Raw genomic sequence first — 72,089 nt, 5'->3', positions numbered from 1 at the left:
TCAGATATCTTCTCTTCATCAATATTTTGTTTAAAAGATTTTTCGGTGATACACGTTATATATGGCCATGGACTAGTAATTGATTAATATATATAGAATTAACGTACCATATAATTAATGATTAATGAATGAGCCAATAAATAAATTAGACCAATGGCATTTATCCACTCTATTCTTTAATGAACAAATCAAGGCTATTGTCATTATAACTAAATTATTTGCATATCGGTTACGTTTTAAGTCCACGTTGTTATTCGTCTTTCTACATTTCGACATTTTTCTGAATTTAAAGAGGATACTTTAACAAAAAAAAAAGGTCAGAAATGTCCTTATATTATGTGAATTTGAATAATAATAATATCTTAGTTAACAGTTTTCTTAAATGTTGTTATCGTTGATAATTTGATTTGAAATACCCTTAGTGCAAATAGTTTGGTTTTAAAATATCACTATTATTAATTAATGGATCAAGCTATTAACAGCAATACCATTATTAGTACTGTTTATTTGCCAAGTCAATATTTATATTTGATAGTCTTTTAATTATTATACAACGACCCACTCCAATTTGCAATAATTGATTATCAATTTCTCAGTCTGAACATTTCGTGCATGTAATATTTCAACATACTAGAAAATTAAAAATAGTCTTTTTAGAAATTGTCAAAAGTGTGGCTCATTCTTATGAGAGTTGCTAAACCTAGAACCATTGTCGTGTTACTATAGTCAACATTATTTTTTACCTATAAATACAGCCTTCATTTTACTCTCATCATCACAAAAATCATAAACATAACAAACAAGTGTATATACAACTTCATAGAGTCTCTATATAGTAATTATACAAAAAATGGCTTCAAGTTATAGCTTTGTGTTTCTTCATGTGTTGGTCATATTTTGTGTAGCACGCATAGCTTTTTCGGATTTGTCAGATGATTTCTATGATGATATTTGTCCCCAAGCTTTACCAACCATTAAACGGGTTGTTGAGGATGCGATCAGCCAAGAGAGGCGAATGGGTGCCTCTTTGCTACGATTACATTTTCATGATTGTTTCGTTAATGTCAGTTTAATTTTTTTCTCTCCTAGCTAGTTAACAATGTTGGTAATTGCTTGAGATGTTGTTACTAATTATTGTAGTAATAAATGCAGGGTTGTGACGCTTCCATTCTTCTTGATCAAACGGCTACTATTGACAGTGAAAAGACTGCTCGTGCTAATAACAATTCAGCAAGAGGATTTGAGGTGATCGATAGAATTAAGTCAGAAGTTGATAAAGTTTGTGGACGTTCAGTTGTATCTTGTGCGGACATCTTGGCTGTTGCAGCTCGTGACTCCGTTGTTGCTGTGCGTATTACTCCTTTTTTTCCCTAATATATAGAAACTAAAGTTAGTTTAGTGTACTGATAAGTATTTTGTTACATTGACATAGTTACATGGACCAACATGGGAAGTGGAACTAGGAAGAAGGGATTCGACTACAGCAAGTAGAACCACTGCCAATAATGACATTCCAACACCGTTGATGGACTTACCTGCACTTATCGACAACTTTAAGAAGCAAGGTTTGGATGAGGAAGACCTGGTGGCTCTCTCCGGTGGCCACACACTAGGGTTTGCTCAGTGTTTCACCTTCAGGAATCGCATCTACAATGAGACTAACAACATCGACTCTACCTTTGCAAGTCAACGTCAAGCAAATTGTCCGCGAAGTGGTGGTGATTCCAATCTTGCTTCCCTAGATCCTACATCTGCTCTTTTTGACTCGAAATATTTTAGTAACTTGGTGTCCAAGAAAGGGCTTTTGCATTCTGATCAAGCACTGTTTAGCGGAGGAGAGACTGATGAGCTTGTTAAAACCTACAGTACTGACTTAAGGACTTTTTCGAAAGATTTTGCCAAGTCTATGCTTAAGATGGGTAACATCAAACTATTGACCGGAAATCAAGGCCAGATTCGTGTCGATTGCAGGAAAGTGAACTAAGCACGTGCTTCCGGTAAAATAAAGTATTTTCTAAAATTGATTGTATTTCAATTGTAGTTGTGATTTTCATTCATTTGTAACCTTTGTCAAGTTAATTGTGCTGCCATCAATTTTCCAAGAAATTGGATCTTGTTGTTTTCATTTGGCGAGTGAATAAAGATAATATTTTGAATGAATGGACTCCTCTTTCCGTTTAAACAAGTAGATTGATTATCTTCCGAGTTGTTTGGTTAAAAATTAATAACTAAGTTGCATAAGATATCTCTTCTCTTCTTCTCTGTGGTTAAAAAGGCATGTTAAAGAAATTTATTTTAATTTTTTAAATTTTAAATATGATAAATATCACTTATCTAAATATGCACTTTGAGAAAATAAATAAAAAGCCTTATAAGTCAGTTTTGATTGGAGAACATTGAGAGGTGCATGGTAATTTCAAATTTGTTTGTTTAAGAGTTTGAATCTAGTAAATATTTCATTAGAGGTTCACTATCTTCAAAATTGTTTGAAAAGTATATTATAAAACAAATTAATTACACAAGTTATCAAAAAATACCGATGCTATGGGTTGTTATTTTTTAAAAAAATAAGTAAATTTCTAACTTATGTTCTCATGTTTGGTCAGTGAGTAGAAAATACTTTTAGTGTTTGGTTGGTGAATGAAAATATTATTTAACAAATTATGTCTTTTATTTTTTACTACAGAGTAGAATTAAAATACTTTTTTGGGAAAGTCATATTTAACCCGAAAACCAACCATGATAATCAATTCAGGAACCAACCTCGACACTCAAACTAAGAGATGACCCTAATGATAGATTTGAATCTGACTCAGGATTTGGACTTGACTTTCGACCCGTGACTCGATATTCGAACTAGGACCCAACCTCGGCACGACTGATCTGAGATCCGATCTTGACATTGGACCTAGGACCTGACCCCCAACTCTTACTCTAACCCAACCCCGTGTCTAATTCAAGACTTGATTTGAACCCCAAACTTGAGACCTAACACCGATCTGAAATCTGACACCCAAACCAGGGCCCAAATTTCAAACCAAGATACGACTGCATGACTCGACCATACTCCCCACCCCAACTACTGACCTAGGATCTGACTTCTGACCGGAGATCCAAACCTGGACTTGGGATCCAACATTAAATTGGGTTTGACTCCAATCGGGACCATATATCGACCCAAGACGTAACCTCGATATTCAAACTTAGACGTGGTCGATCAATTCGAGATTCGACTCTTATAGTCGAATCGAAACTGGATTTTCAAATCAAGAACCGACCCTAACAATCAACAATTTGTGCAGGACCCAACTTCTAAATCGGGACTTGACTCGACTTTCGACTCAAGATTCGACTTTCAAATCAAAATTCGACTCTGACTTCTGAACTAGGACCCGACCATAGGATTTTAATATTTTAAAAATATAAGAAATATATTTTCTAAAAAAAATGCTGGGGAGGGGCTGTGTAGGAGGGTCAAGTTAACTCCTTTTTTTTTTTGTTTGGGGGGGGGGGGGGGTAGGACGTCAGGTGTGAATACAAAAATAAATTTTTAATTTTTTGGGGGGGTTTGGTTTTAGGGTAGGGGTATAAATTTTCAAAAAGAAAAAGTACTTTATAATTTTAAATATTTTTTGTGATGTAGTAGGATATGAAAAAAATTAAAATTTTAGGTTGGGAAGTATTTTGATAAATATTTTTCTTAATTTTTGGAGGAAGTCATTTTTCTTAAATTTGAAAAAAATAAATTAGTTTAGAGAGCAAATTAAGTCAATCAAACATGAAAAAATTAAAAAAAATATTTTTCAGTTTACTTCATACCAAACGCTTACTCCCCTATATATACAAACGAACGTTGTAACACAATTCTAACTCCTTTCAATTCTGATCGTTTGGTGCTTACACACCTTCCCATTGGACGTCGTCCGGCTTCATACCGGTGGAGAAAATAGAGCCACCAGCCATGTTATGAACAATGTAATTAACAACACTGCAAATTAATCAACTTGTATCGCAAAAATGATAGTTGCAGATGATGAATGATGGCAGACAACAAATGTGGCTTCAAAAATGGACATCAACATGGAAATTATTCGAGTGTTACTGCTATAAATTTTAGTGATATCTTTTTACAGTCACACCATGTGAAATTATTAACTTTTCGTCCCAATCGAAACTATATAGCCACATTATAGAACTCGTTCTAACATGAATAAAATTAACTACTCTCAAGTTAATATATTAATTTCATGCAAACCCTCAACTTTGACAATTTAATTATCATTGGAGAATCGACATATTAACATCAAATTTTCTTTCTTTTTTTAAAAATTACTTTTCAATAATAAGCACTATGCAAATTGATAATATTATAGGCCTGGTGGACTAATTTAACATGCAATATCATAGAAATAGCACCTGAATCATATCCCAACACCAACTCTAAGGAAGGTAGATTGTATTCTCTTACAAACTTAGATACTATTGATTTGATATTTGAAGAATAAAGAAAATAATGATTTTACTATATCATCGTTTAAATATAATAGATTCAGCACTTTGAAAAATAACTGTAGTTAACAAGAAGGGTGATTAGAAATTAGGTGATAAATTATTTATTGATTTTTTAAATCTACCAGTACAAATGAATTATACATTATTTCTCTTAAGATTAAAAAATTCCTTTTTTGCGGAGATAATTTTGCTACATTCTGACCAAGTTTAATTAATATAAATTTCATTCTACAAAATCAGTATAAACAAATTAAAAGAGACATATATAAAAACTTATTATTCAAACATAGTTGTTGATCTACTGATCAAATATCTTCTCTTCATCAATATTTTGTTTAATAGATTTTTCGGCGTGAGACTCGTTATGGTCATGGCCATTAATTGATTAATATTGAATTAACGTTCCATATAAATAATGATTAATGAATGAGCCAATAATTAATTAGACTCACTCTATTCTTTATGAACTAATAAAGACCATTATCAACAATGATAGGCATTGGTTACCCTCATTATAACTAAATTATTTGCATGATGTTTATTTTTAACGTTGACATGAGTTTTTTTGATAGATATAGTCCATGTTGAGTTGTTATTCGTCTTTAATTTTTATATTTTGACGGTTTCTTCGAATTGGAGTGGGTACTTATAATATTATTAACAAAAAAGGATCAAAAATGTTTTCATATTATGTGAAACTGAATAATAATATCTTAATTATTAGTTTTTCTATAAAAATATTGTTACCGTAATGTAAATAGTTTGGTCTAAATTATATCCCTATAATTACTTAATGGATCAAATATGTCTTTTTTTTCAGATAATTATACTAGCTTTTTTTAAAAAGAAAATATATTATTCCTAATAAAAATATTACTTTTAAAGAACCATATTCTTGTTTATGATTTTCCTTTATAGGTTCACTTAAACTAATAAATAAGAAGGAAATAATTTTCTGTCTTCTTTATCTCATTTTAACAATTACAATAGAATAACTTCATATAAAAGATTTGACATGTAACATAGGTCATATATATATAAGATCAAAGCAATCCCAACATCAATTTTCATTTTTAGGTAACGCCAATTTTTTAAAGAAAATATAAATTACTCTTTTTTCTTTTATCTTTACTAATTGAAGTAGGATAAGCATTTTTCTAATTAAAAAAAATATAATCATTAGGAAAAGAATGTATTTAAAAAGAAAAGAAATAATATATTAATTAAAATATAACATTTTTGACTCATTAAGAAAAAACAGAAATATTTTTGGACCAAACTATTAATAACAATACTATATTTAGACCAAACTATCAATTGAGTACATTTTTATTCAAACAATATCATATATTGTTTATAATAAATACTTCGTAATTAGTACGGTTAATTTGCCAAGTCAATGTTGATATTTGATAGTCTTTTAATTATAATACCGATGACCCACTCAAATTTGTAATAATTGATTATCAATTTCTATGTCCGAACTTTTCATGCATGTAATATTTCAACGTACTAGACAATTAAATATTTTGTTGTTAGAAATTGTCAAAAGTGCTGCTCATTCTTGTGAGAGTTGCTAAACCTACAACTACTATACTCAGCATTATTTTTTTACCTATAAATACAGCCTTCATTTTAGTCTCATCATCACAAAATCATAAACACAATAAACAAAGTCTACAAAAAAAAATGGCTTCAAGTTCTAGCTTTGTGTTTCTTCATGTGTTAATCATATTTTGTGTAGCACGCATAGCTTTTTCGGATTTGTCAGATGATTTCTATGATGATATTTGTCCCCAAGCTTTACCAACCATTAAACGGGTTGTTGAGGATGCAATCAGCCAAGAGAGGCGAATGGGTGCCTCTTTGCTACGATTACATTTTCATGATTGTTTCGTTAATGTCAGTTTAATTTCTTTCTCACCTAGCTAGTTAACAATGTTTGGTAATTGCTTGAGATGTTGTTACTAATTATTATAATGATAAATGCAGGGTTGTGACGCTTCCATTCTTCTTGATCAAACATCTACTATTGACAGTGAAAAGACCGCTCGTGCTAATAACAATTCAGCAAGAGGATTTGAGGTGATCGATAGAATTAAGTCAGAAGTTGATAAAGTTTGTGGACGTTCAGTTGTATCTTGTGCGGACATCTTGGCTGTTGCAGCTCGTGACTCCGTTGTTGCTGTGCGTATTACTCCTTTTTCCCCCTAATATATAGAAGCTAAAGTTAATTTAGTGTACTGATAAGTATTTTGTTACATTGACACAGTTACATGGACCAACATGGGAAGTGGAACTAGGAAGAAGGGATTCGACTACAGCAAGTAGAACCACTGCCAATAATGACATTCCAACACCGTTGATGGACTTACCTGCACTTATCGACAACTTTAAGAAGCAAGGTTTGGATGAGGAAGACCTGGTGGCTCTCTCCGGTGGCCACACACTAGGGTTTGCTCAGTGTTTCACCTTCAGGAATCGCATCTATAATGAGACTAACAACATCGACTCTACCTTTGCAAGTCAACGTCAAGCAAATTGTCCGCGAAGTGGTGGTGATTCCAATCTTGCTTCCCTAGATCCTACATCTGCTCTTTTTGACTCGAAATATTTTAGTAACTTGGTGTCCAAGAAAGGGCTTTTGCATTCTGATCAAGCACTGTTTAGCGGAGGAGAGACTGATGAGCTTGTTAAAACCTACAGTACTGACTTAAGGACTTTTTCGAAAGATTTTGCTAAGTCTATGATTAAGATGGGTAATATCAAGCCACTCACTGGAAATGAAGGCCAAATTCGTATCGATTGCAGGAGGGTGAACTAATGTTGCTAATGAAATCAAGCTGTGTGTTTCAATAATTTGATTATTTTCAATTTTAATTGTGATTTTTATTCATTTTGTAACCGTTGTTGTTTTTTTTACCTACAAAAATTAGTTTATTGTGAACAGAGAGTTGTATGGTGATTTGTTTTTTTCGAAGAAATTGGATTATGCAGTTGTAAGCTGTCCAGAAATTAAATTGATTTTCCTCAAAGTTGTTTGACTACATATTATGAAATTAATTGCATCAGTCGTCCCTATGTAACGTACACACCAGAAAAAGATTTTTAAAATCATTTAGGCTAAAAAATTATTTAAAATAAGTCAATTTAAACAAATTCTTGAAATTTCAATTTACACCACATACATGTCTATGACTTATTTTTAACTTTGTGCTCAATCTGACACCACAACATTAACAAGTATTTAGAAAAGATACTTAGCAATGAAAATGTATTTTTATTGGTTATATTTGGATTTAACATGATCCTTGAAAAAATTGCGATTCACATTACTATTTTACCATACTAAATTAATTAATTGATACTTAATATTAGATCTTCAAAAATAATTTAAGAAAAATAAGTAATTAATGTCGAATTAAAATAGAGAAAAATAATTGATATTTCTTACTATTGGGTTAAGTGATGAGCAAATTTGAGTTTGGTAGAAATTAATACACACTTATTGGTCCAAACCAAAACACATGAATTAGGCCAAACAAAATGACACATTTTTTAGCAGTAAAAAAACGTTATACACATCAAAAGTAGGTTTTTTGAATTACATCTCTCAATTATTATGCTACACAATTCCCAAAAATCCCAACTCCGATCCACTAAAGAAGAGAAGATAAGTGAAAATAAAAGTTTTTTTTCCATAGTGAATGGAAATGCATTAATTTACAAGGTTATGCTAAACCTTCCCGTCGATGTGAGCTCTTGGGGAAGATCAGCCTGTTATTCCTAGAGTAATTTTTATTCGTTGAGCGACGGCCCTTCAACTCGGCATCGTCGGATCACTAAGACCGACTTTCGTCCCTGTTCGACGGGTGGATCTTACAGTCAAACTTCCTTATGTAGAGCAATTTTTAATCTACCTAGTGAGATATACTAAATATTCTCTCTTCGTTCATTTTTACTTGTAAACGTTTTTTTTAAAAATTTTTACTTGTAAAGCATTTTATCTAATTGGACCGCACCATTTAGTTTGTTAATATATAGATGGCCAGAATAATGACTCATCCAGAGTACTAATTCATAAGATGGTCTATATAAAAATGGGCTAGCTAGCTAAACATGGGTTAGGTTATAACCATTCAATTATTTAACACAACTTTTAATAAATAGATATTTTGGAACATCAGTAGATATTCTTAACCATTCTTAAAATTAAAGTTGGAGGGGTAAATGATTTTAACACTTAATTAAATGGATAAGACAAATTTATTTAGTCAATCGTCATTTAAATTTGTCAAAATGCATACTTATATGAAGTTCTAACATACCAAACCGGATTACCATTTTCCTTTTTTTATTTCGTATCAAAATATAATAAAAAGTTATTCGACTCTTTTTTTTTCTTTTTCTCAATTAACCAAACAATGTCTGAAACCTTTCCTTATTTTTATTTCGTGCGATAGAATTGAATTAAGATTTAATACTTAGCATGTCTTGGTTACAAATAGTGGGAACAAAATCATTCTCCAAAGAAGCACCATCGATACAAACTATCACTCACTGCAACAAAAATAACTTTTAGGTTTTAGGGGCATTAAATATTCACACTCATAAAGAGTGCTAAAGTTTTATCGGCATTAAATATTGACACTAATAAAGAGTGCTAAAGTTTTTATCGGCATATATTAAGTGTCATTAGAACCAGTATCGCTAAAGGTTTTAAGGACATATACAAAGAGTGACAATTGCCGCTAAAAATACATATTTAACAGCAATTAAGAATTAAATGCCGCTAATGGTCATTTTTGTTGTAGTGACTAAAGCACATGATTGGATATAATACGTAAAAAAATAAATCGTGAATAAGACTTTGAATAAAGGATAAAATTAGTACATAAACATTTAAAGTTGGCTCAAAGTTTCATTTAGTCAAGATTAGATTGTAGAACAACCAACCATCAAAGTTTTATTATAACTCCACTATATTGGACCCAAAAAAAAAGAAGAACACATAACCATAATTAAACTCAATCCATAAGCATTTTATTCTTTGCCACCATGATAGGACGTCTAACACCAATTTTATCACTGGACCCTGCATTGGCACATTAAATTAAATCAACATAGCCAACAAACTTACTAGTAATATTTTAAACTAGTCATTTTTACCCTTAATAAAATTAAAATGAACGTAACTTACTTAGTGCAGTCAGTAGATAGGCTAATCTTGAAGGGACTTTTGACACCACAAATAGCAGGGAGACCAGCAGCTTTGCTCATATCAATGCCTTTAATAATAGAAGCAGCTGATTTAAGGCAAGAGCATGCAGTCCTACGATCCTGTGTTGTCTTAGCAGAGGTAATGAGACCTTTAACAACATCACAACACTGTCCCACGGGGCCGCGATTCTGCAAATAAGGGAGACACTTAACCACACCGGCCTGAACTTGACCGCAGCTAAACGCCCCCCATGCATATGGTACAGCCATCAACATGCACAAAACCACAAAGCATGCAATTTTTCCACCCATTTTTTTTAAAAAAAAAAAAATCTTAAAAGAGATGTATATATTTAGAGAAAAAGAAAATGTATGTTGCCCAAGTGTTGAGTACCTTTTGGGCTTTTATAGAGTGGAAGAATTAGTTGGCAGTTGGGTTATTAGATTTTTTTTTCATTTCGGTGACCGATACACATATTGGAGCCCAATTAAATTCAAATTCGCGCTCGAAAGTTTCATATTGAGGGTAAAGCGCTTCCTAACTAAGGCAACTCCATATCCAATGAGACTCGAATTGGAAGACACTTGATTGAGAATGTTTTTTTTTTGCGGTACATAATTATTAAAATATACTCCCTTCGATTCATTTTACTTAACACCTAGGTTAAAAATAAATATTTTATTTTTTTCTTATTTATTTGTAAGAAGGCTTTTGAATTGATTTAAAAGTTGATCAAATTAACTTTTCAAAGAGATAAAAAGTTATATGTTGCCCATGTGTTGGGTACCCTTTGGGCTTTAATAAAGTAGGAGAATTAGAGCCTGTTTGGCTCAGCTTAAAAGCTAGTCAAACTGACTTAAAAACTGGTTTTTGACTTATTTAGCTGTTTGGCAATACTCAAAACAGTTTATTTTAAGTTAAAAAAAACTTATTTTAAGCCAAAAGTTAAAAGCTGGGGTAGGGGTGCTTTTTTATTTTTAGCTTATAAGCTGTTTTAAGTTGACCACATTTTTATCTTTTTGTGCTTAATATTTTTATACAATCTCCAAATTATTCATATAACCCTAACATTTCTTTCTTCCATTTATCCATTTTCACGTTTGACATAACAACTTCAGCACTTTTATCCAAACGCATAACTGCTTATTTTTAAAATAAGTTTCAGCACTTTTAAAAGTATTTTTTTAAAACTGCTTTTATTAAGCCCATCCAAACAGGCCCTTAGTTGGCAGTTTGGTTATTAAATTCAATCCTTTTCTTTTTGTACATAATTACATAAATATACTCCATCCTTTTTATTTTACTTAACACCTAGGTTAAAAATAAAGATTTTATTTTTTATCAACAGGGTTTTATTATTATTTTTTTTAAAAAATGCTAACCTTAAATATTAAATAACTCCATAAAGTTATAATAGTCAAATTTAAATATTATTGAATATGTGTGCATAGGGGCCTAGGCAGATATTGGTGAAGATGAGATGTGTTGAAAGACATGAATGTTAAGAAATTTGATGACGTAAGTTTCACAGAATTAGTGAGCTAGCTTTTGAGGTTGAGTGAAGCGCATATATCATACCCCAACATGGTAATCTAATATTGAATCTCATCGTCATCTATATCAAAAAAAAAATTCAAGTGTTTGACCATAAAAAAAGAATCAGACCCTCATATGAGGAAGTGTATCGATAATATAATTAAATAATAAAAATATATGTTGTGTAGCAACTTAAACTTTTATATCCTTGAAATCAGGGACAAATTCAGAATTTCTATTAAGGGGTTTAAGATATTAAGGGGTTTAAGAAAAAGAGTAGTGCCTAAGATAAGATCTTGGAACCCAAGATTAGTTTTGAATCTTCCTTATTCACTAAACAAACCTTTAATTTACATTTAGGAAGTTTAAAATTACTAAATAAATATAAAAATTCTTAAATATACCATATAATTTTTTAGTGAGGATGTTGGGGTGAATTCCCTCGGCAACCTCTAGGTGCGCCCCTGCCTAGGACCTCCCCTTCTATAGCAATTGTTTTACTATTTTAGATTGAAGTTGTTCTCATGGTGTCTTCCATATGAAAGAAAATATTTTTAAGAAAAATAAGTGAATTTCTCACTTATTCGAAAAATTATTCTTTCTAAAAAAAATTTCTTATATATAATCTTTGCATATACTATAAAAGTTGTGTAGCCTGGGGACTAAAGAGGTATCGATGAAGAAGAGATATGTTGAGGATATGGGAGGACAAAACTAATGTTAGAATTTAATGTTGAAACTTGTTTTTCGTACTTTTATTAGGAATATCATTGTCCTCATCTTTTTACTGAACTTGTTTTCAAAAAAATATTTTAAGACTTTTGACTAATAAATAAATAAGAAAACTCGAAAACATTAATTGATCTATGCTTAATCTAATGATCAAACTTATTATGGCCCTGGCCTAAATTTGAGTTTGTTAATATTAGTTCGGTAGAAATTAATATAAGTATTGACCCAAACCAAAACACATGAATTAGGCCAAGATGACACATTTTAGCAGGAAAAAAACGTTTACACATCAAAAGTGGGTTATTTGAATTACATCTCCCAATTATTAATTACTCTATTTGTTCACTTTTATTTGTTTAGTATTTTTAAAATAAATTAATTTTATTCGTTACTTTTGACATATCAAAGAAAGATATAAGATTTTCTTGTTAAGCTTTAATTAAATTGTTTTTTTTTTACATTTACATCGTTAGATGAGGATAAAAATCTGGTCAAGTATAATTAGGTCAATTAATATTCAATGACCTTATAGATTCATGCTATGTGTATTATATTATAATTTATAGTTCAGATTCATTTAAATTATATACTCATCTTAATAATAAAAACAACAAAACTGTCAACTATTTTTATTTCGTGAGACTATCAAATAAATCAATATTAACACTATTCTTTTAGTTTCTTTCTCTCCGATATCGACTATCACTATTATTTTTTCTCTGATTATTGCATTATTTCATTTTTTTTTTACTACTCTTTCTCCTATTTGTTGTGTACTACTTTGCATTTCGACTATCAAATGAATACATATTTTCAATTGATTGGCATGGTCTTCTCAAAAGGTACGAGGTTTGGCGGGTAAAATATTAACAAAGTTCACATATTTTCGTTAATCTTAATTTTTTTCTTGAAAATATTGGTTTGGGTATATTTAATTAATTTATTTGGTCGTCTCACAAAATAAAAATAGTTGATAACTTTGTTGTTTTTATTATTACGATGAGTATATAATTTAAATGGATCTCAACCATAAATTATAATATAGTACACATGATATGAATCTACAAGGTCATTGAATATTACTTGACCTAATTATACTTGACCGAATCTTTATGAATCTACAAGGTGACCTAATTATACTTTACCGAGTCTTTATCCACCTAAGGAAGGACTTTTGCACTTATCAAGTATTATTTAGTGAGGAGAGACTGATGAGCTTGTTAAAACTTATAATACGAACCTAAGGACTTTTAAAAAATAAATAAATTGTTGAGTCTATAATTAAAATGGGTAATATCAAGCAATCGACTAAAAATCAATATCAGATTCTTGTCGATTGCAGGGAGGTTAACTAATAAGCTCATGCTGATGAAGCTAGTGAACTCAAGTATTTCAAGAATTTGATTATTTTGCAACTTTAGTTGTAATTTTTGTTCATTTGTAACGTCTGTTGAGTTATTTGTTTGGAAATTTATTTTTAATGAAATTTGATCTTATTGATTTCATTTGCCAAGTGAATCGTGAGTTTTGTTTAAATGGGAATTTTTTTCATTTTCAATAAGTAGATAGATAATTTTCAAGTTATTTGATAAATAGATCGTAAAATTAATAATTAATATTATGATTGTTATATATTATATAGGTGCCAAAAAATCAAATAAACACATGCTTCAATTTACCATTGTGCTCCAAAAAACTATAATCAGTGAATTTTATCCTTCCATTTTGAGGCTTAGGCCATGTCACTAAATGTAGTCATATTTGTTGTCAATTTTATCAACGCTGCTTTTGTTCAATTCAGCTTTTTCATTATCACGTTAAATTAGGCCTATGACTTAATTTAACACATTTTTAATTTTTTTTTCGTTTTTTTTTTTTGAATTTGTAATGCTTTTTTTTTTTAAAAAAAAAGAAAATTACCTACTACAATAGATAAAAAGATGTAATAGAATTTCTTTACATAAATTGTGTAGATAATAACTTCAAATTTTAGAAGTAATGAATCAATAATAGAATATTGGTAAGTATTTCGCACAATTTATTTGCATGTTGTGTACGTTGACAGTTGGTGTGAGTGTATATAACAAAAAATTATTCAAAGGCTTAGCTACTCATCATGAAAAGTAATAAGTTTCAAAAATAATGTCATATTTATATAATTAAAAATAATTTAACTCAAAAATTATTTAACTTTAAACTTTTCTTTTTATCTTTAATTAATATCACTTATAGTTGCATACATGTGATTTGTTTTCGATCACATGTTTCAAAAAACTATGACAAACACACGATGTCATGTAAACTAATAAGACAGATGAAGTATGATTTATCATCAATAACTAAGTCAAAATTGATATGCTGGTAGTCTAGAAGTTACCTATATATATATATAGTAAGTTTGATTTTAATTATGATTAAAGGAAAGACTCACTCAAACTTACAACAATTATTAGAACCAAGTCTCAACATTTAGTGCATGAATTGGAATAGTGTATCTTCTTAGAAATCGTCAAAGTGTGGCTCATTCTTATGAGAGTTGCTATACCTACAACCATTGTCTACATTTCTCTTACCTATAAGTACACACACATTTTAATTACTCTAATCATCACATAAAATCAGAAACAATACATATAAGTCTACAACTTCATAGACTATACATAGTAATTATACAACAAAAAAAATGGCTTCAAGTTATAGCTTGGTGTTTCTTCATGTGTTAGTCATTATGTTTTCTCTAACAAGCATTGCTTTTTCGGATTTGTCAGATGATTTCTATGATGATATTTGTCCCCAAGCTTTACCAACCATTAAAAGTGTTGTTGAGGATGCAATAAGGCAAGAGAGGCGAATGGGTGCCTCTTTGCTACGATTACATTTTCATGATTGTTTCGTTAACGTCAGTTTAATTTCTTTCTCTTCTAGCTAGTTAACAATGTCTGATAATTGCTTGAGATGTTGTTACTAATTATTGTTATAAATGCAGGGTTGTGACGCTTCCATTCTTCTTGATCAAACGGATACTATTGACAGTGAAAAAACTGCTCGTGCTAATAACAATTCTGCTAGAGGGTTTGAGGTGATCGATAGAATTAAATCAGAGGTTGATAGAGTTTGTGGACGTCCAGTTGTATCTTGTGCGGACATATTGGCTGTTGCAGCTCGTGACTCCGTAGTTGCAGTAGGCATTACTCCTTTTATTTTTCCCTAACATAACCTATAGTTAATTTAGTATATAACTAAACTGATAAGTATTTTGTTACATTGACACAGTTACATGGACCAACATGGGAAGTAGAACTAGGAAGAAGGGATTCCACTACAGCAAGTAGAACTACTGCTGACAATGACATTCCAACACCATTGATGGACTTACCTGCACTTATAGACAATTTTAAGAAGCAAGGTTTGGATGAGGAAGACCTGGTGGCTCTCTCCGGTGGCCACACACTAGGGTTTGCTCAGTGTTCCACCTTTAGGAATCGCATCTACGATGAAACTAACAACATTGACTCCACCTTTGCAAGTCAACGTCAAGCAAATTGTCCGCGTAGTGGTGGTGATTCCAATCTTGCTTCCCTTGATCCTACGCCTGCTCTTTTCGACTCCAAATATTTTAGTAACTTGGTGTCCAAGAAAGGGCTTTTACATTCTGATCAAGCACTGTTTAGCGGTGGAGAGACAGATGAGCTTGTTAAAACCTATAGTACAAACCTAAGGACTTTTTCGAATGATTTTGCTGGGTCTATGATTAAGATGGGCAATATCAAGCCATTGACAGGGAATCAAGGCCAGATTCGTGTCGATTGCAGGAAGGTGAACTAATTAATTAGCAATGAAAATGATGCTGATAAAACCAAGTTTTTCAATTGTATTGTGATTTGTATTCATTTGTTAAGTTTATTGGTTGGTAATTTATTTTCCTTTTCGTTATTCTTTTGAGTGAATTAATTCTCTTTCCTTGTCAATAAGTTAATTAATTATCTTCTACTTTGTTTGATATATAGATAGATAACAAAATTAGTAGCATAGATTAATTCTAACGTACAAAACAGAAAAAAAAAACTTAAAACATTAATTATGTTTGTGTTTAGTTCCATTAAACTTCTTCTCTAGTGTATATTTTTAAAATTAACTCCAGCCACCGAGGAACAAGTCCTGTTTTGTTGCGGGTTGACATGGTCCCCTATCTTGTCGAAAATTATTTTTTATACGCATACATATTAAATCTTGAAAATCTGGGTTATGGTTGACTCTATGTATGGTAAATATGATACCTCGCATAGAATAGGCGATTTACGTGGTGATAAAGTAGAAACATGAAATTATGTCACGCAGAATGAGTTAGAATATTGATCGATTTGTCATGCCTCGTTTGTCATCTCTAGTAGAGAAATCCACTAGATGAAAAAAAAAAACATGAATTATAAGACTCATAATGGACTCAAATTTTCAACTGATAATGTTTTGTCTGTTTACAATTAAACAAGTTTAGAACTTCAGCATGAAATACAAATTATCGATACTATACAAGTAATTAAAAAGCTTTTTTTCCACAACAAGGCCCATTAGCTCAGTTGGTTAGAGCGTCGTGCTAATAACGCGAAGGTCGCAGGTTCGAGACCTGCATGGGCCATTATTTTGTTTTATCTTTGTATATTAACGCTAAATTGCAAAATTAAAGTGGTATATCAAGCCTTTTTCTTATATATAGGTAAAGTGTATATCAAACCTTTTTCTTTTATATAGGTGCCCATTATTTTATTTTATTTTTGTATATTAACGCTAAATTATAAAATTAAAGTGTATATCAACTTTGCAATTTAGAGTTGATACAAAAATAATGACCAATGCAGGTATATATATATATATATATATGAGAAAGAGGCTTGATATACACTTTACCTATATATAAGAAAAAGGCTTGATATACACTTTATATATATATATATATACACTTTACCTATATATAAGAAAAAGGCTTGATATACACTTTATATATATATATATATATATATATATATAAATGCTGCATATATAAGAAAGATTTTAAGGGAAAAAAACAACATATACTTTTCATGCATTTTATGTAGTATCTAAATCCCTAATCAAATACAGTAAATTATACATATTACGCAATAAAGCCAGATTGATGTCATTATTAAATTAAAAATGAAACAGCTTGCCAAAATTTGAACTAAGAGAGAAGGCTGAAATCAGAAAATAATAAAAACGAAAAGCTAAAAAGTAAAAATGTAAGACAAAAGACCACATTCCGTCTTAGATGAAGTAGGGTGGTTCAAAATTTGAACTAACTAATATTAATTTAACCATAAAATAAATTTATTGATGTTGAATTAATAGTTGATGAAGCATTTTGAAATTTATAGTTAACTACTTAATGGTGTGGGCTACGATGTAACCGCAAATCCACTAAACTTAAATATAAATATCTTCATATTTTTGTAAGTCAATATGATTATATGGTTTAGTAGTTGTTTTTGTGTGTGATTAGATAACTATTAAACAGGCTAAAGCGTACATGAGGTGAGCAGACATTTTAATTTGCAACAATCATATTTTTTTTGTAAATACAAAAAAATCACGTGGACTGATAGGAAAAATAAGTATATCATTAGCATTAATGTAATCTTTGTCATAGTGATCGACATAAAATTCCTACTTATCCCTTGACAGGTAAAAAATTATTTCTTACTAATCAAATTAATGAAGTTTTAGTCTTTAGGAGAGCACTTCTTAGCTAGATACAATCGTAAGGATCGATAACTCAGAAACGCTTAACCTCTTATTATCAATAAGATATGCCGAAGGACGTGATTAGACGTTTAACCCCCTCGATATCGAGAAACTCGGTGATCTCAAAGCAATCAATCGACTGTTGGATTTTATTTGTCCTGATTTTTTAATTATCATAAATAGGTTTTTCTTTTACGATTTTTCTCGTATGAAAGAGTTTAGACCTCTATAAATAGAGACATGTTTCTTCTGATTTAATTAGCAATCACAATATAGTCTTAAGAGCTTTGAGAGTTTTGGTTGGATCACAAGCTTGATACGTTATCATAGGGCTCTATATCGGCCGGTTCGGTTTTGAAGTTTATGGGGTTGGCTTATTGGTTATTGGTTTGTAGAGATGCTAAACCGTTATAGAACCATTAAGATATTGGTTTATCGGTTTTTGATCGTTATCGGTGCGGTTATCGGTTTAACCGTTAAGATTTGATTCAAAAGAAAAAACATTGAAAATCACTTAGAAACAAGGTGACTAACCAAATAAACTATGCTTTTGAGTTCACAAGTTACATCTTGCTTAAAAGCAAACACTTTTACGTTGTAAATAATCAAGTATTTGAGATAACCAAAAACAAAAGTAGGAAATTAAACTCTAAGTCGAGGACTTTATATACAAAATGGTATAAATATTATTATTTAATTTACTATCGGGTTATCGGTTAACCCGTTAAGAAAAAATTTTAAACCGTTAAAAAATCAATAACCCGATAACAAAAAAAATCAAAACCATCATCAAAACCACTAAACCAATAACCCAATAATATAAATTAATAACTTTTTTATCGGTTCAGCTTATCGATTTCGGTTCGGTTTCGAACAGCCCTACGTTATCACTTGTGTGAATCTCCCCTGTATTTCGAGTGAATTGGTTGAGATTGTTTCTCTCTGTATTTTGTACTCTTGTTTTATAGTGGATTGCTCATCTCCTTTGTGAACGTAGGTCGATTGACCGAACCACGTTAAACGTTTGTGTCTTTTGATATATTTTTCATTTGTCTTCTTACTCATGATCTTTCGAGGTTTGCTTTGCTAGCTTCCGCATTATACCTGCTTCTTTCGATCCTAACAACGACTTGTAAATGCTATTAATTAGATTAATATAATAATATATTTAAAGTAAATAACGAATAAGCTAAATCGATAAACACATTTGTTATATCTAACCATCGATAAGCATCATATATATTTATAATTTTTTAAAAGAAAATGTCTAATTTAAGACAAAACTATGGCTGTCGGTGGGAATCTTTCGACGTCACGTTTCAATAAAAGTTTGGATTAACAAACATAGCAATTTTTCTATGACTTTTTGGGAGATTATGTTTCCCGAAAGTTACAACCATGATCACAATATTAAATTTTGTGAACCACTTTATTCAAATATTAATTGTTAAAGAACAAATACTTTTTATTAATTTAATACTGAACACACCTTCTCATTAACGGCATCTCATTTTTATTAATAACTAGTTAACATATCCGTGCGCGGACATTATTCGATTTATGAATAAATTTTTTTGTTTAAATATATCGAGTCAAATATTATTATCATTAAACCCAATAAATAATATTTTTCAATTTGTTGTTCACTATCTATGCTTTTAGTATTTTAAATATAGTTGATTTCATATAATCAATTTTGTATGTTATCTTTAGAAACATGTAAAGAAAGAAAAATAATTTCATGAAAATTTTCTTTTTGTTTATGCGGCTGTAGTAAATTCTAAATTATATTTTAGGAGGGAGTTAAATTATACAATGTTCATATAAAAAATATTAATGAAAAAAGTTACTCTAAATAAATTGATAACCGATAATTTAATAAATTAGAAAACATATCATATATGATTCCTAGAGTGGAAATATACAACTAATTTCAAGTCATGCTTATCATATTATTTTATCTAAAATAATTACATTTTTTAGAATCTATTGCTTGTAAAATAACAAAAGGTTGACTTTTATTTTGGTGAAAATCATATTCGGTATATTGAGAAATCATGTCAACACTACATAAGCAATTCAATAGGAGTATCATATTTTCATTATTCAACTAACAATATACTCTACTTAATTTTATTAATTTAACATGAATCTAATATGAAAAGCAAACATTCAATATTTTTAAAAAAATAGCAGCACAATAATTATTATTACAGAACGGAAAAAAAAAGCAACTGTTGTAATATACCAAACTGTTAATAAACACTTATAAATTTATAATATATAAAAAAATACTAATAAAATACAAAAACTCTATAGAAAATCTCTTTAAAATTGTTACTTGTAGCAACTAAGTAAGATAAGAAAAACTATATAACTTGCACATTAATTACTTTAGGGGGTTATCCACATGAAAGGTTTTGAAGTCATGAATATTATTAATTAACAATTAACAATTAAAAATAAAAGTTACATATATAAAAAAAATGTTAATTATGCAAAATAATACTATTAAGTAATTATTTGAAGAGGAAATTTTGAAAATATATTTTACAATATCACACTGGTGAAGAAAAATAAAAAACATGCTAAATAATTTAGAGAAAAAAATACATGTGATCGGAGGTGATAGAAATGTACCACATCATCTTATTTATTTCTAACATTCTAACTTTATATGTAAATAGATATATTGGTTGTAAGTAAATAATAAAGAGAAAATAACTTAAAATATTTTTTTAAAATTGTTATTCTAAAATTATAATCAGAAGAAGGTCAAAAAAAAAAGGAAAAGAAAGTGAAAAATCAATCTATTAGGATTGGAAATTAGATGTGAGTTATGGATGATTATTATTTACTCCTAATAAAGTAGTATGTGAAAAGTTTTTATTGTAAATGTTTCTCTATTAATAAAAATTATTTTTAATTAATTAAGTAAATTACTTTTACAAAAATTAATTAATTTAAATAAGAAAAAAGGTCAATAAAAAGAAGATAAATGTCACATCACTTTTTTTTATGTTTCTCATTTTCAATAATTAAGAGAAGTTAAATAAATTACACTTTTTAGTTTTAATATAATTAATGTGACTAAGGGAAAAAAATTTCTTCATTCTTTTCATTAAATAGTTTATTTATTCATTAAATTTTTTAAAAGTACTAAAAATGATTAATTTATTTTTTGTTTAGTCTATGACTATTTTTAATATGATAAACTACATCGTATATTTTTTAGGGACATCAATATGCAATAGCTATAAGAAATGTATCATGTGCAATATTATATTTTTCAACTGTGACAAAAATTAAAATAATATTAATTAGAACTTGACGAAAAAATTACATAAAAATAAAACTATATAACTTTTCATCTTCATTCATTCACATAATAATAATAATAATAATAATAATAATAATAACAACAACAACAACAACAACAACAATAATAATAAGAAGAAGAAAAAGAGCAAAGTAAAATGAAGAAAATAATGTTAATTGAGCTTTCTAATGTGTTAATTAGTAGCGTTTCATAATTTAACTTTTGTTGAATAACATGAAATTATATATCTAACTAAAAAATATAATCAAAACAATACATGAATGAATTAATCTTCAAAATATTTGGAAATCATTCAAACTTTTTCACTAATATGATCATCTTCTTGATGAAATCTTGAAATAATTATGATTCCTTCTTCATTTTCATAAACTTGTACCAAACTAATGCAAACATCAATTTGATGAATCTTGAAGAATATATCTATGATCTTTATCAATATGAAGATCATATGGTGAACTTATTAAGTACATGATTGATGAAAAAGATGAAGAAAAAAATGTAAAAGAGGAAAAAACTATACTAATAAAAAGAAAGAATGAGAAAATGAGAATGATCATTGAACATAGATAGTTGTTATTTATAGTTAGTGTAAACCATAAGAATAATTAAAAATAAGTTGAAAAGACATATTATTTAAATAAGGAATGTAAATAGATGGAGGTTTTGTTGTAACTTATTAGGTATAATTAGAATAATAAATATAAATGAATTTTTTAATTAATAAACAAATTATTTAATGAAAATAAATGGAAAAAAATAAAAAATAAAAAGAAGGAAAAAAAGAAATTAAAATGGAGGTGGTGCCACATCAGCTCCTCTGCTATCCTCATTTATATATATATATATTGATTGGAACAAATATATATATATTAGATTAATATTATATAAATATTTGTCCATAAATTGACGGTGAGAGCTTTTACTAATTCATTACAATATTGAATTGTATTGTTACACCTAATTCAATGTTTTAAATTATTAAAGTCGTGACTTAAAAAAAAATAAAAAAAATAAGTGTTCTGCAATAGAAACAGTATTAAATGACAGGGAGAAATGTGACGTTTATGACAAAAGAAAAACGACGTTTATTACGCAGGGTAAGCTTCTAAAAAAAAGGTGTTTATCATATTTTAGACAAATTTTATATTTTATATTTAAATAAGATAAAAAAATAAATATATTATAAGAATGAGCTAAAAGTCAATTATTGAACCACTTTTAAATTAGAATTTAAGATATTAAATTTGTACAGATTTCGAACAACATTCATAATATATGTTAACAATTAAATCAAGACTCTTATTAAAAAGATATTTTTGAAAAATAGAAAAATGTTCTCCCCGTGAAAATAATTGATTATCAGGTTTAATTTTTTTTCACATCTACTAATTGATTGTCATGTTTAATTCTTTTCACGTTTATTAAGAAAATAATAAGTCTAAAAATATAATATTATGCATACTTCCTTAATGCTAAAGTATAGTTAGAAACAATGGTCAACTTTAGCTTGATGAATTTATAATATCATAATTATTTTAGTGTTATTCAACATGTATTATAAGGTTAGCCTAAAAAGACAGAAACAGAATAAGATGAAATAAAAAGTAAATAGAATACAAGAAATAATTCGAGTCCACAGAAATTACTGTGTGTCCTTAAGAAATTTAATTCCCTCACTGTATCTGAGGTTATGGATTAATTCATCCCAAGATAAAACGGATTAATCCTGTTAAAGAAATAACGGTACCTCAAATTTCTTTAACTTCAGCAAACTTCAGAACAACAACAAGTCACACATCGATTTGTTTGAGAGAAAAAATTTATGCATAGTAGGAAAAAATTCAGTGTTTGAAAAAATGAAAGTTGACTTCCTTTTATAGCCATTTTCAGCAAGAAATGTATCTGTTCAGAGAAATCTGTTCAGATCCGCTTAATCCAGAAAATTGTGTCTTTTGAAAAAAATAACAATTTTTGGAAAAATGTGTCAGTTAGGAAAATAACGGCTTTTCAAAAAGTAATGACTTTTCGGAAAGAGTAACAATTTTTCGAAATATTACCGTTACCCGCAAATTTATGAGAGATAATATTAACAGGATTTATTTGATTTAACAAAAACTGATTAAATAAATTTTATCCAAAAAGTTTGTCAATCAATCACATCATTTGCCAAATTCGAAGCTGGACGACGACAACGACGGCGCGAGGGGGCATCTTCTTCTTAGCTCTTTAAGAAGTAATGGAAGTGTTTCCTTATATAAGGACAACAATTTCCCTTTCTTTTGCCGATATGGGAGAAATTACTTTTCATTTGCACTTTGCAAATGACTTTGTCATTTTCCCTCAAAAATAGTTCCCTCACTTTTCATATTCTCTCATTTCTTTTCACATTCACACTTGCTAAACCCAACATTTAGTATATAATCTTTTTGAGCTAAAATGACATTTTATATGGATTTTATTTTTCTCATCCTCCACATACCTCATTTTCACTTTCATCCGATATTTTCACCGCTCCACATGCTCACAATCATAGTATGTTTATATTTTGAGGATAATCGTTTTTATTTATATATCCAAGTATAGTCACTTAAAATTTATTAAATGTAGATTTATTAAGTTTTTTAGAATATATTAAATTAATGAATATATTAGTCCAAAGTGTTATAAAATCAAGCTCATGGCAATATAAATATAAAGAGATGAAAACAAGAGGAGTAAGATGGAAGATAAGATTTTCTTCTTATTCAAGTGTATTCAAGTCTCATATGTATATATATTACAATAGTGAATGAACAACCCTATTTATAGAGTGAGAAATCACTCCAAAGGTCACCATATTAAGTATCATAATAAATAGATACATTCTTATCCAAAAAGGTTCATGTAACCTAGTGAATATGAATGGTTGTTCATGTACCAACCTTATGGACTATCCACTCATTCAATGAATTTATAACACTCCCCTTGGATGTCCATAGATAATGTGCCTCGTTAAAATCTTACTAGGAAAAACCCTGTGGGAAAAAATTCTAGTGAAGGAAAAAGAGTACACATATCTTTTGATACGCACCATTTGTTGCCTCATTAAAAACCTTGCCAGGAAAACCCAATGGGAAAAAACCTCGATCAAGTGAAAAAGAGTGCAACGCGTATTGTACTCCCCTGATTAAAACATCACTTAATTTCTTGTGATGATGTCTCCAATCTTCGTACATTGTGGTTGGTATATTCCTTTTTAAAAGAAAAACCACACATTTCTTGAATATGATGTGTCATTTATCTCAACCAGACGCACTTTTGACTTGCTTCATGGAGGACTTTTATTTCTACAGAGCAACATTTGCTTCATTGATCCCCAGGATATTATTGTGCCTCCACATGCAAACACATAGCGTGCTTGAGATAGAGCTTTATGCGGATCAGATAAATATTCTGCATCTGCGTAATCAATCAATTTTGTCTTGGATTCCTCGGGATAGAATAAACCCATAACTATTGTCCTTCGAGGATATTCAATCATGTGCTCAACACCATTTCAATGTCCTTTTATCGGAGAGAAACTGAATCTTGCCAGTAAATTTACTGCAAAACAAATATCTGGTCAAATATTGTTAGTAAGATGCACTAGTGCCCTGATTGCACCAAGATAGAGTTTCATCACCAAGAAACTCTTCATCCTTCTTTTGAGATCAAACTGAATCATCATTTATGCCAAGTGATCTCATAATCATTGGGGTACTCAATGAATGCGATATATCCACATAAAATTGCATCAAAATTTTTCAGTGTATGTGCACTGTTAGACAAATATATTATTTGTCAAATTAACAATCTGTAGGTCAAGACAAAATTTTGTCTTACCAAGACCTTTTCATAAAAATACAAGGACAATTAGGATCATTCTTTTGTACCATTTTTCTTCCTTGACTATTTCAATCCATATAAGGATTCTTGAAGCTTTATTGGAAAAGTTTCTTTCAAACTCTTATATGCTTCAGACACCTCGATTGTTTCAAGGATTTTCATATAACCTTCATTGTCTAGCTAGACATTAAAATTATTCATTTACATGCATTCAAGTTTTCATATGTTGCCAGATCAAAACAAACCTCATTTCATCCACCAAAGGAGAAAACATCTCCACTAATGTCAGGATTTTTGCGATAAACCTTTATGCCCCAAGGCACAAATCGTATTTGATATCTTACAGTTATACTATCACATAATAATTTATTTGTACCCCACTGACATTATACCTTGATTTATGGACTACCAGTCCAAAATGTCACTTTTCTAAGTGAAACAAAATATACTTGAATTGTGCATTTTACTTGGCCAACCATTTATCTGTTCACACTATATGACAGATTTGAATTTAAGATCCTCATCACAATTTATATCATTGAGCTCTACCTCATATCAAAGATACCGTCGACGGTTATTTGATATCGATTCCAACAAGACATAACTTATCGTGATCTCTTCATTTTTCATTATTTCAGGTACCTGAACCTTTTTCAAGATTTTATGAATTGTTATGTCAATGTGCTCTTTTATAGCACTTGCCTCATTATCATGACCATATTGATTATTTGCTCCTTCCTTCTTCAAGGAATTTTATATTTGGAATCGATTGGTCTATTACGCTTCCGGCGTATCATAGACTCTGTCCTTCAAGGACTTCACATTCGAGCATTTGCAGCTGAATTATATCATAGGGTCAGTGCATTCATCTGACAACTGATTTGCAACATTATGCAACTGAATTATCTCTTGAACTTTAAGTTCACATATTTATTTTAACGAGGATCTAGGTAATTCATAATTAACCTCACACATAATTTTCAGCTGTCAATCATCTCTCCCCCTAATGTTAGAAAATCTAACATTAATTCAAACCTTATTTGGAAGTTCATCTTTGTGCGTGGTGGATTCAACATTTTAGATGAAAATTATATGGTTCCTAACCCTGAACCAATTTTAATGGGGAAACCTTGTTGGTTTGATGCATTCATGTGTTGCTACATGTTAAATAAAATTATCTCATACCAAATCTTATTTGGGAGTTTTGTTCTCATAACCATGATTTAGCTATAATTGGAGGCATACAATTTCTGCTAAATCAACCAGCATTATAAAATTAATTTCATAATTTGGAACTATTTCAACCTTACAAAAACCAATTTGTAAGTTGACAACAGAATACATGTGACCATCGCATAGATGCATTAATCATATAGTTGCAAATGATCCACATGACAGGTGAACGGGCCCATATTCACCCTTTTATATGTTCCAAAAATTTTAGGGGATTACAGTCCCGATCTTAGCTGGTACAATGATCATTTTATCAAGAGAACAAGCAACACAAGAGAATTCTTGAAGAATCTTTATTTCTTCATCATATAAGTCACCTGAATTCTCAATCACGTTTGCATCACATTTAATCGGAATGGTCAATCAGTCATGCCAACTGATCTTTATTTTAGTACACTTATAATTTACTTTTTCATGTGATTTCATCAGCATGTACATGTTTGTATGGAACAAACAAGAGGAAAAGTGGGGTAATCTTTTACATAAACATTTATAACCCTCTTCGGTTGTAGTGATTTATAGTCTCAATATTTATTTTCAATTCATCCGAAACTTAAAAAGTTTCTTTTGAGACTTACTACAACCCCAATATTATTCCTCTGATAATAGCACAACTCGTTAGAGCTTGCAATTAATTTTATGTACTATTACATATTGCATGACACCATCCCTATGTTGAGCATCTCCTTCAAGGAGGAAATTATATTATTATTGTCATGGTCAAAATCATTACGAGCAAGACGTCTTTCTTGCTTTACTTTTGTTGTACCATAGGTACAGAATCAATGACAAATTTGTATTGCCACAGAATAATGACCACAATCCTTATAGGCAAGAACTATTTCTTTCTTTTGGCCTTTCGGTAGTTCATATCATAGTGACGTATAAAACGTACAATACAATTAGCCATTTCTGTCAAATAAAATTTATTTCCTCTCAAATCTCCCGTAGAGATGAGAAGTGACATGTATCATTTTTTCTCAAACCTTCCATAGAGGTGAGTTGTGACATATATCCAACCCATAATGATTTTATCACATCTGGACCCATTCTCTTATAGAATGGTCGAGCATTCACGATACTCATTACAAGTCACATTCTCTTCAAGGATTGAACTAATTATTTATATGTACTTCATAAAATTTGCATTATAAGCACATTGTCATGGCTTTAAAATTCATCATATTTCCATGACACACCTCAACATCACTTTGAAAGATTAAGTGTACCATCACTTTATCTTGTATCATGATAGAGGATTTATAAATTTGTCAAATTATTGGGTTGACAACATTCACAAGTCTAATGACCTTTCATACCATTTTGATAAAAATTGCCTTCACATTTTGAAGGACTATTTGAAGAACTCATAGTGTTCTTCCTTTTATCATTACCACAATGATGACTATTATAATTATGTCCCTCCACGCCCTTATTCATATCATTAATCATTTGTCATCTTTCAGACTAACATTCACTGCTACCACATTCGTATGATTGAATGGAGCAAGTTAACAGGCGGATTTCAGAGTTATTACATGTTGCTACCACATTCTTTTCAAGGAATGAAGCAAATTCAATAGAACGAATTTCAAGACTTTTCATCAAAGTCTAGTCATCATTATATCATCATTATGGTGCATTGACTCAAACTCAATGTGTTATCCATATAAGGTGTTTTACGCCATAATTCTATGGGACTTGAACCCAATCACGGTGCATCAAAACTCAAATTGATGTCTTACCCTTTTGGTGCGATAGAACTTGAATCAATCGTCTTATCCCCAAATATTTTTATTATGATGCATCCGGACTTTAACCTGATGTCTTACCCTTTTGGTGCGATGAAACTTGAATCCATCGTCTTACCCTTAACTAACGGTATAATAAATCGAAGTACAACATGACTCATCCTTTGAGTCTTTCAAAACAATCAAAATAACATTCAAATTCATGCTATTAAAATCTTACACCTTTTTCTATTTAAGAAATTTTGTATAGCATGTCATATTCAACCAATAGTAGTATATGTCTTCGGTTCCTGATAATTGTTAGTGACTGAACACTATTTTATTCTAAATCATAAAATATTTTAGAAAATACATACATGATTTTATGCATACAATACTTTGATCTTCATAACGAGATCAACCAAAATATGAGCTAAAGTAAAACAAGAACTCACTCTCAATTAGATAGAGACTCGTGCTGATAACGTGTTATAAAATCAAGCTCATGGCAATATAAATATAAAGAGATGAAAACAAGAGGAGTAAGATGGAAGATAAGATTTTCTTCTTATTCAAGTGTATTCAAGTCTCATATGTATATATATTACAATAGTGAATGAACAACCCTATTTATAGAGTGAGAAATCACTCCAAAGGTCACCATATTAAGTATCATAATAAATAGATACATTCTTATCCAAAAAGGTTCATGTAACCTAGTGAATATGAATGGTTGTTCATGTACCAACCTTATGGACTATCCACTCATTCAATGAATTTATAACACAAAGAAATAATATGGATTAATATAATTGATTTAATTATTTAAATTCAATAAATATAAATTTAATTAAAGTCCACTCCATAAAGCTCATATGATATTTCACTTAAATCTGATTGGTCGAAGGGAGTTCTGATTCAATCGCAACTCCTCTATTCTAAAACTATAAATAGGGGTTTCATAATTCAGAAAAAGAAAATCGATAATTTTAACAAGAAGTTATAGAAAGCTCGTGGATCAAAAACTGCAGATTTCTCTACAAGTTCAAGAATTCAAGCATTCAAGTTTCAAGAATGATCAAGATCAAGAACGATAAAGATCAAGAACTATCAAGATCAAGACCGTCGTTTCAAGATCAAGCTTCAAGCCATTGAATTCAACTAGAAGTCAAGATCAAGACCGTCGTTTCAAGATCAAGCTCCAAGCAATTGAATTCAACTAGTAGTCAAGATTAAGATCAAGTCCAAGTCCAAGATCAAAATCAAGATCAAGTCCAAGTCCAAGTAAGTCCAAGATCAAGATCCAGATAGAGATCATGATATATCACAAGTTCAAGATCAAGCTTTAAATCCTTTGAATTTATATTTGAAAAGGTGAATTCAGAGGAATCATTGAGATTGTAACATTCACACTTGAAATAATAAATCGATTGTTGTTATAATCTTCCGTTCTTGATTATTATTTTCTCGACGTGAATTTTATTCTCTACAAATTTTGACACGCCCAGTGGGATAATCTCAGCCTCTCATCTCAACTTTTCAAGCATCCAACAATATCAAAATGTCTTCTACCATAGAAGAACAAGTAGCAAGCTTAACTAAAGCAATTGATGGCCTGACAAAGTGCGCACACTAACAAGCTGCTAAACTTTCCAAGCTAACAAATAAGATGGATAACAAGATTGAAAAAATATCAAGTCAATCACCTCTGAAGCTTTCTCAAATTCAAGACGAAGGAGAGTCTTGCGTCAAGCGAACAAAGATCAAAGAGATTCATATATCAGATGAAGGTTTGATTCCAATTGATCAAATGACGAACTTTATTTTAGAGGCTATTGAAGACAAATCTGAGTCTTCATTCAAATTTTCTCCAATATATGCAAAGTCATATACACAAAGGATTGATAACTTGAAAATATCTGAGGGTTATCAACCTCTTACGCTTCAATAATTTGATGGCAAAGGAAATCCCAAACAACATATAGCGCACTTTATTGAGACTTTCAATGTTGTTGGCACGTATGGTGATTATCTTGTTAAAGAGTTCGTTCGATCACTCAGAGAAAATATCTTTGATTGGTACACAAATCTTAAATCTAATTCTATAGCTAGTTGGGAGCGATTTCCTTAATCATTTCTATAGCACTAAACGTGTCGTTAGAATGATGAAACTTACAAAGGCTGGTCAAGGTGAAGATGAGTTAGTTGTTGACTTTATCAATCGTTGGAGAAGTCTGAGCCTCAACTGCAAAGATCGCCTCAGTGAAATTTCTAGCATTGAAATGTGCATCCAAGATATGAATTGGGGTCTTCACTACATTTTGCAAGGATTAAAGTTCGAAGAGTTAGCAACTCATGCACATGACATGAAATTAAGCATAACTTTAAGAGAAGATCAACAATCTCCTGTCTATGGACCTTATGAAAATGAAGATATAGAAGAGCTCTAATATGGGGGAAAGTCTGCATTGAAGATGACTTTGAAGAGTCAATGTATATCTAGACGCCCCTTAACGCGTGAGCTTAAACTGCAAGTTACAATGCTCCTTGAAACACGAGCTTAAATTGTATGTCACTTAAATCTTCAAGTTGAAATGCTCCTTAAAACACGAACTTAAACTGTATGTCACTTAAATCTTCAAGTTTGAGTTAAATCTTCAAATTGAAATGCTTCTTAAATACGAGCTTAAACTATATGTCACTTATATCGTCAAGTTAGAGTTCTTCAAGTTGAAATGCTCATTGAAACACAAGATTAAACTCATATCACTTATATCTTTAAGTATGAGTTAAATCTTCAAGTTCAAATGCTCCTTGAACCACAAGCTTAAACTGTATGTCCCTAAATTTTCAAGTTTGAATTAAATCATCGAGTTAAAATGCTCCTTGAGACTCGAGCCTAAACTGTATATCATAAAACTCTTTAAATTTGAGCTAAATCTTCGAGTTCAAATACTCCTTAAGGTACGAGCCTAAACTGCATGTCACTCCTACCCCGCAAGAGTATAAACTGTGTACGATACAACAAAAAAATATCAATCACTCCTCCAGAACTACGATGTGACTTGATCCTCTTCATCAAGGTACGTAGGCACTTAGAACTATATTCTAAGTTCAGTTGCATGAGTGTCGAAAAAATCAAATGTTCCCAGTCACTTGATCTGTTGTATGAGTTGAAGCTATGAGTAATCATACATAAAACGTCAGACTTGCACTGAATGGTGGTGACTCAATGGGGGCAAGCCTTTATGAATAAAATTGATTCAAGATGAAGTCTTCAAAATCTCCAAGTATCCAAGTTGAAGTCTTCAAATTCTTCAAGTCTAGTCTTTGAAAGATAAAATGTCTCGACAAGACTTGAATAAGGGGGAATTTGTAGTCACTTAAAATTTATTAAATATAAATTTATAAAATTGTTCGGATTATATTAAATTAATAAATATATTAGTCCAAATAAATATTATGGATTAATATAATTAATTTAATTATTTAAATTCAATAAATATAAATTTAATTAAAGCCCCTCCATAAAGCTCATATTATATTTCACTCAAATCCGATTGGCCGAAGGAATCAGCACTTCTTTATTCTAAAATTGTAAATAAGGGTCTCATAATTCAGAAAAAGAGAACCAAGAATTTTTACAAGAACCTAGAGAAAGCTAGTGGATCAAAAGTTGCAGATTTCTCTACAAGTGCAAGAATTCAAGCATTAAAGTTTCAAGAACGATCAAGATAAAGACTGCAAGATTCAAGATCAAGCTCCAAGCCATTGAATTCAACTAGAAGTCAAAATCAAGATAAAATTCAAGTTCAAATTCAAGATCAAGATCAAGATAAATTTCAACATAAAGTTCAAGTAAACATCAAGTCCAGGTCCAAGTTCAAGATCAACTTCAAGATAAATCCCAAGTTCAAGATCAAGTTTTAAAGCCCTTTGAATTATATTTGAAAAGACGAATTCAGAGGAATCATAGAGATTATAACACTCGCACTTGCAATAATAAATCGATTGTTGCTATAATTTTCCGTTTTTTATTATTGTTTTTTCTCGACGCGAATTTTATTGTCTAAACCAAGAAATAAGTAAGTTTTATTTATATCCGGCACATCCTAGGTATAAAAGAGAAACTCGGCCTAATTAAAAAAAAAGTAGTATTTTTTACCCAATTTACATAACATTTTTTTTAATCGAGCTCGAAAAGAATGACATATTTATATATTTAGTAATAATAATTTTACTGTGTTATACTCAGTTTACACTTAATTGAGATGGTTCATAGTCATATAAATATCTATCATTTATTTTAAACTACAAATTTCAAATATATTTTTTTCTTTTTAAAATTTTAAATCGAATCAAACATCATTATTTAAACTGAGACGAAGAGAATATCTTCTTTTGGTGATGAAGCTAAAGTTTGATGGAAGACAATGTATGGGAGTTGGTACTAATAGGTGTAGAGTTGTCAAAATGGACTAGCCCTAACGGGTTAGAGCGTTAAATGGATTGGGGCGGGCTGACCCAATAAAATAGCGGTCCAACCCACCTCTAAGCGGTCCACGGGTTGGGACGGGTTGAGACTTCAATCAAAAAAAGAACAATATTATTCTCTTAGAAAGAGTATCTAAGAGAATCGAATGTTGACGTCCATGAGGAGGACATCAATACATACAAATTTTCATTTATGAATCACACACTTCAGCGAATACTTACAGAAATACATTTATAAATCTCATACTTCGATTAATGCATATATATATATACATATATATATATATATATATATATATATATATATGTATGTATATATATATAGAGAGAGAGAGGCTTATGTCATCCATAGACACTTAAAGTTGTCCTCATATTTCACTTAAACACCTCAACTAAGCAATGTACCTATTGAACACTTAAACCTTAAAAAATTTATACCTATTTGACAAAAACTGACAATCAATTGAAAAATAAAAACGCATGTATCTCAAACGCGAATTCATATTAATTTACCAAAAATATGATGACACGTGGCATTACATTTAATTTTTTTTAAAACCTTTATATAGTTAATTCATAAAGTATTTTATAAAAAAAAAATATTTTTAATTAAAGTCTCCACCCTCCACCCTCCCCACTTTCTTCCTCCTTTTTCAGAAACCCATTTCTGATTTTCCATGGAGTTGGTGTCGCTCCATCTCTTTCTTCTCTTCCATGGAGCTACAATGACACACCATGTTGTTTATTCAAGCGATATGCAAGCTATATGCATTCTCGTTCATTTCAATAGCATTAAAATTTTCACACATTGTCTTCATCTTTTATACATTAGAATTTATTTATTAGAATTGAAACAAAATTAACAGACTTTTGCCGAAAACAATCTATTCATATTTTTTTATCATTGTAAATGAAACTTCTTCGAAATATTTGAGACGAAAATCGATATAAGAAAAAAGAAGAAAGCAGGAAAGAACAATGAGGGTGAGAGAAAGAGAGGTGGAGGGAGTGTAATGTGCTGTGTAAAAAAAAGAGATAAAAATGATGAAAATATGATAGAAAGAGGGAAGAAGACTACTATCCTTCTTCTTTTTTGTTAATTAATTTTTTTTAAAATTAACTTAGGGGATAAATTAAGAAAAAAAAATTATTATTTTTAATAAATTAACGCGCTCAAAGAAAGTCAATTACACGTTTTTTGCCATGTCAGCATTTTGTGTCTAATAGGAATGACTTTTGAACAAATAAAGTGTTCGATTGGCACAAGGATTAGTTGAGGTGTCTAAATGAATTATGCGGACAACTTTAAGTGGTTGCAGATGACTTAAGCCTAATATTTTTAAATATTCATAGCCAACGGGCTGACCTTTGAGGCTAGCGGGTTGAGCCTACGAGACAAGAGAGTCAAGTGAGGCTGGGCTAAAAAGCCTCGTTCCTAAGTGAGTCAAAAAAATAGACTCAACCCCAATTAATTCAAGAATTAGATTAGGTCGACTATACGGTGCCTTTTTCTTTCATTATCACAAGACAACATAGCCAAAATTTCATACAACTGATGGAGATTTATAATAGACTATTTATTATTTATGTATAAATTTCATAGTACTGATGGAGATTAATTTATAATAGACTATTTATTATTTATGTATAAGAAGACTCAATATCTCACCTTCATTGCATAATTGTAGAAAAATAATTAAATCTTTTTGCTACAAAAGTGAGTGGCGGTGAATATAAAGAATATTGCACCTCTTTTACACTTATGTACTTCTATACTTGATATACTTGCACATTTTTGGAATTCATAAGCAAAATTTGTGAAAAAAGTTAAGTTGACATTTTGGGAATATGATAGATTGTTCTTGTAATAATTTTAGAATAGTGTAGGATAATATCTAGGATAATTATTTTAAAAAATATCTCGATATTTAGGGTGTGTTTTGTATGAAGGAAAATGTTTTTCATGGAAAATGTTTCCTAGAAAATGTTTTCTTGGAAAACAAGTAGATTTTGGACTTATTTTTCTCATGTTTGGTTGGTGCGCAGAAAATATTTTCTGAAAATGATTCTTAGTGTTTAATTTATGAATGAAAAATGTTTTTGAGGAACATCTTTTATTTTTACTAGAGTAGAAAATAATTTATGAAATTAAAAATATTTTTTTAAAATACTTTTTTTTGGGGTAGTGGTGGTGGGGGTGTGTGGGGATAGTGGGGGTGGGGGCAGGAAAAGGAGGGGTAGAAGTGAAAAAATAAAAATTTGAAATTGATAGTATTTTTAAAAAGAAAAAATAATTTTTTGGGGGGTTGGGGTTGGGGGTTGAGGGGGCTGGTAGGGGGGGAGTAGGGGGAGGTAGGAGTTTAAAAATAAAAATTTAAAGTTGAAAATATTTTTAAAAAGAAAAATTAATTTTTTGGAGAGGGTGGTTGGAGGGGAGGGGAGGTGGTTGGGGATCGGGTGAAAAAATAAAATTTTGAAATTGATGTTTTTTTCCGAAAAAAAATTATTTTGAAATTGGAGGAGAGCTTTGGAAAATGTTTTCCTTAATTTTTTAAGGGAAGTCATTTTCCTTAATTTTGAGGAAAATGAGTTGATTTGGAAAACATTTTCCAAAACTTTTGCCCCAACCAAACATGAGAAAATTGGAAAACATTTTTCCAGAAAACATTTTCCTTCATACCAAACACACTCTTAGAAGATAAAGTTTCACTAGAATATTCTTTGTAAAAGTATCTAGAAGAAGTAATTCAAATCAAATAGTCTTTTTCTATATTAATTTTTTTAAAGTACTCTTTCTCTCTTCTAGCTTCCTCTTTTTTAGTTGAATTTTTCGATCTTAGTTAACGATCTTGGTCTAACAGAAGGTTCCCCGATTATACTGTTCTTCTGCTATTCCCTACAAAATTAACATTAAGTTTTTGTTTGATTGTAAATTTTTGAAATAGGTACTACTTGTTATTGCAATGTTTAAATTTTTTGAAAAGACATTAAAAAGTAAATTGAAACTCTTTTTATGAGCAGATAATAGTATTATTTTTAGATGACAACAAATTTTTAAAAAGACAATTAAAAGAAAAATGAAACTTTTTTTATGAGCAGATAGTAGTATGATTTTTAGATGACAACAAATTTTATAGAGTAATGAAGAGGATTTAATTATTTGAATAATCATAATAATAAGAGAATACGAAGACGATAGAAATTATAAATATATGAATGAATATAATAGTAGGTGCCTTTAAGTGAAAAAACATACTATTATTACTTTAAAAACCATCTCATTCCAAATTTATTAGAATGATCTCACGTTAAAATACTTTCATTTCTCTCAAAATTTATCTTCAAATTTAATCTTTTTATATATGTATATATGTTGTTGTGAACTCAAACACGTTAGCAGATGACAAGTATGACACGGAGGATGAAATAATGGAACAACAGATGGATATGCCACGTAGGAGTGCTAGAAAGGTGATTCCTCCTGCTAAACTTGGGGATTACGTTTGGAAAAGAAGAGGGGTACATAAGTAAAACACCAAGGTCGGTTAAACGAGTCAGATATAAAAGCAGCAGAAGTACATATTGCAGGGCAGCGAATATGTTTGGAGTGAAATTCTGATTTCTCATCCCCTTCTTCTGATTTCTCATCTCCTTCTAATATCTATTCCCATTACTTTATCTTATGTCATTTCTATTGCATTAGTACTATTTCTATGTTGCCTTAGTACACCAGTAATTATATTTGTGAAAGAGTTTGGCTACTGTTTCTTGTTGTGATTACTGTTTGTTACATTGGTGCTTTCATCCAGAGGTTCTTGATGGAGGACCAACAACAACTCAAGGCGTTATTGATGAGTCAGTGAAGGTAGTGAAAGAGTCATTCTCTAATTCTTGAGCTTCGCTACATGTTGCAAGAGGTGGTTGAAAAATAGCCATGACGACTCCTTCTCATTGAGATCCAACAATGGAGGGTGGTCACCGTCATCTTGGCGAGGGAAATTTTGATGATCGTGTTTCGGCAGCACCCACTCTTCGACATAAGCCTGCATTTGTGGAAATGGGTCGATTTCGTGGAGAAAATCCGGCGGGCTGGATTTTTCAGATAGAGCGCTACTTTGAATTCTATAATATTGCAGAAACTCAAAGGCTATCTCTGGCTTCGTTTTATCTAGATTGTAATGCATTAGAGTGGTATAGGTGGTTGTTCCGGAACAAACAGTTAATAGATTGGAATCACTTTGCGGAGAAGGCGCGAGTTCGTTTCAGGGAGAAGGGTCTCGATTCAGCTAAAGGTCGATTGGCAAAGCTCCGCCAGGTAACCACCATATCTGAATTTTAGTGCCCTTTTGAATCTATTGCGAATGAAACTTCTGATATATCTGATGGGCTAATGGTAGATCGTCTATATCTGGATTGAGGGAGGACATTAAAAATTCTGTGATTGCCCATGAGCCCAATAGCTTTGAAGATACTCTTAAATTAGCCCATATCCATGAGCGCGGATTCTCACCGAAAAGGGTCCGACACGACCCGCTTTGGCTAATAAGGTTCCACCTCTGTTACCAAGCCCTACCACCACCCCAAACAAAATTTCATCCACTTCAACCGTCCCTTACACCTCACAAAGGCAAAATCGCCCACTCCTAAGACGACTATCGCATGCGGAGATTCAGAGCTGGCGAGAACGGGGTCTCTTTATTATTGTGAGGAAAAGTATACAGGGGGTCACAAGTGTAAATCGCCTCCTCAGTTGTTACTTCTCACTAATGAACCAGAGACTGAGTTATCCTTGTCAGAAACTCTCGTCTCTGATGAAGCTTTGGCAAAAGAGTTGCAACACCTAGAGTTACAAGAGCATTCTGCTACCTCTTACCATGCCTTAACCGGTGGTCATTCCCCAACTACTCTCTGATTCACTGGACATGTTAATGGGTCTTTGGTTCAGGTCTTAATGGATGGGGGTAGTACCCACAACTTCATCCAGCCGCGTGCGGCGAAGTACTTGCAACTTTCTGTATAGACCATTCCTCATCTCGCTGTTATGGTTGGTAGTGGACAACGTCTCAAGTGTGAAGGTCTAGCAAGGCAAATCACTCTTTCAATTCAGGGGAGTAAACTGGTGGAAGATTTTTATGTCTTGTCATTTGAGGGTTCAGATGTTGTATTAGGAGTATCTTGGCTCGCTAAATTAGGCCATGTACTCACTGATTATGCCACCAGAGAATTTGAATTCACCTTGAATGGTAATAAGGTGAAATGGAAAGGAGACCCTCCTATGGATGTTCAACCAATACAGTTACAGCTTGAGAAAAATGCTTGCAACTAATAGTATTGCTTCATTCTATCATCTAAAAATGATAGATGAGGAGATGACATCTAAGGAGGAACCTATTGAAGAATTGGCTATCCTATTAGACTCTTTTAAAGATGTTTTTCAAAAATCAGTGGGCTTACCCCCGTCACGTATCTCACCCCAAATGCGCAACCTGTAAATGTTAGGCCCTACAGGTATCCTTATTTCCAGAAGCAGGTTATGGAGCAGTTAGTCACTGATATGCTTAAGGAGGGGGTGATTAGGGCAAGCACTAGTTCGTTCTCTTCTCCAGTGTTACTTGTTCGTAAGAAAGATGGCACATGGCGATTTTGTGTTGATTATCGAGCATTAAATGCACTAACATTCCGTGATCGCTTTCCAATTCCCGCCATAGATGAATTGTTTGATGAATTGCATGGGGCACAATATTTTTCTAAGCTTGACTTGTTGTCTGGCTACCACCAGATCAGGGTTAAACCTGAAGATGCGGCCAAAACTGCATTTCGCACTCATGAAGGTCATTATGAGTTCCTTGTAATGCCCTTTGGGCTTACGAATGCACCCTCTACCTTCCAAGCAACAATGAATGATGTTTTGAGGCCATAGTTACGACGCTTTGTGTTAGTTTTCTTCGACGACATATTAATCTATAGTCAAACTTGCAATGCCCATCTGGAGCAATAGGAACTTGTCCTATCCCTACTTAGAAAACATAAGTTGGTTGCCAAACTGTCTAAGTGCTTATTTGGCAAAACTTCGGTGGATTATTTGGGGCATGTCATTTCTGCTAAAGGGTTGTCTGTGGATTCGGCCAAGATTATCTCCATCCAGCAATGGCCCACTCCTCGTGTAGTGAAAGATATCCGTAGTTTTTTGGGGTTATCAGGATAATATCGGTGTTTCATTCATCATTATGCTGCATTTGCAGGCCGCTATCAGACCTATTGCGGAAGGAACCTTTCAAATGGAGTGAGGCTGCACAACATGCTTTTGATACTTTGAAGTCTAAGTTGAGTTCTAAACTTGTGTTGGCATTGCCAGACTTCAATCAAGAATTCCAAGTAGAAACAGATGCCTCTGGAAAAGGCATTGGGGACATCTTATCACAGAAGGGTCATCCTATAGCTTATTTCAGCCAAAAGTTAAGTCTAGGGATGTAGCAGGCGTCAACTTTTCATAGAGAAATGTTTGCCATTACTCAAGTTGTAAGTAAATGGCGACAATATCTATTGGGAAGGAGGTTTACAATTTACATCGATCAGCAATCCTTGAAGAATTTGACCAATCAAACAATCCAAACACCTGAGCAACAAAAATGGCTTATAAAGTTAGTTGGTTATGATTTTCAGATGGTTTACAAGCCTGATAAGCAAAACACTGTTGTCGATGCACTGTCACGTATTCCAGATGCTTCTTTGATGCTTCTCGCTGTCAACACCTTTGCAATTGGGCATCAGTTGAAGGCTTTAAATCAATCCCATCTTGAATTACTAGAACTTCAGAAATGTGTCCAGCGAAAAGATGAGAAATGTCTCCACTATCAGTTTAAAGATGGTCTCCTTTTATATAGGGGAAGGTTGGTGGTTCCTTCTGATTTGTCATTCCGCCATAAGCTCCTAATTGAGTTTCATTCCACAGCCATTGGGGGGCATGCTGGAATAGCTCGAACGTACCATCGCTTAGCTTCCAATTTCTTTTGGAAACAAATGCGACAAGATGTTTGGTCATATGTCGTTACATGCCAAGTTTGTCAGCAAATGAAGGACACTCATTTGCATCCAGCAGGTTTGTTACAACCGCTTCCAATTCCTGACCATGTATTTAAAGATATTGCAATGGATTTTGTTACTTGTCTTCCAAGCTCAAAAGGCAAAACTACCATCATGACAGTGGTTGATCGTTCATCCAAATATGGACATTTTATCCCTCTTTTGTCCACATTCTCTACTCACACAGTGGAAGAAGCTTTTGTGGTTGGAGTTATTCGACTTCATGGGCCTCCAAGGACTGTGGTTACTGATCGAGAGCCCAAGTTCTTACACTCTTTTTGGCAAGAAATCAATCGCCTACAAGGATCTACTTTAGCTATGAGTACTGCCTATCATCCACAGTCAGATGGGAAGTCTAAAGCTCTCAACAAATGTGTAGAGTAGTACCTCCGCTGCTATGTTGCTGATGTTCCCTCGAAGTGGGTTGATATGATACCTTGGGCTGAATATTGGTACAATACCTCCTATCAAACATCCGCAAGGATGACTCCTTTCCAAGCTTTGTATGGTCGTGAACCCCCTACTATTGCTTGCTACATAATGGGCAGCACTGCTAGCGAACTGGTGGAATCTTATTTGCTCCAATGAGATGAAGTGTTGCAATTGCTCAAGCAAAACTTGAACAGGGCACAAACACGAATGAAAACTTTGGCTGACAAGTCTAGGACTGAAGTTGCCTTTGAGATAGGAGACTGGGTTTATGTTAAACTAAAGCCGTATAGACAAGTAACTCTTCGTTTGCAAAAGGATCACAAACTGGGCAAACGTTATTTTGGTCCATTCCAGGTTCTCAAGAGGATTGGTTTAGTAGCTTATAAGTTGACACTTCCCGAGGCAGCCAAGATTCACCCTGTATTTCATGTCTCTATGCTCAAGCGTTGTGTTGGGACTCCTGAACAACAAGTTACCCCGCTACAATTGATTGATTTTGCAGACCCAACTTCTCTGCTCAATACGAACCTTGAGGACAAGGTTGCTTTGCAGGGAGGGAGTATTGTTGTGAACTCAAACACGTTGGCAGATGACAAGGATGACACGGAGGATGAAATAATGGAACAACACATGGATATGCCACGTAGGAGTGCTAGAAAGGTGATTCCTCCTGCTAAACTTGAGGATTACCTTTGGAAAAGAGGAGGGGTACATAAGGAAAACACCAAGGTCGGTTAAACGAGTCAAATATAAAAGCAGCAGAAGTACATATTGCATGGCAGCGAATATGTTTGGAGTGAAATTCTGATCTCTCATCCCCTTCTTCTGATTTCTCATCTCCTTCTAATATCTATTCTCATTACTTTATCTTATGTCATTTCTATTGTATTAGCACTATTTCTATGTTGCCTTAGTACACCAGTAAATATATCAGTGAAAGAGTTTGGCTACTGTTTCTTGTTGTGATTACTGTTTGTTACATATGTTGCCCCAAGCCATAACTTTAGTTGCTTTATAGTAAAGTCACCCTAGGTTCAAAAAAAAAAGTGAAAATGAGGTTTTTTGAAGGGTGGAAACTCAGAGGTAGAGATAGAATTTTTAATAAAGAGGTTCAATATCTGTAGAAATAGACACATGAAGTAATCGAAGGGGGTTTGACATCTACTATATGTACATATAAAATTATTTTAACCATGTATAAATAATATAATTTTTCGATACGAACCCCCATCCTACATGTAGCTCCGCCTCTGGGTGGAACGATATAACTAATGTGAGATATGGCTAACTATAGTAAAAGTTTTGTTAGTAACCTCCAACTAATCTATACCTTAATTAAGGAGCTCCTAAAGTTGCTCTTTTTAGTTAGACGCTAAGTACTAGTATTGGTATTATTTAAGCATATGAATTTGAAATGTAAAAGTGATAAAAAACAAAATGGAAATGAATGGGTGATACGCAGTTGTTAACCAACTAAACACTCACTAATCATCATGATTAGGTTCAAATGATCAATTAGTTAGGAGTAGGCGGCTGGGTAATGCAAAATGTAACTTCCAAATCACCTCAATCAATAATGAAAAGGTAGACAATTATTTGAAAATGACTTGTATAATCGTCCTATCAACTAATTTATGAACATGGTTAAAATAGATGGATCACAGAGAAAAACATTAAAGAAGAAATTTATCTCTTTATGGAAAATATTACTCTAGAACCTATTCGATATTGTTGCTTAAACTGTTTATTTTTAGAAGTATTTTCGGAAAAGTGATTTAAGCAAAATAGTTTATGTTTGACTAATTTATTAAAAAGTACTTTTGGATTAGCTTTTTCTAAATATTGTTTTTAAAAGTCAAATTACGAAAAATGGTAAGTATTAATATGCTTTTAATATCAATATTATTTCATAGAGAGAAACTATTTTAAACATCTGTTACAAATTTTAATTAAATTAAATTACATATTCATAAATTTAGAAATCATTTCATAAATCAAACCACTATACGAAAAATTCACCACAAAAATAAATAAAATCCTTCATATTTGTAATCCTACAAAAATAATTGGTTACCTTTATTTCCAATTCTAAAAATATAAAGTAAAATAATATAAAATATCTATTATATAAAAAAAATTCTTGAATGAATCTTTAGGAGAAAGATTGCTTATATTTTCCTTGAAAAACAATTTTAAGAAAACACTTATTTTTTCAAAAAAAAAAATTGCTTTCTTTTTAAAAAAAAAAATAAAAAATTTTAACCTCTCAAGAGCAATACCAAATAATCTCCTAATTAGCAAAGAATTTTACACATTATTGAAACTAGTGATTGTAGCGTCAAGTCTTGGTGAATAATTTAATTATTAGGTTAAATGTGAGCTTTCATTAACCCCACCAAATCAAATGACAAAACAACAAAAGATTTTTCACTTTGAAAAAACGCATTTTGCATAGCAAACAACTCTCACCATCAATCAATCCCAAATTCATGATTTTTAACGTATCGACTAAATAATGAATACACATGCCCTTCTTATTTTTGTCCACTATGTACCTTAGCTTGTACCTACTTTTACTATTTATATTTGATTAACAAACTTTTAAATAAGTAATTAATAAAATAATAAATACTTTATTTTTTGATATATTAGAAAATAAATAATACAATATAAAATAATAAATTAACTTTTAATTTTTTCAACTGAATAAATAAAAATAAATTGGGTGCATGGATGTTTTCGCTCTGGAAGGATAGTAATTAGTAGCTACGATTTCTTTTTTAAAAAATGCATATATTGTGGTAATATTTCATTTTATAACAAATAGTGTTTTTAATTTGGACATATATTTTCTGGCTCAAATTTCTTTTCCAATTAGATTTTCTATAGGAAAAATTACATAAATTGATAGATAGTTACAATATCTCATTTCTAGATCCACAGTGGCCATCAAATTGTTCAACCCAAAAATATATGAGTAAATTTTTATACAAAAATTTAAGAACATGTAAAATTGAATAGATCGATACAAATGATCTTCCTTCCATACAAATGTCACCATCTAATAAGGCTATATGGCTTATTCTTTACGTATCTATTTAGTTGTACACTTTAACAATTGTACACACATTAAGATAGTAATAGTTAGCATAATTAAGTTACAATCTTACTCTTATTAATTACGATTTCAAAAAATAATAAATTAAAACTTTGAAAAATTTTAAGATATTTAAAGGGTATAATAGAATTTTTCTTGTCATTTTTTAATTTGTCAAAATAAAAAAATAAAATAGGGACAACTCAAAAAAAAAAATACAAACAAATAAATAAGGACAGAAAATATTAAATTCTGTGGTTTTTTTTTTTTGGCAATTATTGTCCAATTGTATAATTTCTACACTTCTGCCAACCATATCAATTGACAATAAAATTAAAAAAAAACGACTTTTCATTATCTTTCATTTTCTTGTTTTCCCCCTTTTTAGTGTGTACGTGTGTCTGTTTTGTCTATACATAGAATTTATGCTCAGAATAAGACACACAGAAAATTAAACCATTGCATCCGCATTTAAATCATCTAAGTCAAATAATTTCAAATTTCATTTAATAATATAAAATCAAAGTAATGAGTAATAGTTAAAGTAATTAATTTGTATTTAAAATTGATATAAACAGCAAGATTTATCTAAGAATTTGATAAATTTCTTAAGATAAATATTAAAATACTCTTTGTTATTAGTTGTGTGGTCTCTCTATTTTTAATCTTAATTCCTTACTTTATCTTCCCACTTTATTATTTATCGCAGTATAGTACTCATCCCAAGAAATAATTTTGTTTAGCCATGATTAACGATAAATTATATGAATATTATATATTCAATTAATTTTGTAGCTAATTTTATACTTCGTGTGATTCTTTTATCTTTCATTAGTTGCCTAGTTGGTGCTTTATGGTAACCAACTAGCTAGCTCTATCCATTTCACTGTATAATTTATTAGCACAAAATATAATTTTAAATTGCATAAGTACTTTTTATGGTCCTGCTTCAATCATTCTTCCTTTCTTTTATCTTGTTTTTTCCCAACTAGCTAGTGAGAGCCACAAAATAATTTTTATACATACAAATATCTAGTAAAAATTTATTATAAATAATAAATATTTATTTTCTCTCTCTCTATATGTAACGACCTGTTTAGTCGTTTTGAGCAGTAGATTTTATTTCTGAAAAAACTGGCTGAGACGACGAATCCCACGACGGACCGTCATGAGCACGACGGACCGTCATGAGCACGACGGACCGTCAAGGAGGTCTCGTTCCAAAACACTTAGATTTCTGAAATTTGGGTACTGAAATCGACTCTCTGAACTTTGTGACGGAATGGCAGGACGGACCGTCACAGGCGCGACGGGCCGTCACAGGCGCGACGGGCCGTCACAGATCCTTCAGTAAATTTCAGTCTCTGAACTCTGTGACGACTCAGCAGGACGGACTGTCGCAGGCACGACGGCCCGTCACAGGCTGCGTAATCCCAGGCTGGGTCGGATTTCTTTAAATGTTTTAAGGGACGTTTTGGACTATTCCTGCTATGATTATAAATTTAGTGGGTGAATATTAGTAATCCAATTTCTTGAGGGTTAAAGGAGATAACCTTGAATTAATTAATGGGTTGATTTATCATCTTTTATACTTAATTATATGCTAATTAGGGTAAAAGAAAAAGGGGTTTGAATAAGAAAAATAGAAAGAACAAGAGAGGGAGAATCGATCAAGAGAGAGAGAGGAACGAAGAGGATAACAAAGCTTTGGGGAAATTGCTTGCTTGATCACGAATCTTCGGTGGAGGTAGGTTATGGTTTATGCTATTCGTAGTAAACTCTTAATAGCGAATGATATGTCTTGGGTAGTGTGTAAACCCTTCTATATGCTTAATTGTATGCTTGCATGAATGTGATTATATAAATGTGATGAATAATCATGATGAGGCTATTGAATCTCTAATCCTAAATTTACCTTGTTAATGATGATGCCTTGGTATAAGAAAAGACTTGATGAACTAAAGTAATGAGATTGATGATGCCTTGGTATAAGAGAAGGCTTGATGAATTAATAGAATGAGATTAGTGGAGTGGGCGTCACGAACCGACACGTAGTATTAGGGGATCGGGTGTCACGAACTGACACGTAGTATTAGGGGATCGGATGTCACGAACTGATACGTAGAATTAGGGGATCGGGTGTCACGAACCGACATGTAGAATTAGGGGATCGGGTGTCACGAACCGACACGTAGAATTAGGGGATCGGGTGTCACGAATCGACACGTAGAATTAGGGGATCGGGTGTCACGAACCGATACGTAGAATTAGGGGATCGAGTGTCACGAACCGACACGTGGAATTAGGGGATCGGAGTGTCACGTACCGACACAAGAGAAATAAAGATAATGAATTTTGAAAGATGTTAATATACTCAATTTAATGAACCTATTTCCCAAATGAGTATGATGGGGAGGCGTGAGTCCTCATTGATGAGCTTGGTGTTGTGACCAAGGGTTATGGTAATTGTAAATGCCGCATGTTGAGTATTGTAGTTGATTTTATGATATTATCTGATATATACTGTTTTCTATTTTGAGTTGGCCGATGATATCTACTCAGTACTTGTGGTTGTACTGACCCCTACTTGTAATTGTTTTTCTTTGTTATATGTGGAGTGCAGCAAACGTACCGTCGTCTTCAACCCAACCGCAACTCTAGCCAGTCTTCATCACACCAGATTTCAGGGTGAGCTAAAGCTTCTAGCTTGGACTGGATCTTCTTCTTCATGTCTTGATGCCTTGAAGTTCCGGCATGGACTAGCTTTTTTTGTTTATTTTAGCTTTCTAGATACTCTTAGAATTAGTAATTTGAGGATAGATGTTCTTGTGATGATGACTTCCAGATTTTGGGAATAATAAGTATTGCGTTTTTTAGAAGTTATTTAATCGATTTTCATTAATGAGTTTAAGTCTTCTGCATTATATTATGTTATTTGTGGTTGAAATGTTGGGGTTTAGATTGGTTGGTGCGCTCACATAGTAGGATAAGTGTGGGTGCCAGTCACGGCTCATTTTGAGTCGTGACAATATATATGTTTCTGAATCCCCAAAACAAGTTAATGGTTTAGGGGTTAAATATTCACATAATATTACAAAGGGAATTTCATGCATTGATATTTTTATTTTCGAACTCATTTAATAAAAATAAAAATTAGGTACGAAAAGTTGTTGTATTTATTAGGAGAGTACGTAAGTAAATATAGGCAGGCAGACCAAAAAAAAGACACAAATTATCGTCCGTGGAAATGAGATTGTGTTTGATTTTGGATTTTGGATTTTGGTTCGTGGGAGTTGTCATTATCTTCATCAATTTCCCAATCTCTTTTACACATTTCAATGTTACACTTTTAACCTTAGCATCTGTCCCATCTATAATTGCACGATCATTATAATTAAGATCGAAAAATATTTTTAAAATATCTTTTAACGTATTAGAAATGATTGAATAATGATTGTCTTCCACATTGCCCTCCTTCATCTTTTGGATTAACGTAGTAAGCTTGGCAGAAGAAGGGGGGTTGCGTATGAATTTTTTTTAATAACGAAAGAAGAATATTTTTTGATTTTTTTTTTTGGGTTAATGATTATGAATAAATCACCTATGGTCATTCTTCTTTAATTAAATTACAATCATTTCTAGCTAATTTGTTGTTAAACACTTAATTCAACTCTGACTGGTTCTAACAGACCATTAAACACATAATTATTAAGTATTTTTATTACACTTCTTATACTTCACATATGTTTTCAAACATAAAATAAATCACTTCTTTTGTTTCTATATACTTTGTCTATTTTTGTATCGGCATAGTTATTAAAAATAATAATTGACAAATTGAATTTATCATTTTACTCCGATTTCCGTCCATTTTTATTTGTCATAATGCGCTTTTGAAAGTTAATTTGATTAATTTTTAAAGTTAAATTAAATTACATGAATTCGATATTTATAACAAAAATTTAGATATTCAAAAAACCTCTATGAAAAATACTGTACATTGCAACTTTTTTTGCATATCAATAATATGAAAAAATATATCTTAAAATGTTAGTCGAAATTCTTATAATTTAATTCCAAAAATAAAAACCATGACAAATTAGAACTTTTAAATCAATTTACTCATTAAGAGGTTCTATCCTTTTTAGAAACATTAACTCTCTAAATATTAAGTCAATTTAATAATTATTAACATAATTTTTCCTTCTTAAAATATACATATTAACCTCGATAAGACGTAAAACTCAAACATATTCGTAAAAAATAAACTAGGAAAGTAACACCACAATGAAAAAAAATTAATATAGAGTACAAAATTTAGATGGCTAGTATTTAATACATGTAGCTCACGGTCCCCCTCAATTGAAGGAGTTAAGTAATGGTACAGTATGAAAAGTCGAATGGTCCATTCTCAAAGAACATTTGTCCCCCTCTTTCACTCTATCTTTTTAAAGTCAATGTGTTCGATACTATCGTTTTGTTATTTTGATTACTTAAATTTTTATTATATCGTAAAATTTAAAGATTTAATTTTCATTTTGTAGCTCTTTTCCTATTTTTTTTTTCTATTCCAAAATTTTAATGGAAAAAAATATGTATAAGAAAAATTACCTAAATACATCACATATTTTATCATATTCTTTAAAATTTTCTACTATTTGAAAAAACTATAAAAATTCATGTTTTAAGCTGTTTTAGAATATATAACTTTACACCATGTATCGGTTAGATACATCACATTAGAAGATGTATGGGACGCATGGACTGTATAAGAACATAAAGTAATGTATTTGAAATCGAAATATGATATATCGAGACGTTGAAGAGTGTATATAAAATAGGGATCCAATGTATCGAGACCTTTTAAAATGTCTTTGAATTCCACCAAATTTATAAATAAATTATAATTTGAAAAAAAGTTGAGATAGAGTGTCACTAGCTCTTAACGCCATGCAATTGGGGTAAAACTCCCAACATTCTATTACTAAGCATTCTAGCTGAATATAATTAGGCACAACTATACTATATTAATCACAAGAGGTAGTTGTCCAATTTAAAGACAAAATCTTTGCTGTCGGTGAGAAAATCTTTCACCAGCAAAACGTCATTTCTAAGACAAAATAAATTAGGTTTAACAAAACCATATAATTAACAAACTAAACAGGTTTTTACGATGTCTTTTCGGATATAATAATTCTCAATAATTACAAGCAATGTGTGTGAGACGTTTGAATGATTATCTCATATAAAAATTTAGTTATTTTTGAATATAAAATATGCTTTCCTATACCGTACGCACGCATAAGTTGAACACTTTGTTTTTGTTTATTTTGACATGAAGCTTTAACGATGAATATTATTGATAATTGTAGTGAAAGATCTATATAATTCCATAATATCATCTATAGAATTGTACGAATGAATTCATCTAAATAATTTCATCATTAAGGAGAAGATAATTTTTTGTACTAATTACTTTAGGTATGAGATAATGACAAGGAGAAACCCCACTCTAGGAAAATAATATAATAGCACTAGGCTAGTAGATTAATATATAGCCATTGTCTTATTGAGGCCTTAATTAGGACAAGTAGCCTTTTGGCTTATTAGTGATAGTGCCCCTTCTTTTACACAATTTCCATATTTTGCCCAATTGTTTTTCTTTTTTTTTTCTTTAATGATCTTTAGAGTTTATATTGGAGTCCTGATTAATTTTGGATTACGTATTGCAGGATTTATTTTAAGGGTGACGCTCTTGATAAGCTTTTCTTCATATATAAAGATTGAACTCGATATTTTTGATTAAGAATGAACAGTTTTATCCGTTCATAACAACTCGGGTTGGTATTTAACCCAATTGTTGATAACCCTTCACTTGCATTATTGAATCCTCCAACCAGAAGCGGAAATAGATGGAAGTTCGTAGATTTGAACGAACCAAGTAGCTTTTTCGTAGATCCTGTATTTATGCAAGACAATTAAATAATATATATTTATATTAAGTCATGAATCCTTAAAAATCTGATTAACATCTTTATGGTAAGCAAGGAATCGTGTTACTAACAAAACTTTTCTCTTTTGTTTTAAAGAAAATTTAAAACCTAAAAATTTCTAATTCCGGCTAGCATGTACCTCCGACCAATAAGAAACAATTCACCAATCCTACTCATCCCTTACCACAAATATTTGTGTACTAATTTATTTCTATAATTCAAGTATGTCGATGGAAAAAACTAGTGGAAGCTACGATATATGTGCCTCCTCTATTATCTTTACATGAATAATATTAAACATAGTTGATCACATCCGGACTTGTTCTAAAAAAGAAAAAATAATTGTTGTAAATATAATTCAATTTTTAAGTTCATATATAATGATATTAACTCAATTATCACTAAATATTTTTACAATAATAATTGTTCCTAAAAATAATAATAGTTATTTTCTTTAGATATATTAAATATAAAAAAAATTAAATTAATAAACAAGTAAGAACAAAGGAAAAAAGTACAAAATAGATGAATCATGATTAATTTGGATCAGTTAACGTAATCGAACCATGACCATCCTCAATTCAAAAATATGTCAACCGATCCAAATCAAATCATGATTATCCCTAACTCTAAATCATGATCCAAGCCGAAACACAATCACTCTGGTTTCAAACCATGTCAACGGTGGAGTAATTTTGTATTGACGATTATATATATATATATATATATATATACACACACTTAGCTTCTAGATATTTATGTTTATTATAATAAATAAATTAATGTACTATCTTCTTGATAACCTGTATTTTTCCTTTTCTCCAAAAAATTATAAATTAATATAATTAATATTTAGATAAAAATTAGAAAAACCAAATAAATACTGAGATAATCTAGATGGCTGATATAAAAGTATAAAACTATATTCGGACATGATTGGAAGGAATTAATTTCATTACTTTTTACCCAATTGGGAACTCTACTTTTTGTACTAAGCTTAATAGCTGGTTTTTATCATTGGCACGGTACTGTTTGTTAGTTAAATATTATATTTAAATTTTATTATATCATATCATTAAATTATTAAGTTTGTTTGATTTGGAATTTTGGATGATTTTTTTTAATATATATATATATATATATATATATATATATTATTTTATTAGTGTAAATATTAAATTTTAAATTTTCCTATATAGTAACATTAAATTGTACGTTTTGTTTATTTGGATGGTTGTTTCCTATGGATTGTATTGTTTGATTAGTTAAAATATAAATATAACATTTATATTGTATTGTTTTGTTAATTAAATATAAGTTTAATTGTTTAAATTTTATTGTATTGAATTTTTAATATGTTAAGTTTTTTAATTTGAATTGCCATCACCTACTATATTATTTTGTTAATTTAAATATAAAGTTTGTGTTGATATATTATATTGTATTGTTCATCATTAAGTGACGACGAAAAATCTCATGTTATAAGTTTAAGATGACCGTATATAAGTTAATTAATAGACTAATTAGGCGTTAATATGTCCATATATTCCAAACAACTTTCACTTTATTTGCAAATTATGGTGTTAGAGTTGAATATGTAGAATTATGTTTGGTTAATTTTTTTTACCAAGAATGATTGAAATAAATAATACTGTTCATTTTTGAATGTACTTAAATATAACTTCAAGTTGAATTAAAGTAAAATTATTTTCAAATAGAAAATGAATTAGTAATTTTTATGACCAAAGGATTCAATTCCATCCCATATTTATATTTTTCTAGATTTAAACAAAATAAAAATAATTATATGTAATGGCTATCACACACATAATAGAAAACTAATAATTACACCATTTAAAATGCAATTTTAAACTTGGTGCATACACATAGTGCCATCTTAAATTTTAATAGCACCATCCAAATACTATCGATCAATTAAATTGCCCAATTTCACAATATTTATATATGTATGCAACAAAGTAATTATTCTTGTTTTTCTTTTGTTACTTAAAGTGAGGACAATAAAGCCCCCTCTTGTTCATGCTCTATGCTTTTTAAATTAAAAAAATGTACTTTCTAGGATCATTCTATATCTATAATCTACATAATACTATATGCTTTACAAATATGTGTGTGAACACATGTAAAAAATACCTTAGACAAAAAAATTATAATTTCAAATGGTGATTTGAACCGTTAGTAGCGAAAAAGTAATTAGATAAATGTGTAGTAATGTCAAAGTCAAACTAAACTATTTTTCTATACATAGTTAACTTGTAATACTCAAAATTCAAAAATAGCATGAAAACTTTTTTGTATGTAAAAATATAAAAGAGTAAAAACGAGAAATCGATATACATATATAGTGTGTATATACAAAGAAGAAATAATATATATATTCAATTATACAATATTATTTTTCGATAAAAAATTGTCAACCGTTAAATATAATTTTTTCACCAGTATAAGACTTTCAAAAAATACAAGAGGAATATAAAAATGGATAACCATTCGTAAAAAAGTAGAATTTTAATTTGTACTAACAAGTAAAAGTAACTCGATCGTTATAAAGTACTTATACGTAATTCTTATCAAACTAAAGGTAGTTTTTTAAAGTTTGAAAATTGACACAAACTTTTGTAACTTTCGAAGCAACTTTAGAAAAAAAATGCAGAAATTTCAAAAAGCTTATTTAAACCCATGCGGGTTAGCTTACACTTCACAGTACAAAAAATTTGAATTATAAATATATTAACTCTGTTTTAATTTATATGTTTTTAATTTTTTTTGATAATTCTTTAATTTCACTTTTCGTGCTGACATATTTATATCTTTAATATAAAATAAAAATAAATAAATTATATTTGTGTCAAATCAAGAAAAGAATAATCAAATTAAAACGGAAAAAAGTATAAATAAAAAAGGAAGGACATTTGCATGTATTATGCAAATTGTTTTGAGTTTTTTAGATATGATTCACAATGTACATTTTATATACTATAGTAGTACTATAGAATCTAATAATATTTCAAAGTTTCAATTTACTTTATACAATTGAAATTTTTAAATTTTAATGACAATTTTAATATAAAAATATAACTGTATCACATAAATTGAGATGAAAAAATAGTTTGTAACAAGATATATACTTTTTGAAATCAATTAATGAAGAGTGAAAAGAAGTTTCTTTATATTTGCTACATAAAGTAACTTGCAGAAAAAGATAAAAGGTGAAAGCTCAAGCTTTATAAAGGGCCCTCTTCTCTGCTATGGAATTAGAGTCCGTTTGGCTCAGCTTAAAAGTTGGTCAAATTGATTTAAAATTTGGTTTTTAACTTATTTAGCTGTTTGACAATACTCAAAACAGCTTATTTTAAGCTAAAAAAAAACTTATTTTAAGCCAAAAGTTAAAAGCTGGGGTAGGGGTGCTTTTTTTTTTTTAGCTTATAAGCTGTTTTAAGTTGACCACATTTTTATCTTTTTGTGCTTACTATTTTTGTACAATCTCCAAATTACCCATATAACCCTAATATTTCTTTCTTCCATTTTTTCCTTTTCACGTTTGACATAACAACTTCAACACTTTTATCCAAACGCATAACTGCTTATTTTAAAAATAAGTTTCAGCACTTTTAAAAGTACTTTTTTAAAACTGCTTTTATTAAGCCCATCCAAACGGGCCCTTAATCTATCACTGCAAGATCAATGTCATTCATACGCCTATTTTTACCCTTCCATGATACTTTCTCCATTGTCCTTTTTCTATGCTAAAAATACATATTTGATATTTAAATTTGATAGATTTAATAGTTAAAGTTTTTAGCATTAATATGGTGCACACTAAAAAGGTTAATTTGGTAGGGGTATAAAGATGGTATTAAATATATAATATATTAGTAATAGTTATATCAATTGTGTTTGTATTAGTTATATCGATATGATGCTTATGATTATTTAACTTGATATATTAAAAATAAACGTTTCACATAATTTCTAAACAAAATTATATTTGTTTGTAAAAGTGTCCGCCATAAATATTGGGTAAAGAATGTGCAATTTTGTTGAGAGACAATTTTGTCTTTAATCATGCTAAGACAGGCAGATAGAATGTATAACTAATGCTTGCATAGTGTACCGAATATGTAGTAATACAAAAAATCAATGCAGTAACATAGCCATATGGTGATCAAGGTGTTCCATTGGACACCCTTCATAAAAAAAAATACCGTATATAATTTGGACACTCTTAATATACAAAATCCTTATAGCCCAATGTTGTTGTTGTGCTATTTCTGGATATCCTTTGTAAAATTTCTGATTTCGCCACTGAATGCATACATTATTTGTTTAGTGTATTTTATCAAACGATAGAAAATTCGATAAAGTGTAAAAAGTAATAAATATCTCAATAATGATGAGATTAATAAGTTGTATAATTTATCTAGCCTTTTGATTTGTTGTATTAAATATAACACGAATGGAATGTATTAAAAGTAAAGAATATCGTCAATGCCATAATAATAATAATAATAAATAAATAATATTGGATGTAGACCTAACATACCTTCGGTTGAAGGAAATGAAATTTAAATGTTATATTAGCATAAATATATTATGATTCTGGAATAGAGAAAAACAAGAATGTTGTAACAATTAATACTATTTATTATTCAATAGTTGATCATAATTGACCATATATATTTTTTTAGAAAAAAATAAACAAACAAAATTGACCATATAAACTATAGTCTAATAAACAATTTCGAAGAAGGTAGAGGTTTGTTTTAAGTAAGACTTTTACTACCACTTATCTCCAGACAGACAACACTATCCCATAAACGTATAAAATCAAGTCATAGTCGAACAAATCTTTTTATTACAAGATTTGGATTTTGTACTCTTTTTTCCCTTCGCACATTCACCGAACCAAAAATTTCGGGTTAAGAATCTAAATATATTATTTATCTATTATATTTTTTAAAATAAAATAATATATAAAATATTTATATCCTATAGATATGTATAATTTCACCTGATAAATTATGTCACGTAGAACATGAGTGTCTGATTGTTTAAATTTATAATAACTTAAATGATTATTTGTACATAAAGAAAAGTTACTGAATATAGATATGAGTGAAACTAACGTTATGCATTAGACAGATAAAATTAATACATAGATTCTTATACTAGTATTTACTTGAGTCGAATTTCAGTGATTTCGAACCAGATTTGCTTGAATACTTTGATGATTATATCATGATATTCATCTGAATTTAATGAAAGATAGCAAGCAAGAAGTTCTTCCAAATCCTTTGATGTTGTTATATTGTTCTCAATGATCATTTCCACCATTGATTCTCTGAAATCTTTTTGAGGATTTCTCGATGATTTCACCACTGCAAAGCTGTCTGTCGTAACACTTGTTCTTTTTGATGAAACACTCTTTCTGCTGTTTGTGGTTGTTGTTGTTATTCTTGGTGAATTTGTTCTCAGCTTCACACCATTTGTTGATACTCTTCTCACAATCCTCTGTTCTTGTTTCACAATCCTCTGTTTTTCTTGGATCTTTTCGTTGAATTTTTCGGGCTTGGTTATGATACGAGGAAGGTCAATTTTGGAAACAGAGTGAACCCCAGGATCAAGATTGGCTGAATTTTGATTCGTGTAATCAGTTCTACAGTCGCAAGACGGTGAAATTGAAGCAATGGGGTTTGATTTATGAGGCAAAATTGAAGATGGTGATGAGGACGACGAGGAAGACGATGAATTTGGGTATTGTTCAGGGGTTGAATCAGGTTTCGTCCAGACAGATTCAACAGAAGCAGAGGAATTGACAGGTTTCGGAGAATTTCTCCTCCTGAAATTTGTACTACGCCTTTTCTTGTAAGACTTTCTTGATGGCTCAGTGATGTGGACGTTGTGATCGAGTTTTGGACTGTTAGAAGAGATGGGACTAGTAATAGTGAGGTTTCTTGAAATGTAATATGATTTTCTTTGACAACCAAGGTTATTATGGGGTTGTCTTTTTTTGTCTAGTTGAAGATTTGATGATGATGTTGTGTGGCTATGTCTTCTGCTGCTGCTTTTGGCCATGTCTTTGAGCTTGTAAAACCAAGCGTTTGGCATCATATCTGATAATCTAAACCTATAATTCCCCATGATGATGAGTGGGTTTTACTATAGAAAGTGGGAGATATTGGAGTTAGTAAAGGTAGATAAATAGACGAGAGGAAAAGGATTATTGTTGTTTGGGGGTTGGTTTTTTTTTTTTTGGTGTGGGGGGGTGGGGGGTTGGAAGATAATTTTTTGGCATATTTTAGCTCCGTTTTAAATTGAGTGATGTGTTTTGATTTGATAACAATGTTTAAGAAAGTTAAGAGAAAAAAATGTTTTAATTCTATGGTTTAAAATTTAAAATTACGCAAAAAGCTGAGATTAAAAAGTTATTAAGAAAAGTTATATTTTATGAAACAAATTAAAAAGGATGAAATATAGCGTATAAATATTTATAATCAACATAATACATAAACAGACTTAAAACTTGGCCTCATTAGACTTGTAATATTATAGTATTGAGTATGAATATTTAAATACTTTTTACTTATTTTTATTATGTTAGTTGAACGCTCTAACTTACAAAATAATTACGTAGTCGTTTTTAAAATTTTTGTGCAATCTCACTGTTGGATGTCTATGAGAAATAGTAATAACTAGTTAAAGTGTTCAAAAATTAGATTAGATTGGGTTAAAATATTTAAATGTGCATTCTTAAAATTTATATTGAGCATCTATTTTGGATATTAATTATACCATTAATAAATATTATTATAATATTAATTTAAAATTGTGGTAGAAATCTATGAACTTCAAAACATACTGGCCTGGTGGAAGAAAAATGAGCCACAAAGTTAAAAAATAGGGGCCCAAGTGTTCGAGAGGGCATTAAATGGCCCAAATTAATATTTATTTAAGCATAATGCCCTAATTATCATCATAAAGTTAAAGAGATGGCATGCATTATCATCATTATATTGCTGTAACAAAACAGTAGTACTTATTGACTTGTTCCTAATTATACTAGACTTTCAAGGCCATGATGATGCTCAAATTGGAATTAATACAACATGAACAAAAAATGAGATTTTCTCTAAATAAAAAAATAATCACTTCATCTTAAAATTAAAATTATAAGTTTAAATTAATCGAATCGATAATTCAGAATATATGATTACTTTGAAAATTTAAAACATTTTTATTGATTGAATGAACAAGTACTAACTTTTAATTGTATGAAGCTTTAATGAATATTATAATATTAATACTAGTTTAAATGGATTGATTATACATTAAAACTTTATATTTAGGTACCCTAATTTAGTTTTATTGAGACTTAGAAGTTAGTTATATTATTGTTAGTTAGTTATTCAATGTTAGTTATTCAATCTGTTAGAGTTAGTTACAAATTCTGTTTAGGATCTAGAAGTGTGTAGTGTGTGTATATATATATGGCTTAGCATTGTATTCACGTGAGTTAGTTTTGCTCAATATATGAAGAATCTGAGACTGCTTTCTCTCTCAGCATTGTTTCAACTTTTCATTGTCCACCATTAATGGTGTTTCTCAAGCTTAAATATTAAGCTTTCACATGGTATCAGAGCCACGACGAATAGTGATCTGTTCCTGCCTTCATGTTCTTATCTCGATCAAGTTTCAATTAACAGAATTCTTCTTCTTCAAATCGTGATCTGTTTCTGTCTTCATGTTCAATCCATTGGTTGTATTTGTCTTGATCTAGCTTCTTATCTCCACAACTCTCATAATGGTTGAAGCAGTTGAATCAAATGTTGAATCCTCTGTTCGTCCTCCTTCTTTTGATGTGGGAAGTCAGTTGTATATTCATCCTTCTGATAGTGCAGGTGCAGTGTTGGTACCTGTTCCTTTCGATGGAATAGGCTTTAGCTCATGGAAGCGAGGAGTTCTTCGTTCCTTGTCAGTGAAGAATAAGTTGGGCTTTATCAATGGGGAATGCTTGAAACCATCATCAACTTCTCCAAATTATCGCCAATGGGAAAGATGTGATGCCATGGTTACTTCATGGATCCTCAACTCTCTAAGCAAGGACATTGCTGATAGTGTCGAATACGTTTTTGATTCACAGGAATTGTGGATTGAGCTAAAGGATCGATATGATCAAACAAATGGTGCAAGATTATATCAGATCCAGAAGGAGATTAACGATCTAAGTCAGGGATCTCTAGATATCACTTCCTACTACACCAAGATGAAGAAACTTTGGGAGGAACTGAACAACTTGTGTGTAAAGAATCAGTGTAGTTGTTTATGCACTTGTGGTGCCAAGGATACTGTATACAAAGCAGAACAAGATAGACGACTAATTCAATTTCTTATGGGGCTTAATGAAGCATATACCATCATTCGCGGCAGCATACTCATGATGAAACCATTACCTTCCATGGGTCAAGCATTTGCTCTCCTAATTCAGGAGGAGAAGCAACGAGAATTTAAGCCTAACAGCCAATTTTTCGCAGAGCCACCTTCTATGTGTGCTAGCTCTTCAATTGGACAGTCACGACAAAATGGAGGCAGCTCAGGTGGACGAGGCTTCCAGACTAACTACACACAAAACACTGGGGGAAGAGGAACAAGACCTTTCTGTGAATATTGTAGGAGATTGGGACATATAAAAGATAAGTGTTACAAGTTACATGGTTACCCTGAGAAGCCAGGATCTAGTACCTCCAACTCAAACTTTACTCCAAGTTACAGAAAGTATAAGGGAAAAGGAACTGCAGCAAATGTTCATGGAGAATGCTCGAGTGAAAGAGAAGATATTTCTTCTCAAAATGGATCTCTAAATAACTTGTCAACAGAACAATACACTCACTTGATCAACTTGCTGCAAACTTTCCAAGGAGGAGGAGGAAATATGAAGGATCCTTTCACTACATCTGCATCAACATCATCTCACAATGGAGCTGCTGCCAACTTTGCAGGTATAATTGCTTGTAATTCTTCAATTGATCATGGCAAACACTCATGTGGTTGTTTCAAAACAAAAACTAACTTGTGGATACTAGATTCTGGAGCAACACATCATATTACTTTTGATAAGAGTTACCTCTCCAAACTCATCACAATACCATATCCTATACTTGTAAACTTACCTAATGGATACAAAGTTAAGGTAACACAAGTAGGAGAAACAATATTGACTTCTGGGATCACACTCAACAATGTACTCTTCATACCTACCTTTCATTACAATCTTATCTCTATCAGTGCCTTGACAGATCACCTCAAATGTACTGCATTCTTTACTAATTCTTCATGTCTATTGCAGGCCCCTTCACTGAGGAGGCCTCTGGAAATTGGTAGAATACATGATGGTTTGTATCTACTATGTTCTCAATGTCTGCAAAAGAAAAATCCTTCTATTTCTTGTTTCTTTGCAGAAAATAAAAACCTTTGTTCTCATTCCCATTCTTGCACTTCTGATGTAACAAAGTTGTTTGAAGATAATAGAAATAACATTTCCAATTCTTCTGTGTCTCATGCTAATTCTGTTGTTAATCCTTTTATGTCTCATGAAAATACTCCAGACTTGTTATGGCATTATAGATTAGGACATGTTCCTTTCGTAAAAATGAAGAAATTAACCTCTATACCTGTAAAATTCTCACCAAAGCAACCTTTCCTTTGTCCAATTTGTCCTATGGCTAGGCAATCTAGGCTACCATTTTCCAATAGCACCACTACTTCACCAAATTGTTTTGATCTGGTGCATGTAGATCTCTGGGGACCATATCATATCAAAACACATGATAACTACAAATACTTTCTTACCTTAGTTGATGATCACAGTAGAGCAACCTGGACACATCTGTTAAGTTGCAAAAGTAATGCCCTTAGTGTAATCCAAGCTTTTGTACTCATGATTGAAACCCAATTTCACACTACAATCAAGATCATTAGATCAGACAATGGTCTGGAATTCTCCAACAATGAGGCAAATTCATTCTTTAAGTCAAAAGGAATTATACATCAAAAGTCTTGCCCACACACACCACAACAAAATGGTGTTGTAGAAAGGAAGCATAAATACCTTCTTGAAACTGCTAGAGCCTTGTTATTTCAATCCAAACTACCAATCAAGTATTGGGGTGAATGTATCTTAACAGCAACTTATATAATAAACAGACTTCCTTCACCAATTCTTCACAATAAATCTTTTATTGAAGTGTTACATCAAGTAGTACCTTCTTATTCTCACTTAAGAAGCTTTGGTTGTTTATGCTATCCTACCACACCAAATGTCCACAGAACCAAATTTGATCCAAAGACAAGTCCTCATGTCTTTGTTGGATATCCACCTAATACCAAAGGGTATAAAGTGTTGAATTTAGCCACTAAGAAAATCCATATATCAAGGGATGTAGTGTTTCATGAGACAGTCTTTCCTTTTACCTTGACAACTGATACTACTTCATTTCCTTCATTTCCTTTTTATTATTCCAACATTCCTGATGATTCTCAACAAGAAACTGCTCCAACTATAACTCCTGATAACTCTTCTACAATTCCTTCATGTCCTACTAATCATGATAACAACTCTATATCTGGTTCTACATCTCCTGTGCATACTTCTACATCACCACCCACAAATACACAACCTGTTCTCAGAAAATCCTCTAGAGTTCACAAAACACCATCATCCTTGAAAGATTTTATTCATTATGCACCATCATCCAGTTCTCTTTGTGTCCCTTCTCAGCACACTAGTCATGTTGCTCCTAAGGATTTATTGCCTAATAGTCAGTCTTTTGTAATGAATATATCTTGTGATTGTGAGCCCTCATCTTATGAAGAAGCAACATTGAATCCTGGCTGGCAAACAGCTATGACAAATGAGTTCTTAGCACTGCATGACAATCATACATGGGATCTAGTACCTCTACCCCCCGGCAAGAAACCCATTGGATGTAAGTGGGTGTACAAGATAAAACATAGAGCAGATGGTAGTGTAGAGAGGCTAAAAGCAAGGCTGGTAGTGAAGGGCTATACACAACATGCAGGGGTTGATTATAATGAAACATTTTCCCCAGTTGTAAAGATGACAACAGTGAGAACTTTACTTGCCACTGCAGCTAAGAAACATTGGGATATTTTTCAATTGGATGTTAATAATGCATTTCTTCATGGAGACTTACATGAAGAAGTTTATATGGACATTCCCCAAGGTTTAGCTATTACTGAAGGTATAGGAACTGGTCAATCTAGGCTTGTTTGCAAGTTGAATAAATCCTTGTATGGACTTAAACAAGCTAGCAGACAATGGTATGCAAAACTGACTGATGCTCTCAACTCTAGAGGTTATACTCACTCTATGAATGATTACTCTTTGTTCTACAAGAAATCAAGAACCTCCATTGTGTTTGTGGCTGTTTATGTGGATGATGTATTGCTCACTGGGACTGACTTAGTCGAAATTAATGACTCAAAGTCTTTTCTTCATTATACATTCAAAATTAAAGACCTAGGAAAGTTGCAGTATTTCCTTGGCCTGGAGGTTCTGTATACACATGATGGTATTTTTGTATCTCAACAAAAGTTTGCACTCGATCTACTTAAGGAGTATAATTGTGCTCAGCTTACTCCCTTATCTTCACCTCTTGATCCCCTGATCAAATTAAGAGCTGATGATGGTTCTTTACTCTCAGACCCTGCATATTATCGAAAACTTGTTGGAAAGCTGAATTTTCTCACAAACACAAGGCTTGACATTGCTTATGGTGTTCAACATCTTAGCCAGTTTATGCATGCACCTCGCGAGCCACATTTGAAAGCAGCATTTCATCTGTTGAGGTATCTTAAACAAGATCCTACATTGGGAATCTTCATGTCTAACTCAGCTGATTACACTGTTCGTTCCTTTTGCGACTCTGATTGGGCTTCCTGTCCAGATTCTAGAAAATCTGTTACTGGATATCTAGTTTTACTTGGTGATTGTCCTGTGAGTTGGAAGTCTAAGAAGCAAGAAACCATCTCCTTATCTTCTGCTGAGGCTGAATACAGATCTCTTAGGAAGCTTGTTGGTGAATTAGTCTGGTTACAGAGATTGTTCAATGAATTAACCGTCCCTTATACAGGTCCTTTTTCAGTGTTTTGTGATAGCCAGTCTGCATTACACATTGCTCGAAATCCAGTCTTCCATGAGCGTACTAAGCACATTGAGATTGATTGCCATTTCGTCAGGACTAAACTTCAAGAAGGGCTCATCACTCTCCACTATGTACATACTAATCAACAGTTGGCTGACATCCTAACCAAAGCTCTACCAGGAATCAAACACTCCGATGTTCTGTCCAAGTTGTCTGTGGCTGTTCCCTCACTTCCAACTTGAGAGGGGGTATTGAGACTTAGAAGTTAGTTATATTATTGTTAGTTAGTTATTCAATGTTAGTTATTCAATCTGTTAGAGTTAGTTACAAATTCTGTTTAGGATCTAGAAGTGTGTAGTGTGTGTATATATATATGGCTTAGCATTGTATTCACGTGAGTTAGTTTTGCTCAATATATGAAGAATCTGAGACTGCTTTCTCTCTCAGCATTGTTTCAACTTTTCATTGTCCACCATTAATGGTGTTTCTCAAGCTTAAATATTAAGCTTTCACAAGTTTAGACTGAGTAATCATATCTTCTCATATTTAAATCATGTTTGGATATTATACTTGTTTCACATAAATGTGATTTTTTCGCATCTTTTTGAGCTTTACCTAACTATCCAATCTTAAAGACACATTACAAATTTTTGGCATTATTGATAAAATAACGTAGTGGCCAAAAAAATAGTTACATGGTTACATATTTTAGGAAATCCAAACCTAAACAATTTGCTATTTGTCTAAATTAATTCATTAATAAAGTTATGAAACAGCTGTAATTAATAGGACTCCTTTTCCCCACCTAAAAAAAATAAATACAAAATGATGGATCAATATAATGGTGCCAATTTTCTAGAGTTCTTTATTTTGCACTAATCTTTCAATTTACTTGCAAAACAATTTCAAAAAATTGAATTGTTTATTATAAGGGTAAATCAGGATAAATATAAATTTGATATATCATCTTATTAGCTTTGAAGCTAAAATATAAATGTACAGATATGTATTGTATCACCTTTAAAATAAATACACAAATATAATTGATATTATTTTTTGCAATATATATAAATAAAAAATTTATCGATTCAATGTTTGAATATTGTAAAACCCCTAATATAAATACACAAAATACAAATCTTTTATGATAATGGTTTTTATTCGAAACACAGATACAATTCAGTGATAATGGTATCACTTTTTCTGATACACAAAATACTATTTTTTTTGGATACAATTGGATGCATCAATATAAGAAGATACAATTTGATAATAGGTACAACAATCTTTTCAATACACATACAATTTTTTTTTTCTAACATCGATACAATTTTTTATGTATACATACAAGAAGAAGAAAAGATTCAAAAAGCTTTAGAAGAGTCTGATATAGTCTTTTACATGTTTTCTGTCTAGCATTACAAATATTGAACAACAAATCAAGAATCCAAAATTTTAAAAAATTGATATATCTATGCTAATCCAATAAAAAAATGAATCAATAAATCAGCAGCAACCCAAAAAATATTGAATATAATGAACCACATGTGTTGATAAAAATAATTTAAGTAGCACTTTCATAGATAGGGAGAAAAAAAAAAGATTCACGCAAGGAATTGTAGAGAGGGAGGTCAAAAAGAGAACTAAGAGGAGAGAGAAAAATGCGCGAGAGATACGAATGAGAGAGAGAGAGAGAGATGAACGAGAGAGGAAGAGACGAGATATTTACTATAAAATCTTAATGTATAGCTATATTAGATAATTTTTTGAAAGTATCGACAAATTATGGGTATATAATAGCTTTGTAGTTTTTCCTAATTCAATTAAATTCTATAATAAGCATTACAAGTAAATTACTTTTTAAATTACCAATTTATAGTATAAGTTAAATTAAATTTTATAAAGTTAGATATATCATACAAGTAGACAGTAGTGTTGAACTTGATATTGCCTTAATCATGGTTGTCTTGATTGAATGTGTCAATGGCTATATATACACTTACATGTTTTTGCAAATTTTGTCTTTAGCTAATTTTGTGCAATTGATTCTTAATTAAGCTTTTAACTTGTGAAAGCTATATAAGTTGAAGAGTTGTTTTTATGTTTGTTCTCATGAAAAATTAGCCTATCTATATATATCTATCATTTTAAAGCTTGACAAAGTTTGTATTGAGAAGAAGAGGACAAGTCAAATCAAAATACCCAAGAAGAGACATCTATAATTTAGGCTAATAAGACAGTATCTATTTTGCATGTTGTCACCAATCAGTTGCCTAACCCCCTCAAAGGCTCATATTATTCTTTTAGGCATCCACTATCCAAAATATACTTAGCCCAACTTAATCGTATCAAGTTAAACTAGAATATTCTTTTTGAAACAGATAAGGTATAATTGAAAAACATTTGTTTTTAATCTTGTTTTGAAAAGACTATCATTAGAAAAACCGTACAGACAAATTTACCTCTAATTCTACTAATTTGAAATAAACACATTTATCTTTCAACCAATTAACAAGAAAATGAAGCTAACAAATATTTATCAAGGATGTCGTGCAGTGAATGAGATAGCTCCTTCTTTGACAAGAGATCCCGCGTTCAAATCCTGAGTATGAAAAAACCTTTGTAGAGATCATTGTACCAAAAAAAGTGCATCTTTACAATCCTGAACTCTGGCTAAAATTGGGCTTTTCTCTACGGGGAAAATTTACAAAAATAACCACAAAATTATCATTTTCCATTTTTCCATGAATAAAGGAACTTTTTAGTGGGTTTGATTGATATTGAGAAAGATTTATGGGTGATTTGAACTGGTTCAGAGTCAAAATTAGAAGTAACTGAAATCGATTTGGAAAATAAAGGTGTGACACTTGTATATCAATGATATTCATGTATATCACCCACAAATATACATAAATATACACACACATATATAAGGGATATACATATACACCCGAATGTTATACATGCTAAATATTTATTCTTCGTTTCCATGAATTGTAGCTCAATTTTCAGCTCTATCTAAAGTATGTAATAAATTAAGAGTTGAGTCAAAATAAATATTTATTTTTCCATTTTTGCCAAACAACATAAACATTTTTAGGACAAAAAAAAAAATTACCATTCGAAGTATAATGATGATTTAGTAGAGTTGTTCATCTAAGAATCTCACATGGAAGTGAAATGTCTGTAATGATTTTTGTGAACAAATTTGTACGAGTTCGTAGCGCCTAGCTTCTATACAATATTTCAAAGAAAGCATATATTTATATCGTATTTTCAAAATGTAGTATAGTTAATGTGAAATGCACATACAAAAATTTAAAAATTCGAACAACATATCTATTGAAGTCTCACACTTTTATAAGCATACAGATATAGATAATTAGATATACATATAAATAATAAAATATGAGTTCACAAATAAATATTTTTGGTATAACTTCGTGTAGAACATTTTCAAAATGACGATCATGTGTAAATATCCTTCTTAGAAATTCTGAAGATGTACAAAAAGGAGCACAACAAGAACATTGATGAAGCCTACAATGAGGTGATAAGTCATTTTAAATTTGGATACATAAATATTATTAGATGGTCTTCATGTTATAATTTGTGAATCTCTTTTTTTTTTTGTGTAAGTTGCCATATGTCTTAATGATCAATTATATTTATTTAATCACTTCACAATTTTTTTACCAGATTCTTTTATATTTATCGCAGTGATAAAACATCATATGAATCAATTGCTCATCCTCTTTAATTCCTTATAATAATATTATTATCATGACTAAAGCTTAATAATATTCTCAATAAAGTGTTAGGGAAATCGATTGAGTTGTTTGGAATTCTTTTGTCAATTTCATTAGCAATAAATATTGTTAAATGGTTTCTTCATTATTATCATCTTCACTTCTACCAAATTAAGAAAAAACAACATTCATTCCTTGATTTTCTTGCTCATATATACAAAGGAATAATTTTATTGGTAATTGTTTATTCATATGAAAAGTACTAATGTAACTAAAACAGGGCTAACCTCCTTGTTTGGAATGGCTTTTCATTTGTGACTTATAAGCTAAAAGTTATAAAGTAGAAATTTTCAAACTAATGACTAAATTTTTAACTATTTGATTTAAAATAAAGTGCTTATGAACATTTTTTAACTCGCTCCCACACTCTAAAAGTGTTTTAAAATTAATTTAGCTTAAAATAGGCCAATTCAAACAAGCTCTAAATCACGAATTCAATGTAATTGAAAGTGTTGACACCCAATTTCGACCCTCCTCGGTATAAATTAGTTTTCGAGCCTCTTAAATTTTTCAAGCAATTTAAAATAAGTAGTTTTATAAATTTTAAGGAAAAAAATATAAAGTTTACGTTATTTTGAATAGTTTTGTCATTTCTTATAACTTTTAGATGATATATATATTTTACATAGTTATGTATATAGTTAGTATATTTTATGATTATTCAAAAACCGTCTCAAAAATATTTTAATTTTAGTAAGTATTCATTTTAACTAATTTAGTTTAAATTATGGTTATATTTTTGAATCACTATTTTACAATTAAAATAATTATATTACTAAAATAAAGAAGCTCGTTGATTAATTAATACAAATTCATTCTTATTTAAGGTTTAGCCAAATTCATTATATTGGCTCAAATTGACCATTTATTAAATATAACCCTTTTTTCCTTAAACTCATTTAAAAGGACCAGATTTGGGCCTTTTCCAGTTTGTTTCTTTTGGCCCAAGTTTTTAATTTTAGCTGCCCATCTCAATTTCCCTAAAATAACCCATCAGCCGCCCCAGGCCCATTTTTATTTCCTTTCATTCCGGCCGACTCCCTTTCCAACCCATTTCTTTAATTTGTTAATTTCCCCAGGCCCAATTCTTCTCCAAGCCCCCAAATTAATTCCCAGCCCAATACATTTCAACCCAATCCAATCCCCTTTCCCTTTCGACCCGGCCCCGACCCAATTCCTGTAATAACCCAAAAGCTCCTCTTTAGAGTTTTGAATATTTGTTTAACTTAAGTTAATTAATCGATAGTTTATGGGCTAAAGTGATAATTTATTTAAGACCCTATACTATTTAGCCTTTATTTAATAAAATATGTGGGTAAAACCTATCACAATTAGTACTTAATAAATTTATAAAAGGAAAAGAAGAAAGGAGAAAGAGGGAACGGACGAAGGGTTTCGACTGCTTCAGGTAAACTACATCTGCATTAAATGCCTTGTGAAAATGTTTTATTAATCACTATATACGTGTACATAACATTATTATATGAATGGAAAAAGGGGTTTTGAAACAAGAATTGGCAGTGGCATACGTATTGAAGTTGGGTAAGCATATGATTGATTTATATAGTCTAATCATTGTCCAATGATGACCTAATAATTGAATAATAATGCCTAATCATTGGACATGATTGCTTAGTGAATAATTTATTGAATTAATGTTTATAGTTGAATATTAGGAATATGTTGATCTGCAAATTGTTTTGAGGCACATCTGATATTAGTTAATTGTTTAGTTATCACATTATGATTCAAGTTTTGACATATTAAGATGTGATATTGAATATTGCGTATAGTATATTTATATAAGAACTTTCACGGTTGTGGTGTTTGGATAAATTATGACCTAATCAACTTGAAATTTAGAAAAATATGAGATTTGACTTATTGGTTGGAATCAAGATTTAGTAACTTGATTATAAATTTGGGTGTATTTTTAGGTCAAGGTTAAACAAATAAAAATGTGGGTGTTGTTAGTTCTAAAACCTTATTGTGAATATATACTTGAATAGATTCTATTGGTTCAGAAGTTCAACGGAAAGGGAAGGCTCAAGTCCAAGAGTAATTATTCGATTGGCTAAGGCAAGTGGATTTCTAAACTCTTGTTAGGCGTATGAAATTCGTGTATTTCCTTGTGTGGTGTTGAGAACGATTTGGAGACTTGTTGCTTATTTGTTAGTGTTGTATTCCTTGCTGTAAATTGTGCTTTGTTATCAAAATGGTTATCTCCTCATTTTCATTTGAGCATGTCAATTGCATTGTATATGAGACATGATTGTGGTATAAGGATGTATCATTTCGAGGGTCATATCGCGCGCCGCGATGGATATTATATTTCGAGGGACGTATCACGCGCCACGAAGGTTACTATTATCGAGGGTCATGACGTACGCTGCGACAGATGCATGGACAGATATGTCCCCCATGGGTCTCAGACTGAGAGACAGCGGGTGTGTATCGTTTGGAATGACATGCATCACTATACTTGACATTGCATCTCATGGCATTGCACATTTTATTATTGATGAACTTGAACACGTGTTTTGCTGATCTTGTGAGTGTTTCTCTGTGAAGCTTGTGACTGTTGAATATTGAGTTGTTATTGAGAATGTGTAAACTGATAGAGTGTGGTTATTGAGTTGTGTGTTTGGTAAACTGTAAACTGTTAGACTGTAGCATAGAGGTTTAGATAGGGTGTAAGGAGTGCCGTATTTTGTTCACTTAACTTGTGTTTAGAGGTTTGCTTGTTGGGTACCGCGTGGTTTGTTACTCACCCCTTGTTTCTATAATTTTTTTTGTAGGATACAAGCCCGGATCTTCGTGATACCTCTCATTCTTTTCATTTCCGAGGCATCTTGTGGAGGGTTGTGAGGTAGCTCCTTGTCATCTAAGTGAACTTTCCTACTCCAGTTTATGACTTTGGTTTTACTTGAAAGACAACTTCATTTTTGACTTCTATTTTATTCCGATCTAATATTTATAATAGAGGCTTGTGCACGTGATAACCTGGTTTTTGGGGATTTAATTAATATGACTGGGTTTCATAATAGAAATTGTTGTTGGATTGTCATTTACTTCCGCACTTTGTTAGATATAGGGTTTTAGGCTGACTTGTGTTGGTGGGATAAGATGAGTGCCATCACACCCATTTTTGGGTCGTGACAAACTGGTATCAGAGCCTCAGGTTCATAGGTCTCACGTGTATACAAGCCGAGTCTACGTAGAGTCTCAAGGATTAGTACGGAGACGTCTGTACTTATCTCTGAGACGCTATAAAGATTACTAGGAAGCTTCTTTTTGTTCATTCTTTCTCATCGTGCGTAATTACCTTGTACTGAGTTGTTGTATACTGTTTTGACAGATGACGAGAACTAGAACGAATGTTACTGGTGGTAGAAGGGAGACACTTCCCGAGGCAGTTGTTGAGGCCCCAGCTAGGGGTAGGGGTAGATCTCGAGCTAGAGGTCGTGCCAGTAGTACGACAGTAGCCAGAGGTCATGGACGTGGAACAACACCAGAGAGAGGTCATGCCAGAGAGGTCTCTCCAAAACCTCAGATTGATGGCAGAGAGGACCAGATTCCTCTAGAGCCTGTAGTCACACCTTTGCTTCAAGATACACTATTGAGGGTGTTAAGTGTACTAGAGGGATTTTCTCAGGGTGGTGGTGCGACCGCCACACCACATGATTCTCGTACTCGAGAGGGGGCTCAGACCCGAGAGCAACAACAAGCTCAAGTTATTCAGGATGCGGTGAGGCAACTACCAGTAGATCCCGCGATTCAGAATGATGTTGCACCAGCAGTTGGGGGTCAAGTTGCAACGATGGTTGTTCTGACAGAGGATGAGCAACGTAGGTATGAGAGATTTCGAATGATGAACTCACCTCAGTTTCAGGGTGGGAAGAGCGAGGATGCTCATGGGTTTTTAACTACCTGCTGAGAGTTACTAGAGGTGGTTGGATTAGCTGAGTCACATGGGGTTCGATATGCTACACTCTAGCTTCGTGGACCAGCGAGAGACTGGTGGAGGACTTATTCGGGGGTTTTGCCAGTTGGATCTCCTCCAGTGACTTGGGAGCAGTTTGCTAGTGCATTTTAAGATCGTTTTATCCTGTGGAGCGTGAGAGAGGAGAGTCGCTTAAGGTTTGAGAGCTTGAGACAGGATGGTTTATCGGTTAATAGAGTATGAGGCGCGTTTTTTCCAGTTGTCTAGGCATGCGTTGGCCATTATTCGAAATGAGACAGAGAGGATCCGCAGATTTGTGAGGGGATTGACTTTCTCTATCAGGTCAGTTGTGTTTCGGGCATCTAGGGAGGGGGGTTCTTTCTAATCCATTGTGAGCGCCACCAAAGAGGTGGAATTGATGGAGAGAGAGGAGTTCGGGGACCCTAAAAGGGCCCGTATATTAGGCCAGTTTCATGGTGCCTCATCTGAAGGTAGGGGATCACAGAGAGTGAGTGGTTCTTTTCAGCAGCGGGGACCTATTCATGCATCTATGCCGACATTTGAGGGTGGCCAGATATCTAGGGGTTCTTATAGCCCGGGGGGCTCGTACTGTACACAGCAGCGACCTACAGGGCGAGGAAATTATAGTGGGTTTTCAGGGTTCACACAACAGCTCCCAAGTCAGAGATTTTGTTTTACTTGTGGAGATCCCGATCATCTAATGCGGCAGTGTACTTCACAAAGGGGTCGTGGTGGGCTCGACCTAATTCTTCATTCCAGACTAGACCACCAGCACCACAGGATAGAGGTCGTGGCAGAGTTCAGTCAGGTAGAGGTGATAGAGTTTCTAGTAGTGGTGTTGCAGCTCAGCAGAGTGGGGGTAGATGTACCACCTAGGATGGAGGTGGACGAGGAGGCCACTGCTATGCTTTCCCCGGGAGACCTGAGGCGAAGACCTCTGATGCTATTATTACAGGTATCATCCAGTATGCCATCGACCTGCGTCTGTTTTATTTGATCCAGGTTCTACATTCTCTTATATGTCTACGTATTTTGTTGCTAAATTTGATATGATATGTGATAGCATGACTGTGCCTATTCGTGTTTCTACACTCGTGGGTAAGACCTTAGTGGTGGATCGAGTGTATCGATCCTGTCTTATTTCTTTGACTGGGTATGACACTTGGGTGTACTTAATCATTCTGGGGATGGTAGACTTTGATGTTATCTTTGGTATGGATTGGCTTTCTCCTTATCATGCTGTTCTTGATTGTAATGCTAAGACTGTGACTTTAGCCATGCCTGGTGTTCCGAAGGTTGAGTGGAAGAGTGTTAGTGGTTCTTATCCTATCAAGGTCATCTCTTTTATCCGTGCTCAGAGATTAGTGGAGAGGGGTGTTTGTCTTATTTAGCTTTTATTCGGGATACTAGCATTGAACCACCTCCCATGGACTCTGTTCCCGTGGTTCAGGAGTTTCCCGATGTATTTCCTTCTGATCTTCCAAGTGTTCCTCCCGATAGGGATATCGATTTTGCTAGTGATTTAGAGTCGGGGACTAAGCCTATTTCTATCCCTCCATATCGTATGGCCTAAGCAGAGTTGAAAGAATTGAAGGATCACTTGCAGGTCTATTGCATAAGGGTTTTATTCGCCCTAGTGTATCACCTTGGGGTGCCCCTGTATTGTTTGTGAAGAAAAAGGATGGGACTATAAGGATGTGTATTGATTACAGACAGTTGAACAAAGTAACAGTGAAGAATAAGTATCCTCTTTTGCGTATTGATGACTTATTTGATCAATTACAGGGAGCATCATTGTTCTCTAAGATTGATTTGAGGTCTGGGTATCATCAGTTGAAGATTAGGGCATCATATATCCCTAAGACAACTTTTCGGACCTGGTATGGGCATTATGAGTTTCTAGTGATGTCCTTCGGATTGACTAATGCCCCTGCAACATTCATGGAGTTGATGAATGGGGTGTTTCGACCATACCTTGATTCTTTTGTAATTGTTATCATCGATGACATCTTGGTTTACTCCAAGACTGAGGAGGACCATGTCTGACACCTGAGGATTATACTTCAGAGGTTGAGAGAAGAGAAGTTGTATGCCAAGTTCTCAAAGTGTGAGTTCTGGCTTACTTCTGTGACATTCTTGGGACACGTGGTGTCCAAGGAGGGTATTAGAGTAGATCCGGCCAAAATTGAGGCAGTTAGAGGCTGGACGCGACCTACTTCACTTACTGAGATTCAGAGTTTTGTGGGATTTGCAAGCTATTATCGGTGATTTGTTAAGAGTTTCTCTACTATTGCAGCTCCATTAACTAGATTGACTCGACAGGATGTGCGTTTTCAGTGGTTTGATGAGTGTGAGCAGAGCTTTCAAAAACTCAAGACTTTGTTAACTTCAGAAGGAGGGTGTAGACTTTACAGTGTATTGTGATGCTCCAGGAGTTGGATTGGGTGGTGTGTTGATGCAGAAGGGGAAAGTGATTGCTTATGCTTCTAGGCAATTGAAGTTCTATGAGAAGAACTACCCTACTCATGATCTGGAATTGGCGGCTGTGGTATTTGTACTTAAGTTATGGCGTCATTATTTGTATGGAGTGCATTGTGAGGTCTTCACTCATCATCGGAGTCTCCAATATATCTTCAGTCAGAGAGATTTGAACTTGAGGCAGCGGAGCTGGCTTGAGTTGCTGAAGGACTATGATGTGACCATTATGTATCATCCGGGGAAGGCTAATGTTGTGGCCTTTGAGTAGGAAGACTCATAGCATGGGGAGTCTTGCATCTCTTGTATTGAGGAGAGACCATTGGCTAGAGATGTTAAATTGTTAGCTAACAGTCTTGTCCGATTGCAGATCTCAGAGGAGAGTGATGGGATGATTGCTTTTATTGAGGCTCGATCTTCTTTAGTCGAGCAGATCCGTGCACACCAGTTTAATGATGAAAAGTTATGTCTTATTCGAGACAAAGTATTGAGAGGGGAAGCTAAGGAGAATGTCATTGATTCTGATGGTGTCTTGAGGATTGGAGGCAGGATTTGTGTGCCCAAGACAGGTGATTTGATTAGATTGATCCTTGAGGAGGCCCATTGTTCTCGGTATTCCATCCATCCGGGAGCAG

General features: G+C 31.8%; 5 protein-coding genes, 1 long non-coding RNA gene and 1 other non-coding gene across 7 annotated transcripts; 5 read left to right on the top strand and 2 right to left on the bottom strand.

Annotated features, from left to right (window-relative positions):
- The first annotated feature begins 646 nt into the window (after positions 1-646).
- On the top strand, positions 647-2,160 carry LOC101268440 (peroxidase 22.3-like). The gene is made up of 3 exons (XM_004249008.5): positions 647-1,063; positions 1,153-1,347; positions 1,433-2,160. Exons 1-3 carry the CDS (start codon positions 851-853, stop codon positions 1,982-1,984), a joined length of 960 nt encoding a protein of 319 aa, XP_004249056.1. The 5' UTR covers positions 647-850; the 3' UTR covers positions 1,985-2,160.
- A 3,868-nt stretch (positions 2,161-6,028) lies between these two features.
- On the top strand, positions 6,029-7,547 carry LOC101267856 (peroxidase 22.3-like). The gene is made up of 3 exons (XM_004249006.5): positions 6,029-6,414; positions 6,505-6,699; positions 6,785-7,547. Exons 1-3 carry the CDS (start codon positions 6,202-6,204, stop codon positions 7,334-7,336), a joined length of 960 nt encoding a protein of 319 aa, XP_004249054.1. The 5' UTR covers positions 6,029-6,201; the 3' UTR covers positions 7,337-7,547.
- Positions 7,548-9,387: 1,840 nt separating this feature from the next.
- Positions 9,388-10,099, bottom strand: LOC101266573 (non-specific lipid-transfer protein 2-like). Its single transcript, XM_004249001.5, has 2 exons — positions 9,713-10,099; positions 9,388-9,607 (listed from the first exon to the last, which is right to left on the bottom strand). The coding sequence occupies exons 1-2, from the start codon at positions 10,042-10,044 to the stop codon at positions 9,598-9,600; spliced, it is 342 nt and encodes a 113-aa protein (XP_004249049.1). The 5' UTR covers positions 10,045-10,099; the 3' UTR covers positions 9,388-9,597.
- Positions 10,100-14,468: 4,369 nt separating this feature from the next.
- LOC101265182 (peroxidase 22.3-like) lies at positions 14,469-15,934 on the top strand. Its single transcript, XM_004248996.5, has 3 exons — positions 14,469-14,900; positions 14,988-15,182; positions 15,275-15,934. Exons 1-3 carry the CDS (start codon positions 14,685-14,687, stop codon positions 15,824-15,826), a joined length of 963 nt encoding a protein of 320 aa, XP_004249044.1. The 5' UTR covers positions 14,469-14,684; the 3' UTR covers positions 15,827-15,934.
- Positions 15,935-16,563: 629 nt separating this feature from the next.
- On the top strand, positions 16,564-16,637 carry TRNAI-AAU (transfer RNA isoleucine (anticodon AAU)). Its single transcript has one exon. It is a non-coding gene; the product is annotated as a tRNA-Ile (tRNA).
- A 28,003-nt stretch (positions 16,638-44,640) lies between these two features.
- On the top strand, positions 44,641-45,919 carry LOC138339045 (uncharacterized). The gene is made up of 2 exons (XR_011212071.1): positions 44,641-44,778; positions 45,655-45,919. It is a non-coding gene; the product is annotated as an uncharacterized lncRNA (long non-coding RNA).
- Positions 45,920-54,089: 8,170 nt separating this feature from the next.
- Positions 54,090-55,417, bottom strand: OFP20 (OVATE family protein OFP20). The gene has a single exon (XM_004248997.5). The coding sequence runs from the start codon at positions 55,184-55,186 to the stop codon at positions 54,221-54,223; it is 966 nt and encodes a 321-aa protein (XP_004249045.1). The 5' UTR covers positions 55,187-55,417; the 3' UTR covers positions 54,090-54,220.
- Positions 55,418-72,089: the final 16,672 nt, after the last annotated feature.

This window comes from Solanum lycopersicum, chromosome 10, assembly GCF_036512215.1.
Source record: "Solanum lycopersicum chromosome 10, SLM_r2.1".
Classification (NCBI taxonomy): Eukaryota; Viridiplantae; Streptophyta; class Magnoliopsida; order Solanales; family Solanaceae; genus Solanum; species Solanum lycopersicum.
Note: the sequence above shows the minus strand (reverse complement) of the source record. Positions and strands in the feature narration are given on the sequence as shown.

Coding starts and splice junctions, on each gene's coding strand:
- LOC101268440 (XM_004249008.5), top strand. CDS start 851: ATGGCTTCAAGTTATAGCTTTGTGTTTCTTCATGTGTTGGTCATATTT. Junction 1,064..1,152: donor TTCATGATTGTTTCGTTAAT/GTCAGTTTAATT, acceptor TAATAAATGCAG/GGTTGTGACGCTTCCATTCT. Junction 1,348..1,432: donor CTCGTGACTCCGTTGTTGCT/GTGCGTATTACT, acceptor ACATTGACATAG/TTACATGGACCAACATGGGA.
- LOC101265182 (XM_004248996.5), top strand. CDS start 14,685: ATGGCTTCAAGTTATAGCTTGGTGTTTCTTCATGTGTTAGTCATTATG. Junction 14,901..14,987: donor TTCATGATTGTTTCGTTAAC/GTCAGTTTAATT, acceptor TTATAAATGCAG/GGTTGTGACGCTTCCATTCT. Junction 15,183..15,274: donor CTCGTGACTCCGTAGTTGCA/GTAGGCATTACT, acceptor ACATTGACACAG/TTACATGGACCAACATGGGA.
- LOC101267856 (XM_004249006.5), top strand. CDS start 6,202: ATGGCTTCAAGTTCTAGCTTTGTGTTTCTTCATGTGTTAATCATATTT. Junction 6,415..6,504: donor TTCATGATTGTTTCGTTAAT/GTCAGTTTAATT, acceptor TGATAAATGCAG/GGTTGTGACGCTTCCATTCT. Junction 6,700..6,784: donor CTCGTGACTCCGTTGTTGCT/GTGCGTATTACT, acceptor ACATTGACACAG/TTACATGGACCAACATGGGA.
- OFP20 (XM_004248997.5), bottom strand. CDS start 55,186: ATGGGGAATTATAGGTTTAGATTATCAGATATGATGCCAAACGCTTGG.
- LOC101266573 (XM_004249001.5), bottom strand. CDS start 10,044: ATGGGTGGAAAAATTGCATGCTTTGTGGTTTTGTGCATGTTGATGGCT.